The 60,912-nt window shown below is 39.3% G+C and overlaps 2 protein-coding genes, 1 long non-coding RNA gene and 1 other non-coding gene across 8 annotated transcripts; 2 read left to right on the forward strand and 2 right to left on the reverse strand.

Moving 5' to 3' along the window:
* The first annotated feature begins 1,113 nt into the window (after nt 1-1,113).
* On the forward strand, nt 1,114-12,414 carry LOC122037534 (thioredoxin-like 2, chloroplastic). Its single transcript, XM_042597043.1, has 4 exons — nt 1,114-1,572; nt 10,570-10,752; nt 11,867-12,031; nt 12,146-12,414. The coding sequence occupies exons 1-4, from the start codon at nt 1,411-1,413 to the stop codon at nt 12,281-12,283; spliced, it is 648 nt and encodes a 215-aa protein (XP_042452977.1). The 5' UTR covers nt 1,114-1,410; the 3' UTR covers nt 12,284-12,414.
* A 1,248-nt stretch (nt 12,415-13,662) lies between these two features.
* On the reverse strand, nt 13,663-15,420 carry LOC122037541 (zinc finger protein GAI-ASSOCIATED FACTOR 1-like). Its single transcript, XM_042597056.1, has 4 exons — nt 15,265-15,420; nt 15,009-15,162; nt 14,510-14,912; nt 13,663-14,415 (listed from the first exon to the last, which is right to left on the reverse strand). Exons 2-4 carry the CDS (start codon nt 15,127-15,129, stop codon nt 14,253-14,255), a joined length of 687 nt encoding a protein of 228 aa, XP_042452990.1. The 5' UTR covers nt 15,130-15,162; nt 15,265-15,420; the 3' UTR covers nt 13,663-14,252.
* A 784-nt stretch (nt 15,421-16,204) lies between these two features.
* Nucleotides 16,205-33,874, forward strand: LOC122037547. 5 transcript variants are annotated; one of them, XR_006127675.1, is made up of 6 exons: nt 16,205-16,445; nt 16,536-16,628; nt 16,715-16,801; nt 17,451-17,587; nt 32,604-33,086; nt 33,737-33,874. It is a non-coding gene; the product is annotated as an uncharacterized LOC122037547 (long non-coding RNA). The 5 variants fall into 5 exon arrangements; XR_006127669.1 differs by lacking the exons at nt 32,604-33,086; nt 33,737-33,874 and adding an exon at nt 17,116-17,196 and having other exon boundaries at nt 16,207-16,445; nt 17,451-18,936; XR_006127671.1 differs by lacking the exons at nt 32,604-33,086; nt 33,737-33,874 and adding an exon at nt 18,222-18,936 and having other exon boundaries at nt 16,208-16,445.
* On the reverse strand, nt 20,370-20,473 carry LOC122039174. The gene has a single exon (XR_006128063.1). It is a non-coding gene; the product is annotated as a small nucleolar RNA R71 (small nucleolar RNA).
* Nucleotides 33,875-60,912: the final 27,038 nt, after the last annotated feature.

Consider the following 60,912-nt stretch of genomic DNA (forward strand, 5'->3'; position numbering starts at 1 on the left):
TAATAACTTTATATCATTTTCATTTAATATTTTAATTAATTATAATTTATAATTTAATTTAATTATAATTTATAATTAATATATTAATTAAGTTATGATTTTTAATTTAATTTATAATTTTATTTAATTTTTAATTAATTTTTAATTTAATTATAGTTATTTGTATATATTTCTAACTTATAGAATATATTATTTTCAAAATAATAATTTATTAATAATTTTATAGAAAGAATACATATATTTTAAAGTAATTCATGGTATTTCAATTAAAATAATTCATTTTAAAGTCGATTTGAAAGCTTCAAATATAATACTTTATTATTAATTATGAGTTCCATCCTAAAAATAATAATAATAATTTTTACTATTACACTTAAACTAAAAGATCAAACTTCACCTATATAATATTCTAAATTTTTTATTCAATTTTGTTGATTACTACTCCATACTCGGTTTTAGGGTTTTCGAGTGTTCTCTAACTCTGATTTTACCTCCGAGCCCCTTTCAACTCAAAATCTGATTTTCCGCATGGCTTTTGACTTTGACTCCGCTTCTCCAGCACCCATCAACTTTGAACCCGGCTCCAAAGTGCTTAGCGCATCGAGCCTTAAATACCGAATTCAATCCCTCTCCTTACAAGCTTAAACTGGCAGGCCCCTTTATCATGATCACATATCATTATGAAATATCAATAATCAAAGATTGTTATAGAATATCAGTTATATTATAGCAAGAGGCTTAATTAACCATACAAATGCACATCTGATCTGAATCATAGCTCTATTTTAATTAAAACTTAACTCTATGCAAAGTTTAGAAAGTATTATAGGAGCGAACAATGGATCTAAACAAGTAATTTATAAAAAAGATAAGGGGCAAACACTGAGGCCATGTTTACTCAGAAGGAATCCACAGGGAGAGGCAGGAAAGCTTCAATTTTGAGGAGGTCTCGTCATTTGTTATATATGTAATTTAATTTTTTTTTCCCCCAGTTTAAAAGTTGGTGACTATTTCATTCAAATCCGAACCTGTAACTTGTGCTAAGTCCGGCCCGATAAATCGGTATGAGCTCTATAAGTTTCATCCGGCAGAAGCGGGACCGCACGTTTCCATTGAATCGGGTGGCGCTCGCGGAGCCTGGAACGGCTGTCAGCCGACTACGAACGGCGATTGGCCTGTCTTCCGTTATTTTCTACCCGCTTCTCTACCCTCGTCTCCAGCCACCCAACTTTGCACCCCGCGTGATCTATATCCGCTGTTTTCGTTGCGTCCCCTACCTGACGAACAGGAGACCAGGCGGCAGCCGAAGCGACTCGGAGGCGGCGACAACGTCCGAGGAATAGGAGGTGGGGGAAAGCTAAAAGAGCGGTTACTTATTCTGGCTCTTCTCTGCGTCAAAAGTCTCTCCTGATGGTGGATGCGCTACGCCGTCTCTCCCTCGTCGCCTCTTCCCCTGCCCCTCTTCTCCCGCCACTCCTGTTATCGCCTCAGCTAAAGATCCCGCGCAAGCTGCCCGTCGACGCGGCTTCTTCATCTCTCGCCTTCCCTCCTGGGCGATTCGCCCGCTTGAAGGTAGGCTTCACTTTTCCTTGGAGCTAAAACTCCTCTCCCCTGAAAATTTGAAAATAGGGCACACGGTTTGTTTTTTAGGAGCTCTTGTTTGAGACCTAATTTCTGCAGCCGAGCAAGGTAAAGTAATTTCCTTTTTTTTTTTTTTTTTTGAGAGGCTGTGCACATTAGTGAAACAAGAGTATTCAAGATTGATGTTTTGTTGGATGGACTAGATAGCTCTATGTTGCTACGAAGATAACGAGGCATTCCTATCCCTATTTATTATATTCAGTTTCACATGAAGATAATTAAATGCTAATATTAATTTCAAAAGAAGAAAAACTCACTCCTTTCAAGAAACTAGACACCTAGGAATCATACTATTAGGAATTAAAACCTAAGTGAGTTTGAGTTTATCAACGGGTAAAAAAATTTCTTGATATCCAGCAAATTTTGATGATTTTCTGGTAAATTTCTTATATCACTACATTAGACAGGTCATCTGACTACTAGTTTGGAGGTTGTAGTATGGCATAACTGTTTGCTGTATGGATGATAATGGGGTTGGCAAATTTTTAACTTCTTATCTCTGCCCTATAAACAGAGTGGGTGGGGTGGCGCAGGGCGGGTTATGGCTATATTGCTCTTCTCCATACTTGCCCCGCCCAGCTTCTTTTACCGGTTGGATTTGTCAAATGTACCTAAATTTAGACCTTCTAAGGTATTACAAAATGGTTGCCTCTACGCTAATGAGGCCACTATTATGCTTCCTATGTCGTCGACTACGAAAGATTCCAATTTATGAATTAGACTTTTGATCTTGCTGGGAATAACAAATTTAGTCAATAAGAGTTTCAGATAATGAGGAGAGGTTATAAGTTCAAATGGGCAAGCCACTGCTAGCTTGGATTTTTAGCATTTTTAGCCAATGAAGTTAATGAGTTGCAGGCAAATGAGGAGAGTTTATAAGTTCAGACAGGTGTACCACTTCTAACTTGGACTTTAGCATTTTTGGCTAATGAAGTTAATGACTTAGTCCTTTCATCTGAATGGATCATCATTATAATTATTTGAGCAATCATGTTCTTAATCATGGTAAGGCATTTGAAAAATTTGGATGTTTCTGGATTATAAGTAGAACTTTGGATCTAGACACAGACTTCAATACTTTAGGTCTATGTTGGGGTTATTGTAAACATCCGAATTTAGTCTTACATCTGAGAGTTGTAGGTTAGTAAGAAGGGTTTATAAACTAAGATGGGCGAGCATTTTCTGCTAGTGATTGAGTGTGACAAATTAATACAGTTGTCTTATTTGAAACCGTAATGACACTATAATTCAATGATAATTCAGCAATCCACATTGCATGGTATATAAGTTACTGATCAACACAATATACAGTTGAGTGTTTGTTTTTGGTGCATACTTTAGCCTATTGGTTATGACATTTTAATGCCCTACTGCAACTTTGCAATGCATTTTTTGTTGGCCAGATTAGTCCATGACTCCATATGTTTGAGTATGGAAGTAAATGTGCCTGATATTGGTTAAGCGGAAAAGTACTAGCACCTCAAGATTTCCTGAGGTGGTCGAGTGAAGGAAGTGCACCTAAAACTAATTTGTCAGAAGGTTCTTGATTCAGCTTAGCTTCTTATCACTTAACTCACACTATTCTATTAGTATTAGTTTGTTAATTTTATTCATTCTTTAAATAATATGTATGCATTTATGGGTGATCCCGCGTGAATCTCTCACCACAATGATGTAGTGGCAAAAATCCACCCCGGTGCCGGTCCAGAAATCTCACCACGGTGATGTGGCGGTATAAATCCATCCCAGCATCAAGAACGATGATGTCGAGTAGGCCTTCTCCTACATTTCTTAAAGTAACGCGGTGATTTCATGCGGAGAGTAACAAACATCAAAGGGTTCATCGGAAAGCTCAGCGAGACCACTTCGATGCCTAAGTAACATGGAGATTTGATAGAGATAAATCGGAGAAACAATGCGAAAATGCAATAAAGTAGATCATCTAGATTAATCGAATCTAGACCTGCCACATGGCCCCTTACCTCCATATCACACGAATCCCCTTCAAGTCTAGTCGAAGGAGGGTGTAGGCCCGACATGTATTCTGTTCAACGGAGGTTCCGATCGGGTCCATGTGACTGAGTACCTCCATGTCAAGCTCATGGATGAGTCATAGTTGGAGGAATAAGCAGCGACTGTCCCAGAGAAAATGCTCAATCCGCGATTATGTTCGAGTCGAGAGAGAATAATAATGGTCGATCTCTTGACACCCGAGTACCCATGGAGTCGGAGAGAAAATAGTTCGATCCACGACTATATCCAAACCGAGAGAGAATAATAAGCTCGATTTTATGACTCCTGAGATCGGTGGAGTCGGAGAGAGAATAAGTCGATCCGTGACTATGTCCAAGCTGGGAGATAATAATAAGCTTGATCTTATGACTCCCGAGTAACGATGGAATCGGAGAGAATAATTTGATCCGCGACTATGTCCAAGTGGTTAGATAATAATAAGCTCGATCTCACGACTCTCGAGTACTGGTGGAGTCGAAGAGAGAATAATTTGATCATGTGCTGTCCTTCGCAAGATGATCCATCGGGGAAGTGATAGATGTGTTGACTGCTATCGCTGGAACCGTAAGGAGAGGGAGATCAAGAGGATAAATCATCGTTACTGGAACACCGATTGGGAATTGTTGAGTTGTCCGATCGCGAAATACTTGTGATTTTGGTTTAGCTACCGTTTCGGGAAGCTAAATCCTTTTGGACCTTTTGGTTAGCTTCCGCTCAGAGATGCTGAGCCCTTTCAAACCTTTATTAGTTGACTTTATTAGTTCCCACTTGAGGAAGCTGAGCCCTTTTGGATCTTTGATTAGCTTCCGTCGGGAAGGCTGAGCCCTTTCGAACCTTTGATTATCTTTCGTTCGAGAAGACTGAGCCTTCGGACCTTTTAGTTAGCTCCCGCTCGGGGAGGCTGAGCCCTTTTCGACCTTTGATTAGCTTCCATTCGGGGAGGTTGAGCCCTTTCGAACCTTTATCAATTGACTTTATTATTTCCCTCTTGGGGAAGCTGAGCCCTTTTCGGACCTTTGATTAGCTTCCGTCCAGAAGGCTGAGCCCTTTCAGACCTTTTAGTTAGCTCCCGCTCAGGGAGGTTGAGCCCTTTCCGACCTTTATTAGTTGACTTTATTAGTTCTCGCTTGGGGAAGCTAAGCCCTTTCGGATCTTTGATTAGCTTCCTCTGGGAAGGTTGAGCTCTTTCGGACCTTTGATTAGCTTCCGTTCGAAAAGGTTGAGCCCTTTCGGACATTTTGGCTAGCTCCGACTTGGGGAGGCCGAGCCCTTTCGGAACTTTAAGTAGCTTTCGTTCGAAAAGGTTGAGCCCGACCTTTTGGTTAGCTCTCGCTTAGGGAGGTTGAACCTTTTCAACCCTTTGATTAGCTCCCGCTTAGGGAGACTGAGCGCTTTTGGAACTTTATTAGTTCCCGCTTGGGGAAGCTGAGCCTTTCGGACCTTTGATTAACTTCCGTTCGGGAAAGCCGAGCCCTTTTGGACCTTTTGGTTAGCTTCGCTTAGGAAGGCTGAGCCCTTTCAGACCTTCATTAGCTCCCGGCTGAGAGGAGGTTAAGCCTTAAAGAGGACCTTCATTAGCTCCCGGCTGAGGGGAGGCTGAGCCTTGAAGAGGACCTTCACTAGCTCCTGGCTAAGGGGAGGTTGAACCCTGAAGAGGACTTTCACTAGCTCCCGGCTGAGGGAAGGTTGAGCCCTCGAAAGGACAATTGCTAATGGTGGTCCATGAAAGCGACGGAGGAGAGCAACAATTCATATTCGAAAGATATAACCATATATACTCAAACTTGATGCGTAGTTTTAGGTGACTCCGCTACTGTCCTAGAGATGGAGATAATAGCTCGATCCCTTGACTCCTGACTATTCATGGAGTCAAGGAGAGAATAATAATATCTATCCCCTGACGGAGAAAATGACTCAATCCCTCAACCCTGAATACCTAGAGTTGGGGAGAGAAAATAATGTGTCTTGATTCCGCTGAGGAAAAGAATAATCCACTCCTGCAGAGAATGAATAATTTGATTCCTTGACTCCTGAATACCAACGGAGTCAGAAAGAGAAAATAATATGACTTGATCCCACTGAGGGAAAAAATAATCCACAAATGAATAACTCGATCTCTCGACTCTCAAATACCAATGAAGTCGGGGAGAGAATAATATAACTCGATCTTGAGGGAGAGAATACTTTGATCCTGCCAAAAGAATAAATAACTCGATCCCTCGACTCCTGAATGCCCGCGAAACCAAGGAGAGAAAATAATATAACTCGATCTCGCTGAGGAAGAGAAAATAATTAGAAATCCGGCTGAACCTCTTGCATCAACCAAGGATTTGGAGAGTAAGGATCTCGCTAGGGAGAATACCCGTTGGCTTCTAGCAACAATTAAACAAAAATGACGTCTGAAAAATTCTGCTCTCCTACTCCTGTCGCGTGGCGATGACGTATTCATCCAAATCATAATTCGATTCTCAACTATGTCTGAGTCGGGAAGAGAATAATAATTGTCAATCTCCCGACTCTTGAGTACCAACAGAGTTAGAGAGAGAATAAGTCGATTCACAACTATGTCTAAGTCAGGAGATAATAAGCTCAATCTCACAATTCTTGAATATCGGTGGAGTCAGAGAGAGAATAAGTCAATCCACGACTATGTCCAAATCGGGAGATAATAATAATCGTGTTTAGGGAAGGTTTACCAGGATATATAGCATCGTGCTTGATCCGTGACTCTCAAGTATCCACGGAGTCAGGGAGAGGCTTAGCAACATCTTGCTAGTGGAGGCTTACAGGCATATATGAGCTCAATTCCGACTATGTCCAACTCAGGAAGAGAGTGGACTCTGAAAAGGACACGGACGATATGATATACGCTTGACCCTTGTGCGAAGGGGAGGTTGATATTGCAACCGTGAGGATCTCGACTCCGACTATATCCGAGTCAGGAGAGTCTGGGCCTTGAAAAGGATGCGGGTGATACGATATATGCTCGACCCTTGTGCGAAGGAGAGGTTGATATTGTCTCGACCCTAACTATGTCCGAGTCGGGGAGCCTGGGCTCTAAACAGGACATTTGCTGCTAAAGATCGTTGGTTTGAGACTAGGAGAAATAGTCGGCAGTCTCGATGAAGTACCTTCAAGTAAAGTTGTGAGGAAAAACTGCAATTCATATTCAAAATATAGAACTAAATGCGCTCGAACCTGAGGTGCAGTTTTAAGGTATGTCTTGGAGATAATATCTCGATCTCTCGACTCCCAAGCATCAGCGGAGTTGGGGAGAGAAGAGTAATATTGATCCGATTGGGAGGAGATAATAGCTCAATCTTGCTGAAGGAGAGAATGACCCGATAAAAGTAAGTTAGCCTTGTTGTAAGGATAAACATCAATTCTTTAGTGATAGAACTACAGATAAGAAAGCTGATTATGCATTCATAGTTTTGTTCAGAGTTCTTTCTATGACCTTATTTCTTGGCCTTCAAGATCCACTTTGTGTTCACCATAACTCAGGAACATAGAAATATTTGCAAAATTCCACCTAACAAATATCAAGAAACTATGACTCAAATGTATTTTTAGTAGATGACCACCGGAATGACAAACTTTTGTCGATTGTTAAGTGTTGGATTTTTGCGTCGGGAACAAGCAACGGTCAGAACTATCACAATTATTCTCCTGAACCAGCTGTGAGAGAACGAAAATTCACACCGAGAAGAAATAGCAACTGAAGAGTAATTGGAAGGTTTTGGGTAACTCCCAAACTGAGTAGCTTCAATGAAACCTTCTGTGTCCTTCTGATATGAATATATATCAAATATTCTGTAGTATTGGTAGATCCCAAGGTCATTGGCCGTTAAGGTGGTCCCTGCTGCAGGTAGCCAGAGGAAATGCGGTAACAACTTTCTTTGATTTTCCCTTTGTCTTGTGAAGACAAAGCACAAAACATTCATCTTGAGGGTGAGGTTCCTGAAGCCCAATATCTGGTGGAGGTTGGGGGCAGTTGTGTCCACAAGGTCGATTGCACAATCATAAAGACGAGGTCAATGCCCTATCAGAAATCAAACAAGATGTGTGTTATTCCCCAAATTAAAACTGATTGTACTTCAGCGTGAGTATTTGCAGAGGAATGAATTCAGGACAATGAACACTGAAATTATAAGGGGGCTTCCAATATGAGATTGTGTTCGTGTGCAAACAATATAAGAAGTTGATGGCAGCTCTTTCGTTCCAAAGAATTGCACAACGCAGTAGTTGTTAAAGCGTGAGTATTTGTGGAGACGTTAGGAATGAATTCAGGACAATGAATGCCAAAATTATAAGGGGGCTTCCAATATGAGATTGTGTTCCTGTGCAAACAATATAAGAAGAAACTGATGGCAGCTCTTTCCTTCCAAAGAATTACACAACGCAGCAGTTGTTTGATGTTGATTTTAGACTTGGATTTCCAGCATTGGTAGAGAAATATGCACGGAACTTTGGCATTGCATAAGATAATAATTTCTATAGGGCAGATAAATATGAAGTCTAGTAGATGAATGTGATGACCTCCCTTTCGTCACCTATAGAAGAGGGGACGACCTAGGCAAGGCGAAGATGGGGCAAGACGGCTCGAAACTTGGTCTCCACCGGGTCTTTGCCGTTGGAGGATGATGTGGTGACAAAGGCGGAGGCGGCGATCCGCTTCCCCTAGCCGTGGATAGGGCTGGAAAAAAATATCGAAATACCGAAATACCGAAAAATCATACTGAAAAAATACCGTATATACCGAATTTTTCGGTAACGGTAACGGTAACGATTTAAAATATTTCGGTATACCGAAATACCGAGTAATTATAGATTAAATGATTAATTTAGATTCCCCTAAAGCCTAAACCAAACCCTAAACGGCTCTAAACCATGTTCTCTCCTTGCGCCGTCGGTGCACACGTCGCGACTCGCGATTCTTTCCTTCCACAGTCGACCACCGCACGTAGTCGCTGGAGAAGATGCACAACAACTTAGAAACTTTTTTTCCATCCCTAATATTTTTTTCCCTTCATTGAATCTGTTGAAATCTAATCACCGAGCTTTGTTCTGAGAGTTATGCTTGCGCAAGTTCTTGTCCGATTTTCCGGTGAGTTTTAGCTTTTGTTTCTTTGGTGGATTTATGATATTTTTAGTAGGGATTGAAGCCTATATGCTTCCCCTATTTTTCCAGCTAGCATTTAGTTATTTCTGGTAAGATTTCGACAAATCTTCGGTGAGCCACCACCCTGGGACCACTAGCTACTGGTTTAATCTTCAATCTTGCATATTTGGATCCGAAATCCCAACTCTTGTTCTTATATGATCACTGTCTTCATTACAAGAGAATTATTTTTTATATATTATATGTAATATAATATATAACTTCGGCATGACGGTATTTTACCGATACCGTACCGACATTTCGGTATACCGAAATTCGGTATACCGAAATGTCGGTACGGTATCGGTATCATTTCTTAGAATACCGATTTTTTCGGTACGGTATACGGTATTCGACTTTGGGTACGGTATACCGTACCGATCCAGGCCTAGCCGTGGATGAGGCTGGGGATGCTGCCGATGCAGGTTGTGGAGGCGACAACCGCCACACTAAGTAGCAATCGAGGGCGAGGGATGGAGCCCAAGAGCCACCACCCCCATGGAAACTCTCCTTGAGGAAGCAAAAGGGGTGGGCGGTGACATCAAATTAGAGAGATGCATTGCTAGAGGCCGCGGTTACTGTCCACTGTCCTTTGGATTGGTTTGCAGTGATGAAAAATCAATAGATCTGACAAGAGAGCTATTCAACTGGACCCTTCGAATTCCAACTGAAGTCACCGAGAAAGAAAAATAGCGGTCATGACTTTTCTCTTCCTCCTCCCTGCTTCGGGAGACAGTAGATCTTCATGAAAAGTTTCAGTTAGGTGATTGGGGAAGATGATCGGAGTAGTCACTTAATATCTTTCACTTATGTTCCCATAAACAACGCCAATCTAATCAGGCGTGAATATCTCACCACAATGATGCGGCGGCAGAAATCCACTCCGGCGTTGGTCTAGAAATCTTACCACGATGATGCAACGGTAGAAATCCATCCCAGCATTAAGAACGATGATGTTGAGTAGGCCTTCTCCTCAATTTCTTCCTGTAGCATGTCAATTTCCTACGGAGAGTAACAAACATCAAAGGGTTCACCGGGAAGCCCGGCGAGACCACTTCGATGCCTAAGTTAGCATGGAGATTTGATAGAGATAAAGAAGAGAAACAATGCTAAAATGCAATAAAGTAGATCATCTAGCATAATCAAATCCGAGAGGATAATAGAGCCTCCTAGATAGCCAAAAAATAGAATTCCCCCCCCCCCCCCGGAGAGTCTCCTCCCCCTATCTTCTAGGGAGAAGCCCAATAATAGACTCGCCCTGAAAGAGTCATTAAAGGGAGAAGACCAAGTGACTCACCCTTAAAGAGTCACTAAAGGTCATTAAAGAGACATTAAATGATGTGTTTGTAACTGCCATGTCCTTTAATGTTAGCAAATGTCGCACGCTAGAAACTCGGAAGGTCGGCTAGCCTAAAGGTTTGTCAGTTTGGAGGTCAGGAAGATTGGCAACTTGGTGTGTCGGCAAATCGGACTAGCTCGGAAGGTTGAAGATTGTTGATATGCCACGTAGAAGCTATGTTGACCAAGTCTTGAAAAGTGCCATATGGTCCTGTATTGACCGAACCTTGACCCTGCCACATGGCTTCCACCACATAGACCCTTACCTCCTTATCAATGGGCATAGATGTATGCATCTTATTATGCATTTGATGGTTCATGTTTCTTAATTTGATCTCTCGAGAGGCAATACCTTCCATGTCATTTAAGAGTTTTTTGTCTATTGTATTTCATTATGTTATGGTTGTTTATCTTAGGTTCATGCAGTTGTTGCTGAGGATGATAAGCCAAAGTGGTGGGAGAAAACACCAGGGCCTAATATGATTGATGTTAATTCCACAGAAGAGTTTATTCATGCACTTAGTGAAGCTGGTGACAAGCTTGTGATCGTCGAGTTTTATGGCACATGGTGTGCCTCTTGTCGAGCATTATACCCAAGGGTACTTTGGATCATCTCTTAGCTATATCTATTAATTTCCACACCATCCTATGAGTGATTCTTCAAATTCTTTCAATAACTTAAGTATCTTTGTGCTGCTCTGTGACTTAATGATTACAAATCCAATCTCTGATTCAATTGCTTTGCAGTCAAACTCACACCTTTAAACTTCTTTATAAGAGCCCATTCATCATTTACTGAAACATTTTTTGTAGATGCATGTTTGCTTAGTTTGACAACCAAAGACTGTAGCTTCCTTGCTTGTGCTTTGGAGCACCGAATGAAGCAAAAATGCACTTATGATGGCCATGGTTTATCCACCAGCTAAGAAAGCTTTGGAACAACGTTCTCAATCAAACTTCACGCTTGTTGCATCCTAGTCGATGAGTCTTCCTTACAATAGAAAATTGAATTTCTGAACCCATCTCAGACTTTATAAGTGTGCTTTATTATATTGCTCTGGAGATATGTAGCCTTGTCTTTGATATCCACAACTTAGATTATGACCAATTGTATAATATTTCTAAATTTCTTAGCAAAGAAAACAAGGTGGCCATTTTTTTACCTGAAATCTGATTGATAATTAGAATGAGAAAAATAGCTGCGAAAAATTTGGGAGATTGTATGTTCTCATGTAACTTTTTATTTGATCTCCTGCCATGCTGTACCTCTGAAACTTTTGTGAAACGTAAGTCTAATCAACCCATGTAGAATATTGGAGCATATACTTTACTAAGTGTTTGTGAGGTGCCTCTATACTCTACATTGTTTCATTATCTTTGACCATCATTTTTCTCATTGTTTTTGTCCTTGATCTTAGGCCATTGTTATTTAAGTGATACAACTAGATATAGGTACTCACATTTTGTATTCCTTATAGATATGCTGAATGACATTCTTAGGTCTTATCGAAGACGGCAGGTGAACTTTAGCTCACTCAGAAAGTTATAACTTCTTTTAAAACATTTATTATGTTAAGGCGCATAGACTTTTAAATACTTAACATCGAATGAGGCAGTTTTAAATGATTTTGTATAAATATAACATCCTGCTCGATTTGGTGGAATATGAGGATTTCTTTCAATGACATTGCTTTCCTGTTAAATATGCTTCAGCTCTGCAAAACAGTAGTAGAACATCCAGAGATACTATTTATCAAGGTGAATTTCGACGAAAACAAGCCAATGTGCAAAAGACTAAATGTTAGAGTTCTTCCCTATTTTCATTTCTACCGGGGTGCAGATGGGCTGTTGGAATCTTTTTCATGTTCCTTGGCAAAGGTTGGATACTCTCTCTCTCATATTCTTCACTTAAATGACTGTTTTCTATGGCCTGCATGCTGTATTGAGGAATGATGATGTTGTTAAATTAATGGTCATCTTCTCTAAATTCAGTTTCAGAAAATCAAGGATGCTATTAAGTTGCATAATACCGATCGATGTAGCATCGGACCACCTGTAGGCGTTGGCGACGTTGACCTCTACGGAGCAACAACCCCACAAGAAAAGCCTGCTGAAGCTGCTTCAAGATGATCGATCATTCATCAATCAGATCACTCTCCTAGGCATACGTTATAATCTAATCTCACTGTATTTATAAAAGTTCAATTCCTGAATGTAAACTGCCTATTTGCGTCATTCTTTCCAGTCCCAAAATTTGATAATTCACGGCCTTACCACTCAGTCTGTTAATGTTCAAATTTCATCACAAATGCGTGTTTCTTGTTTCAGACTACTGATCATTACTAGTTAACAATAACCTCAACGTGTTTCAGCTCTCGTTGCAGGCTTTCTAATTTTAATCGATCCCCAATAAACTGCTACTTGAAAGCATGGCTTTGTTTATGTAATTTGCCAAAGTTGAGTGGCCAAATGTTCTGTGATAATTAGGTGTTGCTGATTATCTCTTAACTAAAGTCTAAATTTCATTGTGGCCCCTGAACTTACAATATATTCAGTCAGTTCTGAAAAGCAGGCAATGGTAGATTTCACCTATACGTGACTGTGCACTCATTAATGTAGGGGAATATTGTCTCGAATTGTAGGGTGATTGGAAATAGGGTCACTTGTAGGGATCTAATATCAGCTAATAAAAAACAAATGGATAATTTATAAAGAAAAGTAATATATTATTTATTTATTTAGAGAAAATAGAAATTACACGCCCAAAATTTAAGTATTTGCGGCCTTATTGATTAATGAAAGGCTAATTTAAGACCATCGCTTAACACCTTGTCATCAATGTTTAATTAACACCATAATTATCTGTGCTATCTGATTCAATATTTTTTTAATTAACATCCATAAGCCTTTTCGAATCACATAACTATTTCACTCGGTACCACGCAACGCAATTATGCTGGAGTCAATTATTCATCACACACATGAGCAACCAATTAATTTGCTCGTTTATTAATCTCGCGTGCAATGCATGCATGCATGCATGTTAGGGCTTAATGGAATTACTACATCAGTGGTCCAACGGAAAGAGACGTTGTATCTGCCACTGATTGAAAGCTATTGCCATGCCATCCGTTTTCTTGGTCACCCATGCCATGCCATATGCTAACTGCACACAAATAAAATACCTTGACCAAGTTTGTAATTAATTAATATAGTACTGTATATATTTTAGTTGTTAAAATGATAATATGGTCCAAATTAATGGATTATTGTATCAACTGACAAACGTCCACTCAACGAATACGTTTCTTTTTATAAATAGCTGCGGTTGCTTTACTCAACCATGTTAACTACTGTTAACTACTCTTCAGCATTATAATAATCACACTATCTTAATTAACCATATCATGCCATTTTATGACTAGATGGAATTATATAAAAACAATGGAAGATTAATAAAATTTGATGATGATGTAAAATTAATTAGGAAAAGCAGCATAGTAAAGACGTTCGAGAATCTAATGATAAACTTAATAAAGGGGGGAAGAATGATGATACAACCTATAGCTTAGTTAGCTAGCTTACTGATTCCAGTATGGTTCTTGTAGTGCATCCTCATAGGAAGGGAAATTATTCATGGATGGGTCCAACTGCAATATAGCTCTCTTCCCCAACAAATCTAGAGTCAATTGGTTGCTGTCGCCTCTTCCTCTTCCTCTTCCAAGCTGATCAGTACTCTTGCCCTCCGATCCCTGCCCTCCTTCACAGACTAGTTCATGATCCAAAGCATCAGCTGATCTAGTTCCCATTAATCCATGCAAATTATTGTCACTCCAATTAATTGGTCCCTGACGAGAGGAGAACCCACGGCTAAACCCTGCCATCTGATCCAGATGTTGGTGTGCTCTCCCCACTATTGCACCCATTTGACATGCCTTTTGGAGCAGTGCCGTGGCTGACAAAAAAGCAGACGTAGCAGGGAATGGAGGATGACTATTATGCTGATTGATTGAGGGGAAGAGTTCCATTTGGCTCTTATGACGATATTCTGCCAAGAACACTTCTGAAGAACTAGCAGTGTTGGCAGCTTCTTGGGGCTTCATGATCGACAAGTTTGGAAAGCTTCTGGGAGTTCATGAGATGGCATGGCTTGAGAGTTGAACAACTGTTGGTGGGGATCATCTGCGACTGGAGTAATTACTCTTGTAGTTTCGTCAGCTAGAGCATCACAGAATGCTCTATGGGTGATAAAGCTGTCCCTCCTGCAAAAAGTATCGAGCGCGATTACAGCAATTAATTAGAATTCAATTGAAAGAAAGAAAGAAAAATAAAAAGTGCACTAATTGTGATCATTGCCGTGAGAAGAGAGTTCCACAGTCACATTTGTACTCCCTCGTTCCACAGATCTTGCTGTGAGCTTTCCAATCCGACTGCACGGCATACTTCTTGGAACACTTGTCGCACTTCCACTTTTTCTCGCCGTGCTTTCTGGAGAAGTGTTTTTTAATGCCAGTGAGGTCTCCGAGTGCCCTGGAAGGGTCATGGTGCACACATGACACCTCAGGGCAGACGTATACCTTCTTCCTCGCGGCTTGATCCTTGTTCACCCTCTGTTTCAGCTTCCACGGAAGGTTATGGCCCCTCCTGTGCAGCTGCAGGTTCTGATCCCTCTGAAACCCTTTGTTGCAGACATCACACACGAACCTGTTGGTCGTCATCAGCGTCTTGGGTGACAAAGCTATAACTTCAGCATCTGGGTCTGAATCGATCAAATCAAAGCAAAAAAATTGAGATGAAAAATAGAAAATAAAAAATATATGCAACAAAATCTGTTCAGCATAGTGATGATATACACCTGGGTTTCCTGGAAGTCCCCTCTTTTTCTTAGCTCGTTTGGGTGACTGAGAGACCAAAGAGGAGAACTGGGGGCTTGATGTGACGCAGGTTTCCCCAGAGGCAGATGTGAGATTGGACATCTTCTCCTCCCTCCGCCAGCTGCTTTGTCTCAGCTGCTTAATTTTGCTCAGCTTTAGTTTCCTCGGTTTTTGTCGATTTGGTTGGAGAAAGAACTGAATCCAAAAGCAAAAAGGATATCAAAAACAAAAACTTACTCAGTATATGCATCGACCACAGCGATCTCATACATCAAGAAGCTCAGGGAAATTAAAAGAAGTGATCAATTTAGCTGACGAGGAAGATAAATAATGGATGGACACGGAAGAGGTGAGGAGAGAGCAAACAAGGGATGTACTCCTTCAACCCTATAATACTAGACTCATCTGACGTTGCACTTTCTGTCCTTTACTTTATTTTTCCTGCAACTCGTCCTTTTCACTGTTCCTCATTAATATGGTATTATTAAAAGTTTAAGGATCCAACTTTCTAGCTTTTGTTTTCAATTGAACCAATGTAACACACAAAGCCGGTTCCTAACAACATCAGAACGAACTCAGTCATATCTTATTAAACTGAACCCTTTTTTTGTTCACTGTTACTCCAACTCCATTGTAAGTAAAAGTATAAAGAATGTGATGTTACTCACCACAGGGAAGAGCCGATAGCGTGACTGCTGTGGTAATACATCTTTTCAAAACTTTGAACTTTTGATATCTATGATAGCAATGATGGGCTCATTGATTGAACTGAACTTGGACAGACATTTACATGTGCCTGCTTCTTTTTTCCTTGTCCAATAGTCTTTTGTTTTCTTTCTCATACTTCTCCTGGAGTGGACACAAGATATATTGTGTCAGATTCGAGATTAAACCAACCGTATTCAGGGTTGGTTCTGGCAAATCAGTCTCTCTCACATTTAATTTTTTCCAAAACATTCTTATTGAGTTTTTGACTTTTGTGCCTTTGTTCTTCTTTTCCAGCAACTATTTAAACCAAGTGTTGAAGGTAGTGACATGAGGGTTGTATCTATGAGGGGTTAGAACTTTGAGGGGGTGTATGCAAGATTCGGGACGAACTGGATGGCCTTCTTGAGTGAAATAAAATGTAGAAGTGTGTTAAATAGAAACTTCAAAACATTCTTATTTAAAACCTGACACGAATATTGGGCCGAAATTTTGGCCCGCTCTCTAGGGCCTTGGGGCGGAAAGGTAGTTGCTAAGGAGACGTGAGACGATTAGGTTTTGTTTCTCTAATTAGCTCTTTCGTCGCCGGCGAGGTCGGAAAGAGAAGAAAGGTGGGTGACGGGACATCTAGTAAGTTTGATCAGATTTGTTTCTTCTGCCGCAGCGACTGGTAACCGAGCTGCGTTTAGAGTTACAGCTATATATCTGGATCAGTAAGTGCTACTCCCCTTGTTATTCCTCTGCTCGATAGTTATGTATTGACTCTTCTGTTTTTTTTGGGTTCCTTATTTTGTCATGTTCAGTTTCAGCTATGTTTTATTCATTGTGCTTGATCCAATAAGTCTACTGGAATTGGTACTAAAGCATGATTGGCTGAAGAGGTGTTTTTTGATTGGGTAGGCGTTTTCTCCATACTCTGCTACCCTTTATCATTGGGCTACCAATTAAGGTCTAATTGAAGGACTCTTCTAAAATGCTGCAGAGGGTTCTTCTAAAGTTTCATCATCAAGGTCTATGATCCTTTCGAGCTCTTACAAATGTCGTATATGCAGTCTTTCCTAGAGTTGAGGTATCAAGAGGTCCTTTGAGTCAACTTTTTAATTTTTATTGGAAGTTCTTTTATTAGAGAAGTTTGTTTTGTGTTTATCTATTTATTAGACATTATTAAATAGTTGTAACATATTTTTCCATCAATTTATATTTCATTCCAGATCAATATGTGATGGCTTTTGCTTCTATCGTGTAATGACGATTTTGAATACTTTGTCAAATTTCTTCAAGGCTATGAGTCTGTTGTTAGCCAATTGTGTTTGCCCAATTGATGTCAAGTTATATCGGTCCATTTTGTTTTCATTATCATCTAACCAATCTAGAAATTTATAGGTTTGACTGTCCATTAAAGCTAAGGTTGTCATGCTTAGACCTATATCAGGTTTATGCCTCTCATATCTTGCGTAAGTGGAGGTGGGTTTTTTGTGTTTGCTCTTATCAATCCGATATAAGTATTGACAAGCAATGATGAATATAAGATAAAACAATGCAATAAATATAATGCAGTAGGACAATATAATAAACAAGTCAAAAGGCTAGTAAAATAGGATGCTAATGATAATATACTTTTTGATGGATGACACTCAAACTAAATAAGAAACTAGTGATGTGATCATATTTTTGTGTTTTTTTTTTCTATTGGAGATTTTGATAAACAGTTGGAGCAGGTGAAAGAGAAATGCATAATTATGAAGTGGTGATAAAGAGATGGAGGTCAGCTACTATAAACTAAAGCATGTGAGATGGTGATGTTCTAGTACTGTCTTTAATGACGAAATAAGGAATACTATGCTATGGCAGTCAGGTTACATATATTCAAATCTTCCCTCTTTAGTATTATCTTCTCTTCAGTTTCTTGTTGTGTACTATAATTTTTTGGTCAATGCAACTATTCGTGGTTGGATGGAATGTAATTCACGGTTTCAAAGAGGAGAAATATTGAAGCTCATTGAATCAGATATAAAGAGAGGGTCAACAAGTGACCATGTTAAGTTATTAAAGTAAGAGTTCCAATGCTGTTGTGTAATCATGATTACTAACTAGGGAAGTGATGATATCTAACCAAGATGTGATAGAATCTGGTTGACATCTCTTTCCAACTTTCAGCTTATTCTTTCAATATAGTCCTACTTGGTATGGCATGTAATCAAATTTATGTGACATGATTGCTATGTGTTCTTCCAAATTTTTTCCTTTTAGATTATTAATTACTTTGTACTGTTCAATTTATGCGTTGAATTATATGAATTAAAATGATTGTGGTTTTGGTTGCTAGGACACTAATGGGCATAGATTACATACACTTTTATGTATACTTAGACACATATTCACTTGTTTTCTTCGAGTATATTTTATGCTATTACACTCCTCTTTATCATATTTTCAGCATAATTACTCTCTTTGTCAGAAATCTGCTCGTGCATGTTTTGTTCTTACAGAATGCATTTTCGAAGTGAAAACAAAGTTAAGGCGTGCTTCGAAGCAGCCCTAGAAGAAGGACAGAGCCTAGTCGTGGCCCCTGGAACGACCATGCCCCCGACACATTTTCGTGCCCCTTCACCAGAATCTATCCTAGGGTAGGCCATGCCCCCCCAACAGAGCTCAGTCAAGGCCATGCCATGTGGTTTCACACGGCCATATCTCTCGACCAGAGACCAATCAAGCTTAGGTCGTGTGAAAGCACATGACCGTGTGCTTCTTCCAATGCTGCTTCAAGCCCAACCGTGCCAAAAGGCACGGCCGTGACACAACTCATGTCTGGGGTCGTGTCCTGCCCTATAAAAGGGGTCTTCTTCCCCATTTCAAGGGAGGAAGGTCTCCCCTTTGGGAGGACCAATCTTGGTCCAGATCCGCTGATTCTTCGCACTCCGATTGACGATCTGAAGTCGCTTCAGCCCTCTCCTTCATCTTTGGAAGCATAGGATTAGATCCGAAGGCCTCTCATCGCCTTTACTAAGCTTTTCTCCCTCTTCTTCTTAGATTGAGTTTTAAGCTTGCAATTTCTATGCCTTTGGATTCATCTCTTGTTATGGAATAGATTCATTTGTTCTAGGATTAAGGGAGTAGTTGTGATGTGTAATTGATATATACTCTTTGAATTTGTCAATTTCCTATCCGTATGACATGTTTATGCCTTGTATCTATTTGATTAAACGTGCGTGTGAAGTATTTGTGCTTAGATCTCATGTTTAATTGAATGATTGTATTGATTTGTTCACCCCGTAAGGGGATGCTCGAGATTGTATGACTGGGAGACCCTAGTGACAAGGGTATCCCTTTAATCGGGCATCTAGAGCATTGCCTTGAAAGAGAGGACAATTATCTATAGGGAAGCATTGATTAGGCTTAATAGGCCATTTCTAGTCTATGTTAGTGAGTGTCGTGTGTATTATTGAACGTATGATCGGGGGGCCCTAATGACAAGGGTATCCCTTTCATTGGACTTCCTTGGTAACCACTTCTACTCAGTAGCATTGGATACTAATAGAGATAGCACTCCGACATAATCGTCCTGGGGTAGTGTCGATATTGAGTTAGACTTCCTACATGCGTATAGGGTAGAGGATGGGTGATAGGTAATTCTTAGTACATTAATTAGCGTCACAACGAAACTGAACTCTTAGAACACTTCCCTAGATCAAGTTTCCTCAATCAACTCTCCTTCCTTGCTCTCTCTTCTCTTTACTTCTTTCTTTCCTTATTGTGCATAAATTCACGACTTTCGATTATTTAGCTAATTTACCGTGCTAAGTCTCTAGTGCTTGTACCCAATCTGGTTTGATATCTTTTATTACTGACGACGTAGCTGCGTACTTGCGGTTTCGTAATAAGTTTTTGGCACCGTTGTCAGGATTGTGCATATAACATTAGTTGATGAACACTTGAATTAGTCTAAACATTGTTTTCTTTTCCTTTTTTGTAAATATTTCTACATTTTCTTTTTGTAAATAACTTGCACTTTCTTCTTTTAATTTCTGCATTTTCTTTTCTGCACTTTAATTCTGCATTTTGATTTTTGCCTTTAATTTCTGCACCTGTTTTTCTGCAATTTAATTTCTGCACTTTTAATTTTTGAATTTTGACTTGATTAATCTTGTTTTTGTATACGAAGATCTAATCTTGTAGGAGATTTATTACTTCTTGACCCTGAGATTGATAAACTTTTCGAAGAAGAAACATATAGAAGCAATAAGAAAAACAAGCAAAAACAGAGAACAAATAAATCTCTCAAAGATTACACAACACCTTATGCTCGAGGACTGCGGTCTAGCATCACAAGACCATCTATCGAAATCAATATTTTTGAGATAAAGTCTGTCGTAATTACTATGCTGTAACAACATTAGTTTGGAGAAGGGTCGCACGAGGATCATAACTAGCTTCTGGAGGTTTTTTATGAAATTTGTGGAACAATGAAAATGAATGGAGTACCAGCTAAAGCCATTAGATTGCTCTTATTTGGTTTTTCTTTACGGGATAGAGTAAAACAGTGGCTTTCTTTATTATCTACAAATAACATTACATCTTGGGAACAGTGTGAGCGATTATTTCTTGATAAGTTCTATCCACTTAGCAAAACAGCACATATGCGAAATTTAATTACTAGCTTCAGACAGTCTAACATTGAATCTCTCTATGAAGCGTGGGATAGATTCAAAAATATGCTTAGATCATGCCCTCACCATGGCTTGGAAAAATGGTTAGTGATCTACACATTTTATAACAGAATCAATTATCATGCAAAGATATCTCTTGACTCTGTGACTAGGGGAGCACTTATGAACAAGAGTCTTGATGAAGTTGAAGAAATAATAGAGAGTGTGACTCTTAATCATCATTGCATCATAAAGAAGTGGAAGTTCTTTCCCTGAAAATCCCATTAAGGTACCTGGTAAATATGATGTTGATGCTTTAAGTCTAATATCAACAAAAATGGATGTCTTAACAAAGAAGTTTGAGTCTGAACACAATTGTAGGGGTATGTGAATCATGTGGAAGCACAGAACATGCTCAAGAAGCTTGCCTACTTGGAGCTATCTCTGTTTAATTAACTCAAATTGAACAATGTGACGCTATTGACATCTTCAACACATGATAAAATAATCCATACTCCAATACATATAATTCATACTCCAATACATATAATCCGGGTTGAAAGAATCACCTCAACTTCTACAAAAATAACCAAGATCAAGGGCAACGACAACGTCAAAGTTATCAACCAGGGCATCAACAAAGCTATCCACTATAACAAAGCTATCAGCTCTCTCGAACAGATAAACTACTTGAGGAGATTCTAGCTACACAATTGGAGATGAAAAACGACCTCAAGCAACTTAATTAAAGGATGAAAAATTCTGAAAAACACTTGAAAATGCTTGATAGTCAGTGACACAGATAGCTCCATCATCCTCAAGAGCACCAGGGGTTTTTTTTGGAAAGCCAGATGTAAATCTTGTTGAGCATTGTGATAGAATTGAGCTTCGAAGTGGACGGATCTTGGGAGATCTCCAAGTGACTGCTTCTAACAAAGGAATTGACACTCATGGAGAGCTCTCTCCTTCTTCATCTCACCTAGGTGGCACTCAAGAAGAGGAGAGTACCGTTCAGGTTGAAGAGCTTCCTCCAATAATCCAAAGTCAAGCAATTCTTTTTCCCCAAAGACTTGCCAACATCTAGAAGGACGAAGAATTTGGTAAATTTCTAGAGGAAATCAAAGAACTTTGCATCGAAATTCCTTTAATAGATGCATTGCATTAAATGCAGAAATTTGCTAATTTTTTTAAAGAGATCATGTCCAACAGAAGAAAGAAGGAAGGCTATGAGATTGTGGTATTAATCGAGGAGTGTAGTGCTCTATTACTGGACATCGTACCTCCAAAGCTCCAAAATCTAGGAAGTTTTTTGATTCCTTGCAAGATAGGAACCACAGTCATTGTAAAGCTTTCTGTGACTTATGGACGAGTGTTAGTCTCATTCCTTTGTCAATTTGTAATAAGTTGGGTCTCAAAAACTTTAAGTTGACCACTATGACACTGCAACTCATGAACCATTCATGTAGATACCTAATGGGTATCATTGAAAATGTGTCAGTGGAGGTGGGGGGTTGTATCATCCCCACCGACTTTGTCATGTTGGACATGGAAGAGGATCCAAAGATCCCAATAATTCTGGGAAGGTCATTCCTTGCCACTGCAGGAGCTTTAATCGATGTGAAAAATCATAAATTGTCTTTAGTGATGAGCGAGGAAAGGCTAGAATTCGATTTGTCTAAATCTTCTAATCATGTTTCTTTTCTTAAAAGCAACTGTAACAGGTTGGATGAATTCCAACAAGATGTTAGGATGTTTCATCCTCATGGGCGGTCGCCGGATGTTGTCCCTAGTCCGGCAAATAATGAAAAGAGACTCCAACAAAAAAAATGAAAAATACAGCTATCCGGCGAGAGTAAAGATGAAGGAAGAACAAGAAACATCCATCTCTTGAGGGAAAAGTCATCCCTCTAAGGACACAGCTCTAAGTTGAACTGAGATGGGTCGAGATAAAGATCTAAAACAAGCTCTGCTTGGGAGGCAACCCAAGAATTTCTTGATTTCATTTGTCTTTATTTTCTTTTTGTTCATTATGTCTAATGCATTTTTTCAATTTTATTTTCAAGTTTATTGTGGCCTCTACGAGCTGGCCATGACCTTCCCATGGGCGTGGAGGCACTCTTGAAGACGGAAAGGAGGGAGGCTATGGAGAAACTCAACAAAGCACACACCCCATGACATGGCCATGTCTTCTCTCCAAAGGGGAACAAGGAGCGGTCGTGTCAAATGACACGACTGTGTGAGTTTGGCCAAGAGGAACAAGGAGTGCTCGTGTCATTTGGCACGGCCGTGTGCGAAGCAATGCTTCAAAAAAAAAAAAAGCACGATCGTGCCAGACCAACCGAGCCCAACACGGGTTGGTTGCGCCTATAAGGCATGCTGTGGGAAGCGACACACGACCCCCCTCTTTTCTTCTTCCTCAAGTCTCTCTTCCTTTCCATCTCCAAAGTTTCCTCTTTTTCAACCTTAAGCAAGAGTCAACAACCTTCTTCTTCCTTAATGTCTTCATCTTGAATTTCTTCTCCAAGATCTCCTCTTCTCCAAAGATCTTTTCTTTCCAAGACCTAGATCTAGATCTAAGAACTCTCCTCTTCCTTTTTCTCCAAGATTTCCACTCCTCTCCAAGATCTTCTTCTCTCTCTCTTAAGATCCCTTTTTCCTTCTTCAAGAACACTCTCTTTTCTATTCAATAATCATTCTCCCCTACTTTTCTTTCAACCATGTCTTACATTTTGAAGAGGACCCGATGTGGAAGTGGAGGATCAAGCGGAGGGAATGATCCAGGGAAGGACAAAGGCAAAGGGAAGACTTCTTCCAAGGACAAAGGCAAACGAATTACACGCGACAAATGTAACGAAAATGAATTTGGTATTATCTTTAGAAATAATGAGCAAAAAGCTAGATTTGACTCTCTCGTTACTCGTAAATTGGTTTGCACAAAATATTTAGATTCAACTACTATGGAAGTCTTAGGAATTAAGAACGATATTGATTGGTTAATTAGTGCTTTCGATTGTAACGATATGTACTCACACCAACCAACTTATTCCCACTTTACCCTAGAGTTTTTGAGTTCACTAAATACCAACTTTACCTCTGAAGACGATTATGATGTTAAAATCTGCTTTAGGTTAATGAATCAGGATTTCCAGTGGACTCTTATATGACTTTAATAATTGTTTCAGCCTACTTACAGGGGATCTCGTAGATTTGAGCATAATTTCAATAGCAATGTTTTTTGGAATTCAATTACTAGTTTAAATGAGCCCTACGACCCTTCTCTTTCCAAAACTTCTCACATGCAAAATCTCATATTTCGATACCTCCACCGTGTAATAAGTAAAATCATTTTTAGTAGAGGAGAAAGTGATGGGGTGATTAGAAAGGTGGAGCTTTACTTGTTTTGAACAATGCTTAATAAAGTTGACTTTGATTCAGGGTTCTACTTTCTACAAACCCTTGCGAAATTCAGAAAAGCAACTACTAGATCCATAGTCTTTGGCGGGTTGATTATCCAAATTTCTTTAAATTTAGATTGTGAACTTTTTGATTTGGACGTTATTCATGGCAATTATAAGATTGATATTGATATGTGCCTTGCCATGAAAACGATATGTCAGGATGGAATGACTATGCCTTTCCCAAGAGGGATGGATTTTCACTCCCTCTACCTAATCCCGAACGCATCACAGTTCGCAACCCCACTAATTGGATTATTAGGGATATAGTTCCCGAGTTTGCTTCCACCCTCGTTGAACAATGTGAACCCTCGTCATGTAGATACTCGGACCCGATTGACCATCCAGATTTGGCTAGGTAGTCATTTGCTTATGGCACGGGTCCCTCAGCCCTTCTAGATTTGATTTTTCAGATTTCCATGCTTTTTTGGATTCGCTTCATGAGAAGTAAAGTTCCCAACAATAAATGTTGGAAGGATACTTTCAACCAATTTCAAGAAGTTCGTGATCATTTTCAGTTTATAAGGAACTTCCAAGGTTAGGTGGTTGAATTGAATTCTGACTATACCAATGATCAAGAGAGGAGGATTTTAGACGCTCCATGGGCATTAATAGAGTGGCCACTCTTTTCCAGTACCACGAGCATATTGGCCACCTTTTTGGAGTGCCTAGATTCCCTCCTCGACCACTCTCCTCGTCCTGCAAATCTACCTCCTTACCCCTACCCACCCCATAAAGGCCCCCCATATCCCCCTCCACCCTATTGATTCCATCGGGACGATGAAAAATTTAAGTCGAAGGAAGCTATACAACTTAGTTTCTTTGCATTTTAGTTGCATTTTGCTTGTTTTCATATTAGTTTTCATTTTAAGTATAGTTTCCTTCAGTTGCTTTGATTGTCAAGTGCTTTAATTGTTTTGCTGGTTTAGAATAGTTATCTCTGCACTTGAGAACATCAATCTTCACCTTACTGTTGACTTGTCTGACAGTAAAATTACTAGCACGTTTATTTCTTCATGTTGTTGTGAGAATTAGTGCTAGTATGTATTGTGAATTTCTTTACTCTATCTCTAGTAGTATGAAATGAGCATTGTGTTGTATTGAGAAAAATTTGAGTTTTGGCCTAATTATAGCAAACTTGGCAAACTTGTCTAAGTTTGGAATAGTAGATAATTCTCAAATTAGTCATGATTCATCAAACTTGTTTAGTACTTAGGTTTTCATGGTGATTTCTTAGACTACATCTTGGTTGTTGGATGATGCTCGAGTCATATAAGCTTGCTTGGAAAAATCAAAGTATCTCTATATTTGTTAGCATTATATCTAGAACACCAAAAATAATAATAAAATAATATATATCAAAATTTTCAAGTGTTGCACAATGCAATTACTTTGAAAAATAAAAATAGAATACGGGATATAAAACATAGTTTCACAAGTGGAAACTAGCAAGTTATCCCTTTGAGACCAAGTTAGGTTACTGGGGAAATAAATGTTATGTTTCTCTTGATATCGAATACACCTTTGAGACTTTGAGTAGATTTAGAAAGATGAGTCAAGCATGTGGCAGGTAAGTGTCTAACGCTGAGAACACAAGGAATTTAGTTAGATGACGATTTGACTATGATTAGGGATTAAAACTTGAAGAACTTAGGTCACTCATCGCACTGTGCACAAGAACTTACATTTAGGCCACACTTAGGTTACTCTATGATCATGCTCACCAATAACACTAGTTGATAGAGTTGGATTATTTCACTAGCGATTATGATGCAATATACTAGCACATAAATCTAGATTGCGGAATTTTACTTGAGGACAAGCAAAGGTTCAAGTCTAGAAGTGTGATGTGCGTAGATTACATACACATTTATGCATACTTTGACGCACATTCACTTGTTTTCTTCGAGTATGTTCTATGCTATTACACTCCTCTTTATTATTTTTAGCATAATTATTTTCTTTGTCAGAAGTTTGCTCGTGCTTTTTTTTTGTTCTTGACGGGATGCATTTTCGGAGTGAAAACGAAGTTAAGGCGTGCTTCAGAGCAGCCCTAGAAGAAGGACAGAGTCCAGCCGTGCCCCCTGGCACGACCATGCCTCATCCTCGAGAGCAATCTGGCCACGACCGTGGCTCAAGTCGTGACCGTGTGCTTCTTCCAGAGTCACTTCAAGCTCTGGTTGTGCCAAAAGGCATAGTTGTGACACGGCCTGTGCCTAGGGTCGTGTCCTACCCTATTAAAGGGGTCTTCTTCCCCATTTCAAAGGGAGGAAGGTCTTCCCTTTGGAAGGACCGATCTTGGTCCAGATTCGCTGATTCTTCGCGCTCTGATTGACAATCCGAAGCTGCTTCAGTCCTCTCATTCATCTCTGGAAGCATCGGATTAGATCTGAAGACCTCTTGTCGCCTTGACTAAGCATTTCCCCCTCCTCTTCTTAGATTGGGTTTTAAGCTTGCAATTTCTATGTTTTTGGATTCATCTCTTCTTGTTATAGAGTAGATTCATGTGTTTTAGGATTAAGGGAGTAGTTGTGATGTGTAATTGATGTATACTCTTTGAATTTGCCAATCGTATGACATATTTATGTCTTGTATCTATTTTATTAAACGTGTGTGTGAAGTATTTGTGCCTTGATTGAATGATTGTATCGATTTGTTCGTCCCGTAAAGGGGATGCTCAAGATCGTATGATTGAGGGACTCTAGTGATAAGGGTATTCCTTTAATCGGATATCTAAAGCATTGCCTTGAAAGGGAGGATAATTTTCTATAAGGAAGTATTAAATTATGTTTAATAGGCCTATGCTAGTGAGTGTGTAGTGTACCCTAGGGAACGTATGACCAGGGGCCCTAGTGATAAGGGTATCCCTTTCATCGGACTTCCTAGGTAACCACTTCTACTCAGTAGCATTGGAGACCAATAAAGATAACACTCTGACATGACCGTCGCGGGATAGTATCGGTATTGAGTTAGACTTCCTACATGCGCATAAAGCAGAGGATGGGTGATAGATAATTCTTAGTACATTAATTAGCGTCACAACGAAACTGAACTCTTAAAACACTTCCTTAGATCAAGTTTCTTCAACCAACTCTCCTTTCTTGCTCTCTTTTCTCTTTACTTCTTTCTTGCCTTACTGTACGTAAATTCACAACTTTCGATTGTTTAGTTAATTCACCGTGCTAAGTCTCTAGTGCTTGTACACAATTCTTGTAGATTCGATATCTTTTATTACTGACGACGTAGCCATGAACTTGCGGCTTCATAACAAACACAAGCAATGAGCAATATCAATTTAAGATATTTTGGCTTTGAATTGAAAACAGAAGCAGCGCTGAGGGAGAAAGAAGAAGAAAATATGTTGAAAGTGTGATACAAGGTGGTCAAACCATGAATCATAAATGAAATCCATGGATATATGTCAGAGACAATAGAATGGTGAATTAAAACCTTGGATTGGATTCTGCACAAGATATGACTACCTTCTCATAGTGATTTGGGGTTGCTCAAACCAGAAATCTCCTGCTGGTGAATCCCACCCTATCTTTCTACCTTACTGCTCAACAAATTCTCCCAACATCACCAACTTCAGGTAATGATTCTGAATTATCAGCATCTTCAGTCAATATCTTCACCCATGCTTCTCAGCTGCCCCTTGATCTTCTTCATCCTACAGGAAATAGGCAAGTTTTCTCTCTTTCTGTAGGTCCACCTCATACTTGTAGTATATTCTATCCCTAGAATTTTCATTTAGATGATTTTTCTTTTATCTTTTAAAAATTATTTTGAGTGAACAAACTGTTCACTTTGCTTAATGGTAGAGTTGTTACTGAGAACCTATCTACTGAATGCATCGTATGCATCGTTTAATAAAGCTACTGAAGCAAATTGTGAAATATATCATATGTAATTTAAACACAACAACCCAGCAGCTGGGAACGGAAAAGTTCCCTATGAACATTGCTACAGGAACTGCAGCAACAGCAGCCAAAGCCCTAAAAGTATTATCCTATTCAATTTAAGCTTAGATGTACCAGCAACCTTTGGTGTTGCAAGATTTCAGCCTTAGCTTTGCTAGGAGTCCCGGTTATATGTTCTCATGCTGTTTATTGACGCACACTGCCAACCCAGTATTCATGTTGATCCATAAATGAAAACGGAACATATTTAATATATTGGTATTGCTTCCTTAGAATATGTGTTTCAGTTGGCTGATCCACAAAGTCCACATCCATGGATGTGCGAAGGAGTTTACCACTTTGAAGACACTTGGAACAGTTGAAGCCAAGTCCACCAGAGTCGTCAGAGTGAAGGACTCCATCCATGATAATTTAAATAAATCCAGCATGAAAAACCCAGCCCAAGGTGGCTGTACAGCATGAAAAGAGTATATGGTAAGATGTTTCATCACAAACTTGAGTGGGTTTAGTGCAAAAGGCTGACCGAGTATTTTGTGATGGGAATTTGTTTTTGGATGAAATAATCCTATGTATGTAACTTCTTATGAAAACCCAACCAAATGAAAATTTATGCTTTTGAAGTAGCCTAGAAGTTCCAAACTGAAGGTGCAAATAAATCTGCTATGCCATGAAAAGTAAGCATATGAGAAGCTAATTTTACTTTCAATAAATGCAATGCAAGACAAATACCGCCACAGAAATAAATGTGGTTCATACAGATTGACAAGTATTAGCAGAACTTTTATAATCTATTTTCGAGCGATCAGAACCAGAGACTTTAAACTATCACAGAACATAGTCGATTGGGAAATCTCATGAAGTAACTCGGACGGGTCTTCATGGGAGGAACCGGAGACTTTAAACTATCACAGAACATAGTCGATCGGGAAATCTTATGAAGTAACTCGGACGGGTCTTCATGGGAGGAACCGGAGACTCTAAACTATCACAGAACATAGTCGATCGGGAAATCTCATGAAGTAACTCGGACGGGTCTTAATGGGAGGAACCGGAGACTTTAAACTATCACATAACATAGTCGATCGGGAAATCTCATGAAGTAACTCGGACGGGTCTTCATGGGAGGAACCGGAGACTTTAAACTATCACAGAACATAGTCGATCGGGAAATTTTATGAAGTAACTCGAACGGGTCTTCATGGGAGGAACCGGAGACTCTAAACTATCACAGAACATAGTCGATCGGGAAATCTCATGAAGTAACTCGGACGGGTCTTCATGGGAGGAAACTCTAAAATCATATGCCTCTTGTGTTTGGTATTTCCAAAAATAACTATACAAAGAAAACTAGTATGATGCGGAAAACAATTACTAGTTATACCTTTCTTTGTAAGCAAATAACCTCTTGATCTTTTACCGTATTCCTCTTCTTATCCTGGACGTTGTGTGGGCAATGATCTACCGCGATGAGAATCCACCTAAGCCACCTTCTTCTCCAAGCAAGATTCGGCCATCACAATTCTCCAAGACAAGTAGAGGTCTGGCCACCACCACCAAGCTCCAAGGGATGCAAGAAACAAAACCTCCTTCCTCTCCTTCTTCTCCTAGCTAGAACCGGCCACCATTAAGAGCTCCAAGAGGGGATAAAACCGGCCACTAAAGAAGAAGAGAAGAGGAGAGGGAAAACCTCTAGGGCCGGCCACACCAAGGAGAAAAAGAGAGGAAGAAAAGAATAGAGTTGTTAGCCATGAAGGTACCTCTACCCCCTCTTTTATAATACTTGGTCTTGGCAAATAAGGAAATTTAAATAAAAACTTCTTTAATTCTTTTACCATGAAAAGGGAAATTTATTTAATTAAAAATAATTTCCTCTTCTCACATTACATAGCCGACCACTTTTATTCTCCATCAAGGAAGTTTTTTTTTTATTCACAAGAATAAAAACTTCCTAATTTGTTTCCGGAAATTTATAAAAAATTTCTCCAATAATTTTTCCCTTCATGGTGATTTGTAAAAAGGAAATTTTATAAATTAAAATATTTCCTTTAAACATGTGGATGATTTACAAATAAGAAAAATTTTTATTAAAATTAAAACTTCCTTTTAAAACATCTCTCCACAAAAAAAAGTATTTTAATTAAAATTCTTTTTCTCTTAATTCCATGTGATCACGATGGCAATTGGCAAGCTTCTCACGTTGACTTCATTGCCAAACAAAAATGTGACTTAATTGCCAAGCAAAAAATGTGAGTTGCTGCTTCTCACATTGACTTAATTTCCAAGCAAAAACATGAGTTGCTTAAACAAAGCTTCTCACGTTTTAAGCAAACGACATCTCACAGCAAGTAAATATGAACTTGCTGTTCACGTTGATCACAACAACATGAAGCATTCTTGGATAGTAATGCCAACAACATGGACTATAAGATGAGCTTAGATGGATACACTACTTTATATATAGAGAGGCTACAATAGGGACCGAGAGGAGAAATTGGTTTTGGTCTCCCGATGAAATTAAGCTTCCCGTGTTCGCCCCGAACACCCAACTTAATTTCATCAATAATAATTCATACCACTAAAGAATTATTATTGAACTACCGCACCAATCTCAAATTACGTTTTGGGCTTCTTCTTATTATGAGTGTGTTAGTCTCCCTGTGTTTAAGATGTCGAATGTTCACTAATTAAATGAGTTACTGACAACTCACTTAATTAATATCTTAGTCCAAGAATAGTACCACTCAACCTTATCGACATGTCGGGAGTTCAAGAATATCTATATCCTTAACCATCCATACCCAAGATAGGGAAGAGCCAGATAAGAAGAGCCGCCACCAAATGCAAAGGAGAGCCAGATGCTAAATCCCTTCTCTCCCCTGGACGATAAACCATTTCCCATTAAACTAAATGTGCAAATGAAAGGAAATGGAAACCTGTGGCTTCTAGAGGAAACACCTTCAGACTGGTCCAACTTATTAATTACCCAAGATGGTATCTAGAAACTTGAGAAGAGCAGAAAACTATCAAAGATGAAAACTATTGATGAAAATCTTGCGCCCTAGAGAAAGGAAGGCTTTCTGGCATGAGTAAATACTTAGCTGCTCGAGATGCCAAGTTTTTCCATTATGATCTATTTGGTTGACTAGTGCCTAATTGGAACTACAGCTAACTAATGGGGGAGGGAGAGATAGGGAAGTTAACTAGTTGGTCAATGCTTCAGCATTCCTAAGATTACCACCAGTATATGAAAATGTGGATTTTTAGAGGTTTATTTTCAACTTGCTGAAGGCGGAAAAAACTGCTAAAATGATACAAAGTAAACTGCATGGTTATTGCAGCAGAGAAAAATATGGTATCATTTGAACAATCATATTGCCACTCAACGTTTCATACAACTCGATGCATGAGAAGTTGATAACATGATAAATTTAAGACAGCTAACGCTACTTTTCTCTCACTCGAAAGTACTTTCTATTCTGAAACCCTGGATCAGTGAACATGGCATCTGCCAATACAGAAATTACCTGCATCGCAGAACCCTCAATGTCGCTAGTTATGTCTAAATTCTTGAGGATGATAATAGTGTTTTCCTGATCTCCATGTTCACAACTCGTAAGATTATATTTATATCTACACTACTAACAGTTGAATTGTTCTTTGGTATCATTGCATTTTGCTTATATATGTGGGTATGGGATGGATATACACTACTGATAATGTTAACAAGAGTTAGCTTATGCAATTTTTTTAAATTGGATTAACAATTTTGTATAAATCATCAGAAGTCTAGTAACACATTAAATGTGTTGTGGTTCCTACATGCAGGTTTATATCAAATACCTTAGAATAATTTGTGATGGAATTTTGTATAAGATTGGATTGGCAACGTGTCATTTTAGTTTGTCCATGTTTTATTGGCAAATGGTCATTGGTTTGTTGGATGGGGCTATTTATTCCTACGATACAAGATAGTTTTGATTTACAGATGGTATAAGTTCTGAAGGCATAATATATTTAGTTCTAATTTTTGTGCCATTGCATCCTTTTGTCTCCTGATTCTGTTAATTCTGGTTTTATTGATTATTCATATTCATTAATATGCAATCTTGTGGTGATGTCTGGTATGGAGTGTTCATAGTTTAAATATTTGGGCTTGCTAAGCAGGAAATCTGAAGTGATTTGTAGGAATCTTCAGACACTCAGATCATTATCCTTTTCCAACTTTGGCAATGATTGTGCTAACACTGCCTATATTGTCTGAGATTAGTGTCAATTCCATAAATAATAAACCTAATAACGATCATGTTATTGCAAGGTGACTTTTCCTTCTGCTCCTCTTTCTTCTTGCCATCCTGAATTTGAGTTCTTCACCAACTTTTTTCTGGTAAATTTCGTATTTTACTAGGGCAATTAAAATAAATGACTTTAGATCCAAACCAAAACAATTCTATCTTCCATAGTATTGAGTTTTTTTTTTTGTGTGTAATTAAAACACTTCAGTCAACTTTGCGCATGAGTATGAAAATTGATTAGTGAGTACTTGGTCATACTTTGGGAATAGCCATCGGTTATTGCCTAGAATACTGGTCACTAGATTCAAATTATCTTGCCTGAACCAGTCACGGTATATTGAATGGAAGTGGACCATTACTATTGTACATGTACTTTCATCATAAATGTTGAAGACGGAATGCATCCCCACAGGTGTGCTACATCAGACACTGTAAATTTGGGCTCTATATTTTCTGATTTGAACTTGTATATAGTTTTAACTAATACTCTCAATGCATACGGTAGGATCTTGTCTTTGTCTTCATTCTCCATTGCTTGTATTTTGAACATTTTTGCAGACAGTATCCTACATTTCCTTTTCAGTCGCTGTGGTGAAAAAAAAATTGTTTGGTGAGTGGGGGACCGAGACATGCTTCTGTGAGGTTGCCAGTGGAGCTGGAGGTTGATGGATCAATTCTGGCTGGCTGGAGTGAAGCTTGATAGTGATAAAGAAAGAATGAAACGAATGGCCTGGCAGTCAGGTCGAGCACGGTGATGCTGACAGGAAAGCCACACGACGGTGATAGCAATGGCGACGGCAACATCTTTGTTGGCTCTACTAGAGAAACTGGTCCACGAGCAAAACCCTTCCGGATAGATCTCCATGGAACAGTCCAAGCGCCACCAAGGTAGGAATGCTGAGTATCTGGTTTGGTCCCTGTCTTCTGTAAATTTCTTCATCCCCATCATCTGCTACTCCTTCCTAACCAATAACATGAAGCACAAACAACATGAAGCGATGGAATTTATGAAGCAGGGAACACTGCAAGTACAAGTCAAAGGTATGCCCCCATAAATATAGAAGTGAACCTTGATTTCACAGTACAATTTACCTTGGTGAAATTCGAGCATAAATGATATTTAAAATTATAAAATATAAGTACATCCCTTGTTCCTGTTTTCCTGAGGGAAAAAATTCCATTATATAATGCATTAAATCATTTATCTAATCATGGATGCATTATATACTCAACCTCATCTCACAAATTATAGGGGTGGGGCTTGCAGTTTAGTCTATATCAGTATTGAAGAATAGGACTTTATATATATAAAACAAGGAGCCTTTTCTATGATGCCAACTATTTTCGCTCTATCTTTTATTTGCTGAAAAAATCATTACACCGTCCAGACAATCCAGAGCAGACGAACATGTCATGCCACTTCTATGGTATTGTTCTCCCATTCGTGGATAATGTCGTTTCTGAAACATTCCAACATTGACAACTGAGACGGCTTCAATCGTCACATCTGATCGATAGATCTATAATAATTGTATTCATACTTTTGAAAACGGAGGAATAGTTTGTTCATTGTAATGTAAAATTTAATTAATCGATTAATAATCGTTATGCCGAAGTGTTTGCTTCAAAATTCAAAAAGGGGAAGAAGAAGAAAAAAAAACAGATTAATCGCTCATCCAATTTTCTGACAGGTTTCTTAGAGTCGGATGAATAACGGAACGCATCGAGATGGCGAAATATGAAAGCGGTCCCTGGTCTCCACGTGCCACTTGCTCCCGGAGCCAATGGGAGGCGTCCGCGTCATCGAGCGGGCGGTGAAGCCCACGTGTCGCCGTTGCAATTATGGGGAGAAGGAACTCGGCTGGTCCCCACGCGATTTTAATTATGTGGAAAAATATACAACCCGACGTTAGATTCGGTCTGGAGCCTCGGATCTGAAATCATCGATCCTGTCGGTGCACTCACGATTTTTTCCATCCTTTCTCCTTGTTGCCTTTCGTGAAATTAACACTCCTGAAAACATTGTTGGAATAATACCGCTAGTATATACTTCATCATCAGTTCGTTTCGATCTGTTGAGTTAATGCTGGGGCAGGCTATCGACTTCAGTTTAAGTTTCTTTCACTCCTATAAAAGCACAGAGCATCCTCTCTCTCTCTCTCTCTCTCTCTCTCTCTCTCTCTCTCTATATATATATATATATATATATATAATCGATCAAGTTAAGCTTAAGTGACGGGTGACCAAAAGGGGTTAACTTCAAAGTCATTAATTAAGCCTTTGAAAATAATTGTAATGAACATTAACCATCTCGTCAGGGCAGATTTAATTTACAATAATAAATGGTCATTAATATTTCAAAATTGAGAGCCATCTCGTTATGTGGGGGTGGCTTTACTTTGTTTATACAACCACAATGCAAGCAATCATGAATTCACAATTTATAATACTAAAATTCATGAGGCCTTTGATACAAATCAGTCAAAAAAAAATCATTAAAATAGTAATGAAAATTAACAAATTTTTGAAGAATTAATATTTCATAGTTAAAATATGGTGTTAGCGATGAAATATTACATCACTGTAAAAATAAATTATTTGCGATGAATTATTCATTTCATCGTTGATACAGATTATGGAGAGCGAGTTCAGGAGATGATATGGATATTAAAGTCAAGGTGAAGTGGTAGTCAAGCTTAGGACAGGGTAATATTTGTTACTTGGTTTTGTTGATCGCCCCATATCAAAATCCTGGAAGCGTGCTCGATCATCTCTTGGGTAGTATGTCCGAGTGAAGGTCAAGCTAACATAAGGCTGCATATGTGCGTTCGATCGAGTAAAGCTCGGGCGAGCTTAAAGGTACTCAGTCTTATAAAACTCTTAGCATACGATCGACCGGGTGAAACTTGAGCGAACATAAGGCTACCTGCGTACGTTCGATCGGGCAAAGCCTGGCAAACTTGTCAGGGAATATTCCCTTGAAGCTTTTTTCATTAATTAATCAGTTACAACGATACACTCCATCGGATATTTCATCAAGGGCCCAAGTCATAAATGACAAAGGAGGTACATCTGGGGTAGAAAAAAGATTTCTCGGAGGATTATTACACGACGCCCAAGTTGTACTTTCTTCCATCACCTAACAAACTCTAACAAACCATGGACCACCTCACGATCGCGGGGTTATGTGAAGTGGTATAAAAAGGAGAATCCTCTCCGCTGGTAAGGTACGTAAATATTTGCATCTGAAATCCTTCTTTTTGCACTTTTGCTACTGTTCTTCTTCCATTTTTCAAGAGAGGAGACTGACTTGAGTATCGAAGGGTCTAGCCATAGATTCCCACCGCGGTCTTAGGTTACTAATGATTTTTTGGCTCGTCTGACTATGCGCAAGTTTCCTTTAGATCTTGAGAAGCTCATTGTTCGTCGATCAACCACCCATCAGAGCTAACACACTATTGTTGGTGCAATATCCTTTAGGTCAAGGTTGACTGAGTTGACCAAGCTTGGGTCTTGGTCATAGTTTCGATGTTTGACAATACATGTAGACACATGGACAATGCAGGTGCAGTTGTTCATGTGGGGAGATTCTGATCAGGGATTGATCGGTGTGATTGAAGGAGAGTCAAGTAGGTCAAGAGTGACCGGATACCTGACTAGGAAGTCCTAACTGGTATGTTAGGCAGCAGAAGTGAAAGTCCTGGTGAGTGAAGCCAGGCAGAAGGAAAGCCCTAGTGAGTGAAGCTAGGCAGGTGAAAGTCCTGGTGAGTGAAGCCAGGTGAAAGTCCTAGTGAGTGAAGCTAGGCATATTGGAAATCCTGGTGAGTGAAGCCAGGTGAAAGTCCTAGTGAGTGAAGCTAGGGAGATTGGAAATCCTGGTGAGTGAAGCCAGGCAAGGGAAAATCCAGATGGATCAAGGATGATCAGACATCTGGTGGAAGTCCAGGTAGGACAAGAGAGTGACCGGATACTTGGCACGACGAGTAAAGTCCAAGTGGGTCAAAGGGATTGACCAGACACTTGGTGGGAAGTCCTAGCAGGTCAAAGGAGTGACCAGATGCTAGGCATGATGTATCAACAGGTCAAGGTTGACCGGATGTTGGTTTGAGAGGCTTGGGACTTGGTTTTGGGCAAAAACCAAGTGCTGGATCGATCAGTGGATCGATCCAGGAGCTGGATCGATCCAGGCCTTTCCTAGCGAACAGAGAGCCTCTGGATCGATTCGTGGATCGATCCAGATGTCCAAATCGATCAGTGGATCGATTGGGACGCGGCTGCTTTGCGCGATAAGCGCTGGATCGATTCGTGGATCGATCCAGGCGTTTTTCCAGAGCACAGAGGCGATCTGGATCGATCCGTGGATCGATCCAAAGTCTCCCCGATCGATTGGGAATATTCGAATCGATCGGGATCCAACCGTTGCGTCGTATTTGAGCTGCAGGCGTGCGTTGGCTGCAGCATCTCTTCTCCGATTCACTCCAGATTTCTCGCCAGCTCCTCCACAACACTCACAAAGCTCAGATCGCCAGTTCTTGAAGGATCTTGGAAGTTTTCCAAGTCAAGAGGCGGATCAAAGCCAAGAAGAGAAGCTAGGGTTAGGGTTTATACTCATTGTAAGCTTGTAAGCTTGTATTTCTTGTATCCTTTCCCTCTCTTCTTGTATTGAGTCTTGTAAGGCTTCTCCGCCCTTGGTAGTTACCATAAAGGAGAGTTTTATTTAGTGGAGGGTGTGTGTGTTGGTGTGGATCCTTGGATTAGTCACCTCTTGTGAGGTGGATACCAAGTAAACCAACCGTGTTAGCGTTGTGTGATTGTTTCTTTGTATTTCCGCTGCATATTCTTGAAGAAACAAGCAACGCCAAGCACCGAGCGAACGCGATAAGCTATTCCCCCCCCCCCCCCCCTCTAGCTACTTTTGGTCCTAACAAGTGGTATCAGAGCGAGGCCGCTCTTCACCGGAATCATCGCCGGAAAGGTCAAGCATAACAAGAAAAGCTAGAGGGTGAAGAAGTTGAAGCAAAAATTGTCAAAGTTAAAGATATCAAAAAGCTCAACTTCAAGATGCAATTCCAAGATGGACTTGGATTTGACACAAGGGTGGCTCCACCATACACTTCCACGAGTTTTGATTCTTGGAAATCAAGAATTGAAAATTTTCTTATGATGGAGATAGAGCAATGGTTTGCTCTAATGGAAGGCTTCGAGGCTCCAAGAAATTCAAAGGGCAAAGTTCTCAAGAGGAGCAAGTGGAGCCAAGAGCAAGTCCAAAGGTGCGAGGCCAATGATAAAGTGACCAAGCTCTTGGTAAATTTATTGCCAAGCACCATCCTTTGCAAAATTGGAGAATTTGAAGATGCAAAGGAATTATGGAGCAAATTGGCCAAGTTTCATGAAGAGATCCCCTTCACTGTACAAGATCATGAAGAATTCAGAGAGGGTGACTTTTTGGAGCAAGACCAAGAGGAGGACTCCGAGGTTGAGAGATGCTCAACCTCCGAAGAAGAGGAAATCCAAGAAGCTTCATCCTCAAGGGAATGCAACGAAGGGAACAAGGAGGGAGCATACTCCTTGTTTCATATTCAAGATGATGAAGCCTCCACTTCTAGGATTGAGGGGGAGCAATCCTTGGTGACGCCGGATCAAGAAGAAGGAGAAGCTTCTACATCCGGGTCAAGAGATCAAGAGATTGAAGAAGCTTCTACCTCCACGAGTCAAGAAAAATCAAATGGAGGAGAATCAAGATCGGATCAAGAGGAAGCTTCTACCTCCGGATCCAAAGGAAAAGATGTCACCCCTACAAGCAAAGGTATAAATATTTCAATTAAAAATAAAAATCATATTATATGCTTTGAGTGTAGGGAACATGGGCACTACAAGAGCAAGTGCCCTAAATTGGCCAAGAAGAAGGGCCAAGTGGCACAAAAGGGCAAGGCGAAGCCCAAGGAGATCATCCCCAACAGAGCAAGGAGCTCTTTTCTTGCAATCAAAAGGCCTTTGAGTCCCCTAAGAGGTGATCAAAGCTCAAGGGGCACCGGAGGCCGGATCCAAGGTAAAGAAGAAGGTATCTTTTATTGAGCCTACCCCCTTACATTATGGTGAAAAGCATGATAGTTCTAACTTTTATCATTTTAATGCAATTTACCATAAGAATAGAAAGCATGAGGGCTTTAAGGAAAAACATGTGGCCCTACATGCCAAAACTACCCAACCTAAGGTTAGGAAGGTAGATAGACACTTGGGCGGGAACACTAAGGAAAATAGACACATGCCCAAGATCAAAAATGCTCATGGACCAAAACCTAAGGATTTAATGATAGAAAATAAAGTCTTGAGATCAAGACTTGACAAACTAGAAAAGACCCTAAAAAGGATGGAGAATATCCTTAAAGGGCAAAATGAGCAATACCTAGGGCTAGGAGCACAAAGGTCATCCAATGGCTATAGAGGTTTGGGATACAAACCCAAAGCTAAAAAGGATGTGCCTAGTTATCATAGGGTTCCATATAGCTATGGAACAAACCCTAAGTCTAGAGTGTTGGTTGCTACTCGGAAAACCTAGAGGTTCCACTGTACAAAAATTTTGTACAAAGGTCTGAACCTTTTCCTAGCTACCATGTGTTCTTTTAAATTAAATTTTGGATCGCCTGCGGAACTTAACACGTTTGATCCAAAACTTAATCTATTTGTTCTTTAAGGTTTAGACTTGGATCTCCTGCGGAACTTAACACGTTTGATCCAAATCACCTAAGTTATTAATTCCATTAAATATTAATTTCCATAATTGGTTCCCAGTACTGACGTGGCGAGACACATGGCCTTCTTGGATATGGGAACAACCACCACCGACTAGACAAAACCTTTTATGGAAAGCTAATATTTAATTTCCTAAAATAACTTTAGGTCAACCAAAAGGAACAATCAAATCACAAGGAAAAGAAAAATAAAAGAACACAACTTCGAAAAACATATTCGAAATACTAGAATCATAAGCCTCTTGTATTTGGTATTATTTCCATAAATAACTAGTATGATGCGGAAAGAAAAATTACTAGTTATACCTTATAGAAAAACCTCTTGATCTTCTACCGTATTCCTCTTCTAACCTCGGACGTTGTGTGGGCAACGATCTTCCGAGATGAGAAACCACCAAAGCACCTTCTTCTCCTTTCTTCAAGTTTCGGCCAAGCACTATGCTTCCAAGAGATGAAGATCTTTTCCATCAATCAAGCTCCAAGGGATGTAAGCTTTCTCTCCTTCTTCTCCAAGCTAAAATCCGGCCACCACTTGATCTTCAAGGAGGAAGAGAGGTCCGGCCACAAGATGGAGAGAAGAGAAAGGAAGGAGGCCGGCCACACCAAGGAAGAAAAGAGGGAGAAAATAATAGAGGTTGTTCACCCTTGAAGGCTCCTCTACCTCCTCTTTTATAATCCTTGGTCTTGGCAAATAAGGAAATTTTAATAAAAACTTCCTTAATTCTTTTGCCATGAAAAGGAAAATTTTATTTAATTAAAATAAATTTTCTTCTCACTAAAACATGGTCGCCACTTATTTCCTCAAATCAAGGAGAGTTTTAATTAAACAAGAATTAAAACTTCCTAATTTGTTTCCGAAAATTTATAAAAATTTCTCCAATAATTTTATCCCTTCATGATTGGTTTATAAAAAGGAAATTTAATAAATTAAAATCTTTCTTTTAAACATGTGGATAAAAAGAAAGTTATCTCTAAAAATTAAAATCTCTTTCAATCTACAAATAAGGAAAGATATCAAATCTTTTCTTAATCTTTTGTAGAAACTTATAAAAGAGAATATTTAATTTTTAAACTCTCTTTTAAATCATGAACATGTTTAAAAAGGAAAGTTTTCTTAAAATTTAAAATCCTCCTTTAATCAACAAATAAGGAAAGATTTCAAATTTTAAACTCTCTTTTAATCATGTAGATGATTTACAAATAAGGAAAGTTTTTACCAAAAATTAAAACCATCCTTTTAATCTACAAATAAGGAAAGAGATTAATCTCTTCTCTTAATCTTTTGTAGAAAGTTATATAAGGAAATTTTTAATTTTTATACTCTCTTTTAAAAACATGATATCCACATAAGAAATAATTTTAATAAAAATCCTTTTTAATATTCTAGTGGCCGGCCACCTAAGCTTGGGACCCAAGCTTTGGCCGGCCACCTTCATGGCTCATCCACTTAGTCTTGGCCGGCCCTAGCTTGGGTTCCAAGCTAGCTTGGCCGGCCCCATTGGATGGGTAAGAAGGTGGGTATGCGGTGGGTATAAATCTCTATATACTAGAGGCTACGATAGGGACCGAGAGGAGGAATTGGTTTTGGTCTCCCGATAAAATTAAGCATCCCGTGTTCGCCCCGAACACACAACTTAATTTTATCAATAATAATTCATTCCACTAGAGAACTATTATTGAACTACCGCACCAATCCCAAATTACATTTTGGGCTCCTTCTTATTATGAGTGTGTTAGTCTCCCTGTGTTTAAGATAACAAATGTCCACTAATTAAGTAAGTTACTGACAACTCACTTAATTAATATCTTAGTCCAAGAGTAGTACCACTCAACCTTATCATCATGTCGGACTAGGTCCACCTGCAGGGTTTAACATGACAATCCTTATGAGCTCCTCTTGAGGACATTATCAACCTAGTATCTCTAGGACACAGTTTCCTTCTATAATCAACAACACACACTATAAGTGATACCATTTCCCAACTTATCGGGCTTATTGATTCATCGAACTAAATCTCACCCATTGATAAATTAAAGAAATAAATATCAAATATATGTGCTTGTTATTATATTAGGATTAAGAGCACACACTTCCATAATAACCGAGGTCTTTGTTTCTTTATAAAGTCAGTATAAAAGAAACGACCTCAAATGGTCCTACTCAATACACTCTGAGTGTACTAGTGTAATTATACAGTCAAGATAAACTGATACCTAATTACATTACGACCTTCTAATGGTTTGTTCCTTTCCATTTTGGTCGTGAGCTACTATTTATAATAAGATACTGATAACATGATCCTCTGTGTGTGACACCACACACCATGTTATCTACAATATAAATTAATTGAACAACTACATTTATCACAAATGTAGACATTTGACCAATGTGATTCTTATTTCTAGATAAATGTTTATACCAAAAGCTAGGCTTTTAGTATACACTCTAACAATCTCCCACTTATACTAAAAGACTAAGTTGCCATCTGCTGCCATACATCTGATTCCCATCCCTTCAACATGCCCATCAAAAGCTCTTGCCTTAAGGACCTTAGTGAAAGGATCTATAGGTCATCACCTGATGCAATCTAGGCGGCAACTACTTCTCCTCATTTATACGATTCCTCGTATTGGGTGGTACTTGCGCTCTATTGTGTTTACTTGCCTTATAGACTTATGGTTTCTTTGAGTTTGCTATTGCACCAACATTATTACAATAAATTGTAATAATTTTTGGACAAACTAGAAATCATATCTAAGTCTATCTTGAGGTTATTGAGTCATTCAGCTTTTATGGCTACCTCAGAGGCTTGTCATATGCTAAGCTTCTATGGTGGAGTCCAGAAAAACACCTATGCTTATCACTCTTCCATAGTTATGACTTTACCTCCTAAAGTAAACACAAAACCCCGTGGTTGACTTATTATTGTCCCTATCCGATTGGAAGTCAAAATCCTTGCAACCCACAAGGACTAAATTAACTGCCTTGTAAGCTAGCATATAATCTCTAGTGCCTCTAAGGTACTACAATATATGCTTTACTGCAGTCCACTGTCCTTGTCCAGGGTTACTTTGATATCTGCTAACTATGCCCTTGGCAAAACAGATTTCTGATCTCGTGCATAGCATACATTAGGCTTCCAACAGCCGTAGCATAAAGAACTGCCTTTATTTCCTTTATCTCCTTTGATGTCTATAGAGACATATCTTTAGATAAAGTTACTCCATCCTGAAAAGGTAAGAAACCTTTCTTGGAGTTTTGTATGCTTAAAACGAGCAAGGATTTTTCCGATGTATGAAGCTTGGGATAAGTAAAATATTCTTTTCTTGCGATCCCTTATTACTTTGATCTCAAGAATATATTCATTCTCCCAAGTCCTTTATATCGAATTGTTTGGACAACCATACCCTTACTTCTGACAACATTTTGATATTGTTTCCAACTACAAAAAATGTTATCTACGTATAGTATAAGAAATACTACCATGTTTCCATCACACCTTTTGTATACACAAGACTTATCTGGTTACTAAATAAATCCATAGGTATGGATTACTTTGATAAACCGGATGTTCCAAGACCTTGAAGCTTTGCCTCAGTCCATAGACTGATTGAGCTTGCACACAAGATGCTCTTTGCCCTTTGCAATGAACCCTTCTGGTTGCTTTATATGGATGTTTTCTTCAAGACTTCCATTAAAGAATGCTGTCTTGACATCCACTTGCCAAATAGATAAAAGAATCCGGATAGACTTAAGCATGACTACCAGTGAAAAAGTTTCCTTTTTCATCAAGCCTTGCTTTGAAAGTTACTACCTTCCTGTCTATCCCTCTTTTCCTATTATAGACCTTTTTATACCCAACGGCTTTTACACCATTTGGTGATTCTACAAGCTTCCAGATTTTATTAGAATACATATATTCTAATTCTTTTATTCATTACTCTTTGCCAAGATGCTGCATCTTTATCTTGGAGTGCTTCATCATATGACCGGAGATCAGGTTCATGCCCTCCAGGGATCGAGTCCAAAAACTCTCCCAAAACATGAACCTATTTAGGTTGCATAACAACCCTCCCACTACAATAAGACACTTTCTGTAATTGTGTATCAATTTGTGATACGTGTTGCAGTTTCTTGTGATATTTCATCTTGTACAGTTGGTACTAGATTAGACATGTCCTTTATTATTTCCTTAAGAATAAATTTACTTATGGGCATGAGGTTTATTATATAGTCCTTTTCTAAAAATCAGTCATTGTTGCTAACAATGACCTTCTGATTTTTAAGACTATAAACCTACTTTTGTTTATCTAGGATATCTTACAAACAAGTGAACTCCTATCCAACTTATCATTATCTCTCTTTAACATATGTGCTGGATTACCCGAATCCGAATATGCTTCAAAATAGGCTTACACCTATTCAGCAATTCTATATGAGCAGAGAGTTATGACTTTGGAAAGTTCACTTCCGTTTCCAGAGCATATCCTTAAAACAAATTTGGTAATTTTCTGAATAACTCATCATCTATCTAATTATTCCATAAGAGTCCTATACCTTCTTTCTACTACACCATTCTGTTGGGGTGTTCCAGATGCAGTTAGTTGGGATTGAAATCCAACTTCTGATAAGTGACTCCTAAAATCTCTCAAGAGGTACTTGCCACTACGATCTTCCATAGTGACTTTTTACTTTAACATTTCTCCGCATCAGCCTTGTACTCTTTGAACTAATCAAAGCACTTAGTCTTGCGGTACATTAAGTAAATGTATTTGTATCTTGAATAGTTGTCTATAAAATAGACGAAATATTCGATACTACCTCTTGTCTGGATTGTCATAGGATCACACAAATCAGAATGAACCAATTCCAATATATCTTTGACTCCATTCCCCTTAGACTTAAAAGCTTCTTGGTTATTTTTCCTTTCAAGTAAGACTTGTAGGTTGGAAAGATTTCCACTACTAATGAACACAAAAGTTCATCAGCTACCAATGAATCCTACTTAAGTTAATATAACCTAGCTTTAGATGCCAAAGATATAATTGGTTCATTTCCGAAGGTTGCTTTCTCTTAAAATTAGAAGATGTGTGACTAATTTCCATTTGTTGCATCGTGGGAGTTATTGGATTATAAATTGTCAACCATCATACCAGAATAGATAACTTTCCTATTTTTCTTGATAACAACTTTGTTATCAAAATAGACACAATATCTATAATAGTTTAGAAACTGAAATCAGGTTCTTTCTAAACTTAGTATGTAAAGACAATTACTTAAAATCCATATTTTATTCTTATCAAAGGATAAACATCTCCCACTGTAACAGCTACCACTTTTACAGTAGTGCCCATGTGGACGGTGATTTACCTTTCATTTAGTTGTTGGGTTTCCTGGAACCCTGCAATGAATTGCAGACATGATTAATGGCATCTTGTATCTACACACCAGGTACCGGTAGATAACTCCACTAAACATGTATCAACTAATGAATAAAATACACCTATATTGTTCTTAGTTCTAAGAGAATAGTCTACCTTAATGTCCAAATTCTATTTCCAATCAATTATAATTGGGACCACTAAGTCTATCCTAAAGTATATTAGCTAGGGTTTGACCATCTTCCTAAGAATCACAAAAATATTTGGTTAAGACCAACTCCTTAAAAAATCCCCATGAATTTTGTATGCCACGTTAGTGTGGACGTATACAAATTCAAAGAGGAAATTTTATCATTTAATTTTATTATCTCGTCAACCTTACTTTATGACGAATAAAATTAATAGTTGGTCTATCTTTAATCAAATATTTGGTCAAGACTCTAAATTTAAAATAATATTGATTCCTCTAACAATACTATTTAAATTTACCAACACCTCAAAACACCGTGAATTTTGTATGCCACGTTAGTGTGGACGTATACAAAATCAACATTTGTAAGAGGAGGGTTTTACCCATTAACTATCTTGTCAACGTAACTTTATGACAAATAAAATTATCTCAAACACCGTTAATTTTGTATGCCACGTTAGTGTGAACATATACAAAATCAATCATTTGTAAGAGGGGTTTTAACCCTTTAATTTTATTATCTTGTCAACCTAGTTTTATGACAAATTAATAGTTGGTTTCATTTGGTCACACAAATAATAGCAGTGACTCCGATGGGGAAGATACTATTAGATGTGTCTAAGTGTATACCATTACTTGACACTAAGTCCATTAATAAGATTATGCCCCTTCCGTTGGGGAAGATCACACGCTCTTAATTAACTTCCTATAGTCATCCAAAAATGGAAGTCTGTTCTAGTGATCCGCAAACAAGCTCATCCGTTATGGAGGAAGGCACTCAGAGCCAACGCGCAAGCTTGTTTGCATCACTTACAAACCAGTAATGGAGACCATGGGATTTACTTAAAAATCCCTCTCCCACTTAGTTATTTATTAATGAGGAATTTTAACTATGCTAGCCTACTAAACTTGTAAACTAACATGCACACACAATATAAAAGCAATAAATAGAAAATCTAATTTTCAACTATTATGGCTTTTATCTCTATTGTCCTCCGTGTGTTGTCATCCCAAGCTGCTGCCATATTTGGCCACCGCCATCCATCTTGCTCCTTGTTCGGCTGCGCCTCTGGTTCTTAGAAGGTTCCACGCTTTGCAAGATTCGATCCGCGACATAAATAGAATTTTACATTTTTGATCCTATATTCCATAAAAGGAATGTACATGTATCTAGATCAAAAATAAAATCCTAATAAAACTAAATACAGCTCCTGCTGTATTTTATAATACAATCATGCACACACATATAAATGCCCTTGACATGTCCAAGGGTCCAATCACACACATAAAACTATAAGCCATAATAGTTGGATCCTGCATCCACAAAGTTAGCACATCCTACTATTATCCTGCCTAAATTATGTATGACATGTGCATAATTAAACTAATACCAAATACACAGAGGCAAAACCCTAGCTCTGATACCACTTGTTGGTTGCTACTCGGAAAACCTAGAGGTTCCACTGTACAAAAATTTTGTACAAAGGTCTGAACCTTTTCCTAGCTACCATGTGTTCTTTTAAATTAAATTTTGGATCGCCTGCGGAACTTAACACGTTTGATCCAAAACTTAATCTATTTGTTCTTTAAGGTTTAGACTTGGATCTCCTGCGGAACTTAACACGTTTGATCCAAATCACCTAAGTTATTAATTCCATTAAATATTAATTTCCATAATTGGTTCCCAGTACTGACGTGGCGAGGCACATGGCCTTCTTGGATATGGGAACAACCACCACCGACTAGACAAAACCTTTTATGGAAAGCTAATATTTAATTTCCTAAAATAACTTTAGGTCAACCAAAAGGAACAATCAAATCACAAGGAAAAGAAAAATAAAAGAACACAACTTCGAAAAACATATTCGAAATACTAGAATCGTAAGCCTCTTGTATTTGGTATTATTTCCATAAATAACTAGTATGATGCGGAAAGAAAAATTATTAGTTATACCTTATAGAAAAACCTCTTGATCTTCTACCGTATTCCTCTTCTAACCTCGGACGTTGTGTGGGCAACGATCTTCCGAGATGAGAAACCACCAAAGCACCTTCTTCTCCTTTCTTCAAGTTTCGGCCAAGCACTATGCTTCCAAGAGATGAAGATCTTTTTCCATCAATCAAGCTCCAAGGGATGTAAGCTTTCTCTCCTTCTTCTCCAAGCTAAAATCCGGCCACCACTTGATCTTCAAGGAGGAAGAGAGGTCCGGCCACAAGATGGAGAGAAGAGAAAGGAAGGAGGCCGGCCACACCAAGGAAGAAAAGAGGGAGAAAATAATAGAGGTTGTTATTCCTTGAAGGCTCCTCTACCTCCTCTTTTATAATCCTTGGTCTTGGCAAATAAGGAAATTTTAATAAAAAACTTCCTTAATTCTTTTGCCATGAAAAGGAAAATTTTATTTTAATTAAAATAATTTTATTCTCACTAAAACATGGCCGGCCACTTATTTCCTCAAATCAAGGAGAGTTTTAATTAAACAAGAATTAAAACTTCCTAATTTGTTTCCGGAAATTTATAAAAATTTCTCCAATAATTTTATCCCTTCATGATTGGTTTATAAAAAGAAAATTTAATAAATTAAAATCTTTCTTTTAAACATATGGATAAAAAGAAAGTTATCTCTAAAAATTAAAATCTCTTTCAATCTACAAATAAGGAAAGATATCAAATCTTTTCTTAATCTTTTGTAGAAACTTATAAAAGAGAATATTTAATTTTTAAACTCTCTTTTAAATCATGAACATGTTTAAAAAGGAAAGTTTTCTTAAAATTTAAAATCCTCCTTTAATCAACAAATAAGGAAAGATTTCAAATTTTAAACTCTCTTTAATCATGTAGATGATTTACAAATAAGGAAAGTTTTACCAAAATTAAAACCATCCTTTTAAACTACAAATAAGGAAAGAGATTAATCTCTTCTCTTAATCTTTTGTAGAAAGTTATAAAAGGAAATTTTAATTTTTTAACTCTCTTTTAAAATCATGATATCCACATAAGAAATAATTTTAATAAAAATCCTTTTTAATATTCTAGTGGTCGGCCACCTAAGCTTGGGACCCAAGCTTTGGCTGGCCACCTACATGGCTCATCCACTTGGTCTTGGCCGGCCCTAGCTTGGGTTCCAAGCTAGCTTGGCCGGCCCCATTGGATGGGTAAGAAGGTGGGTATGCGGTGGGTATAAATCTCTATATACTAGAGGCTACGATAGGGACCGAGAGGAGGAATTGGTTTTGGTCTCCCGATAAAATTAAGCATCCCGTGTTCGCCCCGAACACACAACTTAATTTTATCAATAATAATTCATTCCACTAGAGAACTATTATTGAACTACCGCACCAATCCCAAATTATATTTTGGGCTCCTTCTTATTATGAGTGTGTTAGTCTCCGTGTTTAAGATAACAAATGTCCACTAATTAAGTAAGTTCTTGACAACTCACTTAATTAATATCTTAGTCCAAGGTAGTGCCACTCAACCTTATCATCATGTCGGACTAGGTCCACTGCGAGGTTTAACATGACAATCCTTATGAGCTCCTCTTGCGGACATTATCAACCTAGTATCTCTAGGACACGGTTTCCTTCTATAATCAACAACACACACTATAAGTGATACCATTTCCCAACTTATCGGGCTTATTGATTCATCGAACTAAATCTCACCCATTGATAAATTAAAGAAATAAATATCAAATATATGTGCTTGTTATTATATTAGGATTAAGAGCACACACTTCCATAATAACCGAGGTCTTTGTTTCTTTATAAAATCAGTATAAAAGAAACGACCTCAAATGGTCCTACTCAATACACTCTAAGTGTACTAGTGTAATTATACAGTCAAGATAAACTGATACCTAATTACACTACGACCTTCTAATGGTTTGTTCCTTTCCATTTTGGTCGTGAGCTACTGTTTATAATTTATAAGGTACTGATAACATGATCCTCTGTGTGTGACACCACACACCATGTTATCTACAATATAAATTAATTGAACAACTACATTTATCACAAATGTAGACATTTGACCAATGTGATTCTTATTTCTAGATAAATGTTTATACCAAAAGCTAGGCTTTTAGTATACACTCTAACATAGAGGTCAAGTCAAAGATACAAGGGAAGATATCCCTAGAAGTATCTTTGCAACCAAAGTGACTAAGACTTCTAAGAAGTCTAAGAAAGTCACTAACAAGGTCACAAGGGAGGCTATCCCTAGAGTTGACCTAGAAAATGTGACCAAGGCTTCTAAGAAGCCCAACAAGGTCACTAGGAAGGTATCTAGGGAAGTTATCCCTAGTGAGTACCTAGAGCATCCAAGGAGCACCAATAGGTGTTGGGTTCCTAGGAGCATCTTCTCTACCCCATAGATGGGTTAGAGAGTGTCAACTCCGATTAGAAGGGTAGTTAACCCAACTTTGAGGAAATTGACACTCAAGGAGCATTTTCAAGGTTTTAGTTAACCTTTGAAAATGAAATGGACCTATTGATTACTCCTTGAAAGAGTAAAATGTGTCTAATGGTGAAAAATTGATTTTATCTTAAAATGGCACAAATTGGGAAAACCTTGAGAAATACCAAGTTGGGATTTTGGTATTCTCTTGGAAATTTAAGGCAATCCGGGCCTTGATTTATGTAATCACTCTTGAGGAAAAATGGAATATGCCAACATTTGAGGACATGTTTATTTTCAATTGGCATACATTAAATCAAGAAAATTAGAAATGCCAATTTAGGCTTTGGCATTCTCTTGAAGCACTTTAGGGCAATCTAGGTTTAAGTTGTAAGTTTAGCTAAGACTTTAAGGATACTTAGATAGTTAATCTAGGTATATTTTATTTATGCTAAATCTTGCCATGATTGTTTGCCCATCATATGCCATGACATCATGTCTAGTTTTGCATTCATGTTTTATTATGAAAAATCCAAAAATATCATGTCATGACATTCATACATCATGTAGTTATAGAATATTTTTCTTTTGAAATTTATTTTATTTTGATGTATGCCATAACATAATCATGCATTAAGTTTAATTCCTTGTAATTAAGGACGAATGGCATTTAACAACAATTATTGACAAGTGACATCCTAGGTGGATGTCTAATATCTAGAATGCCTAGATAGATATGCATGATCCCTAGATTAGGGAAAAATCAAAATTCCACATCTCACAAGGACTATAAGGTGACTTGTCCGTGTTTTAGTGTACATTAGATACAAGTGAGATGTTAGGAAGATGAACAAAACTCAAGATGTTGATTTAGTGCATTCTTTTGAGTTTTAGGTTCATCAAAACACATAGTTATGTGTTTCCCCATCATTGGGAAAGCTAATGTACAAGTCATGTGCATTATGCCCAAGGAACATGATGGGATATTGGTTTTGAAAATATTTTTAAAATGTTTTTGGAAAACCTTGGTGAAGGCTATCTTTTGATAGTAATCACCATTGAATAGTTAGACACAAACTTGAAGAAAAACACTAAAGTTTTTGCAAGTTTTCAAGTTTGTGTCAATCTTTGAAAATATGATGTATTTTCATAGAAAGCTATTTTTCCATGATTAAGTATGCCCTAAATAATGTCTACACGAAATTTCATGATTTTTGGATTTTGTAGAATTTTCTAGGGGTTTAGTTGACTGAAATGGAATTTCAGCAACTATCGAGTCTCGATCGATCCATGGATCGATTGAGTGCCGAATCGATCCGTGGTCGATTCAGAAGGCAAGTCTCCGCGAGTAGAAGCTTGGATCGATCAGCCGATCGATCGGGTAGTCTGAATCGATCGGTGGATCGATTCGTAAAGGTTCAATCGATTGGAACCCAACTCCAATCGATCAAGTTGATTTTGGTTGGGGAAGGCTTGATTTCAGCATCTTTGAACCTCTTTGAGTCTAGGTAACCATTCCAAACCCTAAAATATATTTGTATACATACAAAGGGTGTTTTCATGTGAAAACAAGGATGGATTGGTTAAGGAAGGCTTCATTGAAGTTTAGGTTGAGGTTTGTTTCAAATTTTGAGTATTTGAACCTCAAAACTTCTAAATTTGGGTTTCCTAAAGGTTTAGGAATTCCAAGTCATTGTTGGTGCAATGACAGAAGTTACCACCATGTCTTTAGGGGGAGGGACTCTTTAAAGACATGAAAAATTACTTTTCATGAACCTTGGAAGGTGGTTAACCTTCTTTAAAAAAAATGCTCATGTATGAGCTTTTGAACTTGAAATGGGGAGTGGATATCCTCATTATTTCAAGTGGGAACTCAAGTGGTTAGATAATGCTCAAGGTTGGGTATTTGTCTACATTGAGGGAGAAGTTAAGGATAAATGAAGGGTATGAGACCTTCATTATCGTGTTGATCACAACGAGTGATGTTGTGAACAATGATGAGTAACTCTTCAGGGGGAGAGTCGTCAACAAATGGATTTGTTGATGTGTACCCAAAATTGGGGCATGGGTTGATGTGTGCCCAAAGATGGGTTGATGTGTGCCAATAGGGGGAGAATGAAAGGACCTATGAATGGGTGTAAGTTAGGCTTTCATTACCTAGAGGGAGTGTGCCCTCGTAGGGGGAGAATGAAGAGCTTAATTTATATGTTCATTACCTAGTGGCATGAAGATTGAGGCTATAGGATTAGCCTAACTTACATGTGGTATTGTAAGTGTTATTGTGGTATTGTCAAACATCAAAAAGGGGGAGATTGTTAGTGCAATATCCTTTAGGTCAAGGTTGACTGAGTTGACCAAGCTTGGGTCTTGGTCATAGTTTCGATGTTTGACAATACATGTAGACACATGGACAATGCAGGTGCAGTTGTTCATGTGGGGAGATTTTGATCAGGGATTGATCGGTGTGATTGAAGGAGAGTCAAGTAGGTCAAGAGTGACCGGATACCTGACTAGGAAGTCCTAACTGGTATGTTAGGCAGCAGAAGTGAAAGTCCTGGTGAGTGAAGCCAGGCAGAAGGAAAGCCCTAGTGAGTGAAGCTAGGCAGGTGAAAGTCCTGGTGAGTGAAGCCAGGTGAAAGTCCTAGTGAGTGAAGCTAGGCAGATTGGAAATCCTGGTGAGTGAAGCCAGGTGAAAGTCCTAGTGAGTGAAGCTAGGCAGATTGGAAATCCTGGTGAGTGAAGCCAGGTGAAAGTCCTAGTGAGTGAAGCTAGGCAGGTGAAAGTCCTGGTGAGTGAAGCCAGGCAAGGGAAAATCCAGATGGATCAAGGATGATCAGACATCTGGTGGAAGTCCAAGTAGGACAAGAGAGTGACCGGATACTTGGCACGACGAGTAAAGTCCAAGTGGGTCAAAGGGATTGACCAGACACTTGGTGGGAAGTCCTAGCAGGTCAAAGGAGTGACCAGATGCTAGGCATGATGTATCAACAGGTCAAGGTTGACCGGATGTTGGTTTGAGAGGCTTGGGACTTGGTTTTGGGCAAAAACCAAGTGCTGGATCGATCGATGGATCGATCCGGAGGTCATCGATCAAGCCTTTCTAGCTGAAGAGAGCCTCCGGATCGATTCGTGGATCGATCAGATGTCCAAATCGATCGATGGATCGATTGGGGGCCCTCGCGATTAGCGCTGGATCGATCCGTGGATCGATCCGCATTTTCTATAGAGGCGCTCTGGATCGATTCGTGGATCGATCCAAAGCCTCCCCATCGATTGGGAATATTGAATCGATCGGGATCCGACCGTCGCGTCGTTTATAGCCGATGGCTGCTGACATCTCTTCTCGATTCACTCCAGATTTCTCGCTACTCCTCCAGCACTCACAAAGCTCGGATCGCCAGTTCTTGAAGGATCTTGGAAGTTTTCCAAGTCAAGAGGCGGATCAAAGCCAAGAAGAGAAGCTAGGGTTAGGGTTTATACTCATTGTAAGCTTGTATTTCTTGTATCCTTTCCCTCTCTTCTTGTATTGAGTCTTGTAGGGCTTCTCCGCCCTTGGTAGTTACCATAAAGGAGAGTTTTATTTAGTGGAGGGTGTGTGTGTTGGTGTGGATCCTTGGATTAGTCACCTCTTGTGAGGTGGATACCAAGTAAACCAACCGTGTTAGCGTTGTGTGACTGTTTCTTTGTATTTCCGCTGCATATTCTTGAAGAAATAAGCAACGCCAAGAACCGAGCGAACGCGACGAGCTATTCACCCCCCCCCCCCTCTAGCTACTTTTGGTCCTAACAACTATCTCATCGCCTTCAAATGGGATCAAGTTTGACGTCGTCTGTGGAAATCTTTACCTGAATCTAAAGTTTTGCGATGGAGTGGGCTAGAAAACTTAATACCATCACCTTAACGTAAAAAGATTTGGAGTTGCTCATCGACTCTAGAGCGCAGAAGTTACTTTAACAACAACAACAAGTCAACACTGGTGGTATGATGCCAGCTCTAAATCCGGAAGCATCAACAACCGCTCATCAAAGGAAGAGAGGGGTTTAGGAGGAGGGCCCTACTCATTTGCTCCCTACACCTCTCTCAACAACTCGACACCCCCAGTACTTTTTCGTACACTATTAGAACAGCTGGACCAAGGAATAATACCCCAGGATTCTTTTAGAGAGGTACCTATGTGGGACAGGTGTAGAGGAAAAGTCGTGGCCAGTGATAGCTCCCTTGAGCGAATTGCTACTCTATTCTCTAAGAGGGTGTTGAATGATCCATTACCCAAGCACTATCAGAATTTGAATACAGGAGAATATTCGGAAACAATTGACCCGAAGAATCATCTCCTCAAATTTGAGCATGCCGCCCTTTTTCAGCATTTATAGATGGTGTAAAATGTCGGATGTTCCTCACTACATTTGGCAGAGCAGCCCAACGATGGTTCGAACAATTGCCAAATAACTCTATTCATCACTTCAAGGACTTTTGTAAGGTATTTCTCCATCACCTCTCCAGTAACTGGCGATATTAGTATCATCATCCAGAAGTGCGACCTTAAGCCGTGCAACATGTGGGGGTTCCTCGAGATGCCCCACGAAAGTGGTGTATGTATCATCAGACAATCACTCACAACATGGAGGATTGTTACACTCTGCGGAATTAGCAAGAAGGTAATCCCAAATATCATCGGCATTCCCCGACCCCAAATCACCGGCTATATCTACGATGAAACAACTCGCTCAAGATTGAATACCGGGCGACCGAGCCACAGTCGGAAACTTTATAACTCCCGACTGAGCAAACTCAAATACCCACTCGGGTGCAACAAGAGTAGCCATCCTCCCGACCGAAAGAAAATCGCAATATTGTCGCTTGGGGTAATATCAAAATGATAGTTGGGGGGCCAACTGATGGTGACTCCAATCGAGCCAAGAAGTTGCATGCATGCTTGGTGTTTGGTCATCCATGAAGTCGAATGCAGTGCAAGTTGGTGACTGGGCCTGAGATCAACTTCGGGCCCAAAGATCTAGAGGGAGTATAAATACCCCATGATGATACGTTAATAATTAAGGCTGTGATAGCCAATTACAATATCTCTCGTATTTTTATTGACATAGGTAGTTCCGTTAACATCATCTTCAAACAAGCATTTGATCAGCTGCAAATCAACCCCAGTGAGCTTCAGCCCATGTCAACTCCTCTGTACGGGTTTACGGGTAATGAAGTACAACTGATCAACCAAATAACATTAGCCATATCCTTAGAGGAGGAGCCCCTAATGAAGACGCGTCGATCAATCTTTATAGTGGTGGGCACGCCCTCTGCATACAATGTCATTCTAGGTCGATTGCCCCTAAATGAATTTCGGGCGACCATTTCAACTTTATGTCAGAAGATAAAATTTTACGTGGATGATCAAGTGGGGGAGGTCAGAGACGATCAACTAGTAGCGCGCAAGTGTTACGTGGAGATAGTGAAGACAAAGGCTAATACAACTCGAAAAGTCCAAAGGATGGAGGTTAACGTCATTCAAGAAAAGTCATCCGTCTTGGTGTATGAAGAGAAGGAGGAAGTACGGATTCAGTCTAATCGACTGGAGGCGACTACTCATATAGCAGCCGACTTGTCTCCTGAGTTCAAGGTCGAACTGTTGGAGTGTTTGACATGCAACAGTGACGTAATTGCATGGATGCCCAGAGAAGTGATAGGCGTGTCTCCAATAGTTATGGAACATGCACTCCACGTATATCCTGATGCTCGCCCAATTAAGCAAAGGAAGCGAGATTTCAGAGTCGACCAGAATAAGATCATCAAAGAAGAGATGGGCAAATTATTGGAGGTAGGCTACATCCGAGAGGTGTAATTTCCAAGCTAGCTAGCCAATGTTGTCCTGGTGTCCAAACCTAGAAATAAATGATGAGTTTGCATTGACTTTCGATATCTCAATAAGGCTTGTCAAAAGGATTATTATTTTCTACCCCGCATCGACCAAGTGTTGGAAATTATGTCATTTGGACTAAAAAATGCAGGAGCTACTTATCAAAAACTCATGAATAAGGTTATTCAAAAGCAAATAGGAAGAAATATGGAGGTCTATGTGGATGATATTCTTATCAAATCCCTCCGAGCGACAGATCTATGTGCAGACATAGAAGAAACTTGCAGAACTTTGAGAAAGTATGAGCTCAAGATTAATCCCTATAAATATTTATTTGGAGCTAAAAGTGAAATTTTTCTGGGTTATGTGGTGACCGAGCGGAGAATAGAAGTCAATCCTAGCAAAGTACGGGCACTACAAGATATGACTCCTCCACGTAATTTGAAGGAGGCGTAGAGATTGACTGGCCGAATTACTGCCCTATCCCGCTTCATCTCCCGGTCAATCGATCGGAGTCTCCCTTTCTTCAAAATACTGCACCGACCAACCAAATTCCAATGAGACAATAATTGTAACAAGACGTTTGAAGAGTTGAAGAACTATCTATCTACTCTTCCTTTATTAGCTAAACTAATAGTATGTGAAACTTTATGGATTTATTTATTAGTTAATAAGCATGTTATTGGTTCAGTATTGGTGAGGCAGGAGGGGAAAGAGCAACAACCTGTATACTTTTTTAGTCATTTATTAAAAGGAACAGAGTGCCGCTACACTGCACTCGAGAAGTTTGGCATATGAATTGGTCTTAACTGCTCAAAGATTACGTCCTTATTTTTTATCACATTTAATCATAGTATTAATTAATAGTACCTTGAGCCAAGTACTCGTTAACCCAGAGATGTCTAGAAGACTGATCAAATGGACGACCGAACTTAGCGAATACGATATACAATATCAGCTTTGAGTGGCCATCAAAGACTCTAGCTGATTTCATAATAGAGGTGCAAGGTCTTGAAATCGAAGAAATTTGGAAAATATATATTGACGGATCTTCTACCCGGCAGGATAGTGGGATAGGTATTCTTCTTATATCACCTAGGGAAGATCGAATGTAATTATCTGTTCGGTTAAATTATCGGGCAATCAACAATAAAGCAGAATATGAGGCCTTAATAGTAGGATTGCAAGCTGCTCAGCATGTGGGAGCTGCCCAAGTCCTACTCTATTCTGATTCCCAGCTGGCCGTTGTTAGAATGTATACTAAAAGTCTAATTTTTTGTATAAATATTTATTTTGAAATAAGAATCACATTGGTCAAATGTTTATATTTATATGCTAAATGTAGTTGTTCATTTAATTTATATTGAAGATAACATGGTGTATGGTATCACACAGAAGATCATGTTATCAGTTACTTTTAAATTATAAATAGTTGCTCACAACCAAGATGGAATGGGACAAATCATTGGAATGGTTGTAGTGTAATTTGGTATTAGTTTATCTTGACTATAAAATTACACTAGTACACTCTGAGTGTATTGAGCAGGACCATTTGAGGTTGTTCTTTTTATATTGACTGTAAAAAAGAACAAGACATCTGTTATTATGGAAGTGCGTACTCTTAATCATGATATAATAACAAACATGTATACTTAATATTTATTTCTTTAATTTATCAAACGGTGAAATTTAGTTTGTTAAATCAATAGGTTCGATAAGTTGGGAAATGATATTATTTATATGGTGTGTTGTTGATTATAGAATGAAACTGTGTCCTAGTGATCTAGGTTGGTGGTGTCCCCTTGAGGAGCTCATAAGGATTGTCATGTAAACCCTGCAGGTGGACTTAGTCCGACATGATAATAAGGTTGAGTGGTACTACTCTTGGAACTAAATATTAATTAAGTGAGTTGTCAGTAACTCATTTAATTAGTGGGCATTCGATATCTTAAACACGGGGAGACTAACGTGTTAGGATCGACGGTCGAGGCTAGAGAGGGGGGGTGTGAATAGTCGACCTCAAATTATCGTTTCTTCCTACAATTTAGGTTAGCGCAGCGGAAATACAATGTAGAAACGAAAGTGGAGAAGATCAAACCTCAAACACGATGATGTAACGAGGTTCGGAGATGATACTCCTACTCCTCGGCGTGTCCGTAAGGTGGACGAAGCCTATCAATCCGTCGGTGGATGAAACCCCGGATAACCGGCTAATATGAACTCCTTCTGGGTGGAGAAACCTCGCCACAGACTCTTTTACAATAACAATAAAGGAGTACAAGATAGAGCAAGAAAACAAGAAGAATATGAATGTAACAATACTTTGCTTGCCTTCTTGTCGACTGGAGTTCGATGAAGCAACAACTTCACGATGCCAGCAGCAACTGATCAGCAAACCAGCCGAGGGAAGCTCACACGAAGCTTCAGAAACACAGAGCTCAGCAAAGTTCAGATCGCAAGAGTGAGGAACAAGAGCCGGCCCTGTAGCACCCTTCACTGTAGAGGCTTATATGCTGCACCTGCGAAGAAGACAAAGAAGAATCCAGAAATCTAACCGTTGTGTCTCAACGGCTAGGCCTGGACCGATCAGGCTATGACCTGATCGGTCCAGGACATCCCTGATCGGTCTGGGGACCGATCAGAACCTATGCTGATCGGTCCCCAGACCGATCAGCACGCTTCACAGAGAGTTGCCGAACTCTCTGATCGGTCTATGGACCGATCAGGACTCAGGTGGATCGGTCCCGTAGTCCCTCTTCTTCTCCCGATCTTCTTGCCTTCAGATCGTTAGATCGGTCACCGGACCAATCAGGTAATTCACATAAACACACTGTTTGGTTCGATCGGTCACGGACCGATCGATCAACCGATATCCTGGATCGGTCACGGACGATCCGGTTTAAACTCGACCCTAAACCCTACGGTCCCGAGAACGAGCTACCAAGCCCTCTCAGACCTAGTCCGGAGAACGAGCTACCGAGCCCTCTCCGACTTCCCATGTCCGGGCCAGAACGAGCTACCGATCCCTCTCGACCTAGTCCGGAGAACGAGCTACCGAGCCTCTCCGACTTCATCCGGTCCGGAGAACGAGCTACGCCCTCTCGACCTAGTCCGAGAACGAGCTACCGAGCCCTCTCCGACTTCCACGTCCGGAGAACGAGCTCCCGAGCCCTCTCGACATAGTCCGGAGAACGAGCTACGAGCCCTCTCCGACCTTGGTCCAGAGAGCGAGCTCCCGAGCCCTCTCTGACCTAGTCCGGAGAACGAGCTACCGAGCCCTCTCCGACTTCCACGTCCGGTCCAGAGAACGAGCTCCCGAGCCCTCTCTGACCTAGTGTAGAGAACGAGCTACCGAGCCCTCTCCGACTTCGTCCGGTCCAGAGAACGAGCTCCCGAGCCCTCTCTGACCTAGTCCGGAGAACGAGCTACCGAGCCCTCTCCGACTTTCCATGCCAAGCTTCCATACTTGGACTTCTCCCGTGCCAAGCTCCCTGCTTGGACTTTTCCGTGCCAAGTCTCCATACTTGGACTTTTCCCGTGCCAAGCTCCCTGCTTGGACTTTTCCGTGCCAAGTCTCCATACTTGGACTTTTCCCGTGCCAAGCTCCCTGCTTGGACTTTTCCATGTCAAGTCTCCATACTTGGACTTTTCCCGTGCCAAGCTCCCTGCTTGGACTTTTCCGTGCCAAGTCTCCATGCTTGGACTTTTCCGAATCAAGTCAACTCAAGTCGGGTCAACCAGGTCAACCCACAATCTCCCAAGTTTGTATTCTTGTCAAACATCAAGATACAACTTTTCTATCCTCGTCAAACATCAAAATACAACTCGAGTCAGGTCAACTCGAGTCGGGTCAACCAGGTCAACCTTGACCTAAGGTTGCACCAACATAACGCACTCATGATAAGAAGGAGCTGATATTGTAATATGGGATTGGTGCGGTAGTGCAATAATAATTCTTTAGTGGTATGAGTTATTATTGATGAACTTGAGTTGGGTGTTCGGGGCGAACACGAGAAACTCAAGCTCATCGGGAGATCAAAACCAATTCCTCCTCTCGGTCTCTATTATAATCTCTTATTTATAAAGTCTTATATCCACCTAAAGCCCAGCTTCTTACCCATCTTGATGTGGTCGGCCAAGCCAAGCTTGGAGCCCAAGCTAGGGTCGGCCAAGCCAAAGAGTGGAGCTAAGTTATGGTTGGCCAAGCTTGGAGCCCAAGCTAGGTGGCCGGCCACATAAAATTAAAAGGGTATTTTAAATTTTAAAATCTTTCCTTTTGCGAAAGCCATGATTTTAAAAGAGAGTTTTTAAATTTTAAAATCCTTCCTTTTACGAAAGCCATGATTTTAAAAGAGAGTTTTTAAATTTTAAAATCTTTCCTTTTATAGCTTTCTACAAAAGATTAAGAGAAAGGTTTGAAATCTTTCCTTATTTGTAGTTATCTATAATGTTTAAAAGAAAGATTTTAATTTTTGATAAAACTTTCCTTTTTTGTAACCATCCACATGTTTTTTAAAAGAGAGATTTTAATTTATAAAATTTTCCTTTTTATAACCAACAAGGGATTTAAAAGAGAAATTTTTTTTATTTATTATCGGAAACAAATAAGAAAGTTTTAATTTTATGTTTAAAACTTTCCTTCTTTGGAGCACTTGGGTAGGGTCGGCCATGACAACCATTAAAAGGAGGTTTTAACTTTTTTTAATTTTTTTTATTTTAAAACTTTCCTTTTTAGTCATTGGCAAGGAAAATAAGGAAGTTTTAATTATGTTTAAAATTTTCCTTTTTTTACTAAGACCAAGGATTATAAAAGAGAGGGAGGGGGTGCCTCATGAGATAACATCTTCTATTCCTCTCTTCCAATTCATTGGTGGCCAACCCTCATCCTTTTCTCTTCTCCTCTTGTTTTCTTACCTTGAGGCCAGCGGCACTTGAAGAAGGGTTTTCATCTTGGTGGTTGGTTGCTTGGAGAAGAAGAAGAAGAAGAGAAAGGAAGCATCCCTTGGAGATTATTGGTGGTCGAAAGTTAAGGAAGCAAAGGAAGGCTTGGGTGGATTTCATCTTGGTAGATCGTCGCCCACACGACGTCCAAGAGAATGAGAGGAATATAACAGAATATCAAGAGGTATATAAGCTACAAAAAAGGTATAACTAGTTATTTGTTTCCGTATCATAACTAGTTCATCCTTTTGTATAGATCTTGAAAAACCAAACACAAGAGGCTATCGGTTTTAGGTTATCGTTTTGTTATCGATTTTATTTTTCGATTTCATGTTTCGATATTGTGCTTCTATTGAGGTCTCTGTAGTTAAACATATTTTACTGTAAGAAGTTAAATATCCGATTTCTTTGAAAGACTTTGTCTAGGAAGTGGTAGATGATCTCATACCCAAGAAAGCCTAGTGTCTCGCCATGTTTAACCTGGAAGCCGATCTTTGAAATAGATATTTAATTAACTTCTGTAATATGATTTAACTTATGAAGAACACATCGGTTAAACTTAGAGTAAAAATGTTAAGTATCGTTTCCAATCCAAGTTTAACTTCTGAAGAGCAACTTGGATTAATAATGTTAAGCATTGTTTGCAATCCAAATTTAACTTCAGTAGAGCACATGGGTAGCTAGGTTAAGTTCTGTGCTTGTACAAATTTTTGTACAAGGGAAACATAACGGAATCCAGGTGTAGCAACCAACAACCGCTCAATAATTATCTGACAATTTTGAGATCAACAATGAACAACTCAAGTTATATGTAGAGGCATTTGATAAGTTAAAGGCAGAATTTTAAGAAGTTAATGTTGGGGTTGCAAGGTTGCAAACATAGTCCCACATTAAAAACACACGGGAAAGATCATGGGTTTATAAGAGAAAGATATCTCCATTTGGCATGAGGCCTTTTGGGGAGAGCCCAAGAGCAAAACCATGAGGGCTTAGGCCCAAAGTGGACAATATCATACCATTGTGGAGATATCTAAATTCTTTTCGATCCTACAATTGGTATCAGAGTCCGGACTGTCAGAAGGTTTAACCGCCGACTGTGCACAAGAGTTATGATCTGATTGAGCCATGTGGGTACAATATTGACCTCGAACAAAGAAAGTGGGGGCTCCTATGTTTGGATCAAGAGGACCAGACACCAGGCAGGAAGTCCTAGTTGCGGCTAGGCAATGAAGTCCTAGTAGGTCGGGTGGACCGAGGGGCAGGAAGACCTGGTGGGTTGAGGATCGGACGTGGGAAGCCTATGGTCCTTTGTTTGAGGGGGGATTGTTGGGGTTGCAAA

Source organism: Zingiber officinale, chromosome 1A (assembly GCF_018446385.1).
Source record: "Zingiber officinale cultivar Zhangliang chromosome 1A, Zo_v1.1, whole genome shotgun sequence".
NCBI classification, from domain to species: domain Eukaryota; kingdom Viridiplantae; phylum Streptophyta; class Magnoliopsida; order Zingiberales; family Zingiberaceae; genus Zingiber; species Zingiber officinale.

Coding starts and splice junctions, on each gene's coding strand:
- LOC122037534 (XM_042597043.1), top strand. CDS start 1,411: ATGGTGGATGCGCTACGCCGTCTCTCCCTCGTCGCCTCTTCCCCTGCC. Junction 10,753..11,866: donor GTCGAGCATTATACCCAAGG/GTACTTTGGATC, acceptor AATATGCTTCAG/CTCTGCAAAACAGTAGTAGA. Junction 12,032..12,145: donor TTTCATGTTCCTTGGCAAAG/GTTGGATACTCT, acceptor CTCTAAATTCAG/TTTCAGAAAATCAAGGATGC.
- LOC122037541 (XM_042597056.1), bottom strand. CDS start 15,129: ATGTCCAATCTCACATCTGCCTCTGGGGAAACCTGCGTCACATCAAGC. Junction 14,913..15,008: donor GGGACTTCCAGGAAACCCAG/GTGTATATCATC, acceptor TGATCGATTCAG/ACCCAGATGCTGAAGTTATA. Junction 14,416..14,509: donor TGTGGAACTCTCTTCTCACG/GCAATGATCACA, acceptor TACTTTTTGCAG/GAGGGACAGCTTTATCACCC.